Source organism: Vipera berus (assembly GCF_964194415.1).
Source record: "Vipera berus genome assembly, chromosome: 1".
Lineage (NCBI taxonomy): Eukaryota > Metazoa > Chordata > Lepidosauria > Squamata > Viperidae > Vipera > Vipera berus.
Window position 1 is genome coordinate 40,686,703 of NC_138202.1, and position 72,089 is coordinate 40,758,791.

At 39.3% G+C, this 72,089-nt stretch overlaps 1 protein-coding gene across 1 annotated transcript; it reads right to left on the reverse strand.

Moving 5' to 3' along the window:
* Positions 1–20,602: 20,602 nt before the first annotated feature.
* On the reverse strand, positions 20,603–59,599 carry TUNAR (transmembrane neural differentiation associated intracellular calcium regulator; the record flags this gene model as incomplete). Its single annotated transcript, XM_081329144.1, has 2 exons — positions 20,603–20,788; positions 59,564–59,599. The coding sequence occupies 2 exons, from the start codon at positions 59,597–59,599 to the stop codon at positions 20,603–20,605; spliced, it is 222 nt and encodes a 73-aa protein (XP_081185270.1).
* Positions 59,600–72,089: the final 12,490 nt, after the last annotated feature.

The window sequence follows — 72,089 nt, forward strand, 5'->3', positions numbered from 1 at the left end:
TCGGGGTTTCCTTGATGGAAGAAGTCTCGTTGTGCTGGGTTTTGTAATGGTGTTAATTGTTCAGGGGTGTCTTGATGAGCATTTGCCAGCGGCAGTGGTTCAGATTGCATTTCCAGGTTCCCCCTCTCCCCCATATTTTGTGGGCTGCGACGCCGAAGTTGGTCTATGTGTCTGCGGATGTGGGAATTATTTCCCGTGTCAATGATGTATGATAGGGGACCTGTTCGTTCTAAGACGACCCCCTGTGTCCATTTATTGCCCCCTCCGTAGTCCCGGGCCCAGACAGCTTGCCTCGTACTTAGAGTTCTGTACTGGAGGGGAAGCTCTGGGTCTGGTGGGGATCTGTTGGGATGTAAACGGTCCAATCTGGTAGTTAGTCTCTTGCCCCAGCGAAGTTCTGCTGGAGACTTCCCTGTAGTTGTGCAGGGGGTGGTGTGTTGTGATAAAAGGAATTGAGCAAGTCTGCGGTGCCAGTTGCCGGTGATGATTCTCCGCAGTGCCTCTTTGGTCGACTTCACCATCACCTCAGCCAAGCCGTTAGTGGATGGGTGAAACGGAGCCGTGGTGGTGTGCCTAATAGAGTTCGCCGTTGTGAAACTCTGGAATTCGTAGGAAGTAAATTGGGGGCCGTTATCGGAGACTAATACATCCGGAAGCCCATGTGTGGCAAACCTTAAAACCTGTATTGTGGCTGCAGAAGTTGTGCTTGTTACAGGGGCCACCTCAAGCCATCTGGAATAGCTGTCCACGACTATTAGGAATGTTTGTCCTTGGAATGGACCTGCAAAGTCTATGTGGATGCGTGACCAGGGTGCCTTGGTTGTTTCCCATCTGTGTATGGGAGCTTGGGGCTGGGCTGCTCTGACAAGTTGGCAGGGATAACACCCAGCTACATGTGCTTCTATTTGCTTGTCTAATCCTGGCCACCAGACATAGCTTCTGGCCAGAGCTTTCATTTTGACGGTGCCCGGGTGACCTTCGTGGAGGCTTTCTAACACCTGGTATTACTACCCTGCTGCCCCATAATAAACATCCTTGATGGGTGGATAATTCTTTTTGTTTCAAAATATAAGGTCGGAATTCTGGGTCTGGGGGTGTGGATTGCCAGCCTGACGTGACATAGCCTAAGACTCTGCCCAGTGTTTTGTCTGCAGCTGTGGCTGCAGAAATGTCCTTGACAGATAATGGGCATTCAGGCAGTTCAGAGATAGCCAGTATCTTTCCAGCTGGTGCAGGGTCTGGGTCGATAATTGGTTGGGGCAGTCTGCTAAGCCCGTCAGCATGGCCCATGCTTTTCCCTGGTCTGTATTCTAAGGTGAATGAATAGGCTGACAGAAAGGTAGACCATCTCAGGATGCGGGGAGATAATATTTGGGGTGTAAGTTTGTTTACTGTAAAGATTCCTAATAGAGGCTTATGGTCCGTAAAAATGGTAAATGGACGACCATATAGGTAGTCATGAAACTTTTTTACGCTATCAACTATAGCTAAAGCCTCTTTATCAATTTGAGCGTAATTGCGCTCAGGTTTTGACAGCGTTCTAGAATAGAACGCTACAGGGGTTTGCGTACCTTCCTTAGTTAAGTGGCTTAGGACTGCTCCAATGCCGTAGGGAGAGGCATCGCAAGCCAGACATAAAGGTAGTTGTTCGTTGAACAGTGCCACCGTAGCGTTGCTAGTGAGTAAATTTTTTAGAAGCTTAAAACTATTGTCGTGCTGAGGTGACCAAATCCAGGGTTTGCCTTTATCTAATAGCCTGTGGAGGGGTTCAGCGATGGAGGCTTTGTGAGGTAGGAAGGTATGGTAAAAATTAACTAAACCTAGGAAGGCTTGCAGTTCCTGCTTATTTTTGGGGGTTGTTGCTGTCTTAATGGCTTTTATTTTTGTTTCAGTGGGGTGAATTCCTTTTGCGTCAATTTTAAACCCTAAAAACTCCGTTGAGGGCACCCGTATGGAGCATTTGTCACGTTTTAATTTGAGGCCAGCCTCCCTGAATCTAAGGAGTACTTTAGTTAATTTGTCTGCTAAGTCGTTTTCTGATTCCCCTGCAATTAGGATATCATCGAAATATGGGCAGACCCCAGGGATCCCTTTAAGTGTTTTTTCCATAATTTCTTGGAAGATCCCTGGGCTGCAGAGATGCCGAACTGAAGGCGGTTAATTTTAAACGCTCCTTTATGCGTGACAATCGTCTGTGCTAAGGCGGTGTCAGGGGTGACAGGCAGCTGTAAATACGCCTGCACCAAGTCTAACTTAGCAAAAATGGTGCCTGACTTAATGGCCGCGAGGATGTCTTTGACAGCCGGGACCGGGTAGGCATGGGCGTTTAATGCGCGGTTTAGGGTCGCTTTATAGTCAGCACATAATCTGATTTGGCCATTGGGCTTAATTGGGGTCACTATGGGTGTCTCCCATTCGGCCCCTTCTACTGGCTCTAGGACCCCTAAGTTAATTAACCGGTCTAGTTCATTTTCTATTTTTTCCCTCAAGGCGAAGGGAACTCTTCTCGCCTTGATTCTGACAGGCAATACACTCGGGTTTAGTTTTAAGGATACAGGCGGTCCTGTGTATTTTCCTAGTGAGCTGTCAAAAACGTCCGCGAATTGAAGGCAGACGGATTCTAATTTTGACAGCTGAGTGGCGTTGACGCCTGTCAACGCTATCCCTAGTGCCTCAAACCAGTCCAGCCCTAGCAGGCTGGTTCTGTTTTCCTGGGTCACTAGTATAGTAAGGGGTCCTTTAAATTGCTTAAACTCCGTTGGAACGGAAGCCTTTCCCCAGAGTTTAATGGGCATTTTTTGGAAATCTGCTAGGCGGAGTTTAGTGGGGCGAAGGGCGGGCCGTTTCCTGCTGCGGATACAAATGTCCCTGTAAGTTTGCCAAGAAATGAGTGAGACGGAGGACCCAGAGTCCACTTCCATCTCACAGGGAATTCCGTGAATTAGGACGTCCACCTTGACTTTGGGCTTAAGGGTGCTGTGGACTGTATGTTCCCTCACTTTTCCCTTCACATTTTGTACTAGGGGTTTGGATTTGTGCCTGACCCTGGGTGTGGGCTGGTTCATACCTGCGGACGTCACCTCCAATTCATGCAGATTCTCACGGCTCCGGCTGCGGCACACGGCTTTGAGGTGACCTGTTTTTCCGCATCCATGGCACTTGGCACTGCGGAACCGGCACGCTGCTCTTGGGTGGCTTCCGCCGCAGCTGGCACATTTAGCCCTGTTCGGCTGGTAGCTGGTGCTCTTTTGGTTGTTGGCAGGGCCCCCTCGGTTGTTACGTTGCAGTCTGAGCCTTTCGAATCGCCGCTGCACCGCATCGATGTCCATGGAGACATCGTCATCCTCTGGACCGCTGAAACCGCCGTCCTCCTGGTGCACGGACCCACTGGGCCCGCTATCAGGGGAACGTTGGTTGTCACCGTGGCTGTCCTCGTAGGCGATGACTTCCATTGCTACTTCAGCCAGTGTCAGTGCGGGCTTGGCGATCAGCTTCTTCCTCAGTTGCTCATCTTTAAGTCCAATGACAATTTGGTCCCGGATTCGGTCCTCTAAATCAGGGAACCGACATCGCCGTGCTGCGTGTCTGACCCGGGTTATAAAGTCATTGGCGGGCTCGTCAGGGAGCTGAACTCTTCGGGCGAAATTTACCCTCCAGAAGAGCTCTGACTTCGTGGGCATGAAGTGTTTACTCAGCCCCTCGGTGAGCTCAGCGTAGGAGATTGTAGCGATTGGTTCTGGACTGAAGAGTCCCACAGCGGCATCGTAGACGGCGGGCCCGCTGAGCCAGAGGAGGGCGGCTGCCTTTGCCCGGTCGTCTGTAATCTTCTTCACCACCAGGTATCCTTCTACCTGGCCTAGATGAGATTCCCAGCATTCTGGGTGGCGAGTGTTGAACTCGCGAATGTGGCCGTGGTTCGTCATGCTGTCTGTCTAGTCGTGGGTGCAGCTGCTTGCGTTGTGTGGAAGCTAGGCTTCCAAGTGACTTCAGCGAGTGACTAGCTCAGGCTAAGGGAAAAAATCTCTTCTCCCCTTAGGCGGTGACTTCAGCTATGCAAGCAGGCATCCCACCTTCGTCGCCAGTGCTTTGTCGAAGAGAGCAGGCGAGACAGCAAAGTTAAGCAACTTAACTTTTATTAAGAACCAGGCAAGGAACAGAAGAACAGCGCTCTTATTTATACTCGCAGCTGTCAACATCTCGACCAATCAGGGCTGAGCCGGTTTCCCGCGCCGTCTGCTTCGCCAATCCGAGCCGGCTGGGTTTTGACAGCTCGGAGCTGTCATCGGTAGCACGTGCGGTTGCCAGGTGATTCTGACAGCCGAGAGCTGTCAGACGGCGGCGCCTGCGTGGTTCTGTCCGGCAGCTTTTGACAGCTGTCAAAAGCTGCCGCGGCTTTTACCTCAGCCCTGTATTTAATTATACTTATGTTTACATTAATAACCTGTGAATACACAACAGAATCCATCCCCATTGGCTAACTCAAAAAAGCCAAGATGAGCAGGGATCAGGATAGCATGTAATAGACTAGACAGCTACATGTATCAGAAATTCATATTCCCCAAACTGAAAGCAACTGCATACAATTAGAGTAAATACTGCATTAGATATCTTAGTATGCATTTTATCAATATTTGGTTCAAATCATCAAAATGATGGACAATTTTACCTTCTAAGTGCATCACAAAATCTCAAGGAAACTAACGAAATAAAATCTATTGGTGTCACTTGACCTGTTTTGTTGGTGAATTTTACTAGTTGTCTTTGAACAAACAGTACAATATTAGTATCTGGACTGGACTGACAGGGATTTTAATTTATGTTTTTAATTTTTTAACTCTAATTTTTAATTTATTTTAATTTTAATTTATTGTACAGGGGCCTTTAATTTTAATTTTATCTTAACTTCTGTATTTATTGTATGTTATTGTTGTTAGCCGCCCTGAGTCCTTCGGGAGATAGGGCGGCATATAAGTCCCAATAATAAATAAATAAATAAATAAATAAATAAATAAATAAATAAATAAATAAATCATGGTTCAGATCCCATTGCAACTATCATTCATATATATATATATATATATATATATATATATATATATATATATATATATATATATATATATATATATATATATATATATATATATATATATATGTGTGTGTGTGTGTGTGTGTGTGTGTGTGTGTGTGTGTGTGTGTGTAAATTTTAGATTGCTAACAAAGAATTAAAGGGAGACTGATATGCATATGATGAAAACAAATGTTTGAAATGCATATCAGTCTCCCTTTAATTCTTTGTTAGCAATCTAAAATTTACACAAATATGAGCTGTCACTGTTGTGACTACTGCCTGTGGATGGCCTTCGGTTAGGCCAAAACAGGAAATAAAGATTTGTCCCATGTTTGGGGCCTAGCAAGGTAATCTAAATAGTTAACAAGCATTTAACATATATATAAGGCTGGTGGCTTCAGCTTCGTTCTTCTGAGAGAAGTGTGTGGTAGTGGCTGTTTGTTCCTCTTTTTTAAACTGCCAGAGGGGGTGTGTTCTGTGGGTGGAGGTGTGCTCTGATTGTGTGGGGGGTTAGCTGTGTTCTGATTGGGTGGGAGTGTGTTTTGAATGGGGGCTGTGTTCTGATTGGTTGTGTTTTGAGTGGATGGGCTGGTCTCAGCTGCCAGCCTTAGACCTGAACTGGTGAGTTGTGCTGCTTTTGTTCAGCTCCATGTTTGTGGTGGTGCCATGTTTTTATAGTGGGTGTCAGTTTGCTTATTGTGTGGTTTGGAGGGGTTTAAAGTGGCTGATGTTGCAGCTGTAGTTAGGTTTCTGTTTTGTGGTTGTGTGTCGTTATCGTTGTGGGTTCGGATTTGCTTTTTGAATGGTTTTGCGGTGGTGATGTCATGTGATGTTATCATGAGTTTGGGTCTGGTATCCTTCTTGGTGGTTGGGACTCGTCTGTCAATTAAGGCGGGTTTCCAAATGGCTGGTAGGCGGGAGGTATCATCTCGTTTGTTCATGGTGTGGGGGCGTTTTTCTATCTCGATGGCTTCTCTGATTATTCTGTTGTTAAAATGTTAAAATGTTCAATTGCTCAGATTCGGGCTGGTCTGGACTCTGACTGGGCAGTATCTAACGAGAGGAAAACGATGAAGTTGGCCGAGTACATTTGGGAAGAGTTCGATCCTGTGACTCCGGATGAAGTGGACAAGATCATGGGGAAACTAAGTGCCGCCACATGTTTGTTGGACCCGTGTCCCTCCTGGCTAGTCTATGCATCTCGGGAGGTTACACGAGGCTGGCTCCTAGCAGTTATCAATGCCTCACTGAGTGAAGGGTACTTCCCTGCTGCCTTGAAAGAGGCGGTGGTAAGGCCCCTCCTCAAGAAACCGGCACTGGACCCAGCTGTTTTAAACAACTTCTGTCCTGTCTCCAACCTTCGCTTCCTTGCGAAGGTCGTTGAGAGCGTGGTGGCACGACAGCTCCCTTTGAACCTGGAGGAAGCTGAATATCTAGATCCGTACCAATCGGGTTTCAGACCCAGGCACAGCACGGAGACGGCATTGGTCGCGCTGGTGAATGATCTCTGGCGGGCCCGAGATAGAGGTTATTCCTCTGTCCTGGTCCTATTAGATCTATCAGCGGCTTTTGATACCATCGACCATGGTATCTTACTGTGTCGTCTTGAGGGGCTGGGAGTGGGAGGCACCGTTCTGCGGTGGTTCTCCTCCTACCTCTCGGACCGTTCACAGACGGTGTTGGCAGGAGGGCAGAGGTCAAGCCCTAGGCCTCTCAAATGTGGAGTGCCTCAGGGTTCGGTGCTCTCGCCCCTCCTGTTCAACATCTATATGAAGCCGCTGGGAGAGATCATCCGTAGCTTCGGGGTGAAATATCATCAATATGCTGATGATACCCAGCTATTCATCTCCACCCCGAACCAACCCAGTGATGCCCTCGATGTGATGTCCCGTTGCCTGGAAGCGGTACAGATTTGGATGGGAGAAAACAGGCTTCGACTCAACCCGGCCAAGACTGAGTGGCTGTACATACCGTCATCTCGTTTAGTCCAAGAGGTTCCATCTCTGACTATAGGAGGAGAGATGTTACCTCCCATTGATAGAGCACGCAATCTGGGCGTCCTCCTAGATTCACGACTCAGTTTTGAAGATCATATTGGAGCCGTGGCTAGGGGGGCATTTGCACAGATTCGTCTTATATACCAATTGCACCCCTTTTTGGACCAAGATGCCCTACGTACAGTCACCCATGCACTCGTTACCTCCCGTATTGATTACTGTAATGCTCTCTACATGGGGCTGCCCTTGAAGACCACCCGGAGGCTTCAGCTGGTGCAGAATGCAGCTGCACGGGTTGTGATGGGAGCTCCCCGATACTCCCATATTGCACCCCTCCTGCGTGAGCTGCATTGGCTACCAGTTGCCCTCTGGGTGAGATTTAAGGTGCTGGTACTTACCTTTAAAGCCCTACATGGCTTAGGTCCGGGATACTTGCAGGACCATCTGCTGCCGGGAACAAATTCCCATCGTCCAGTACGCTCACACAGAGAAGGCCTCCTCAGGGTACCGTCAGCTAGGCAATGTCGGCTGGCGACCCCCAGGGGGAGGGCCTTCTCTGTGGGAGCGCCAGCCCTATGGAATCAGCTCCCCCCTGAGCTTCGGATGGCCCAAAACCTCCAATCCTTTCACCGCGGCCTCAAAACACTCCTGTTCCACCAGGCTGACCTGGACTGACAGGCATTTTAATTAATTTATATTTAGTATTTTTAATTTATTTTTTAAATTCTCTAATTTTAATTTATTGCACAGATGTTCTCAATTTTATTTTTATCTTGATTTCTGTACTTATTATATGTTTTGTTGTTAGCCGCCCTGAGTCCTTCGGGAGATAGGGCGGGATATAAATCCCATCAATAAATAAATAAATAATATATATATATATATATATATATATATATATATATATATATATATATATATATATATATATATATATATATATATATATATATATATATATATATATATATATATATATATATATATATATATATATATATATATATATATATATATATATATATATATATTCGATAGTCTCTGAAGAGTAAATTACTGACAAACTTTGTATGTTTTTTTTTGACAAATAAATAAAGTGACAATGGAAGACTCTTCCCTCCCCCCATTCTTTATTCATATGTTTTTTTTTCATTCAAAATAAGTGGGGAAATTTGCAACATTATCTAATTTGGCCTTTAAAATCATTTACCTGACCATGCTAAATTCAGAGAGCCGTCACCAAACAGTGCATATTAGCACTGGGAAGCTTTTTCTGTATGAAGGAGCCAGCCTGCCCTCCCTTGCTTATCTGCTTGTGGGGCTATAACTGTAATACTAGTCCATTCAGTGTGTGACAATACAGCCATCCCATGATGAATGTACCAGTGCTAGTGCTTGTGTGGCGCACAACTACTTTCTTTTGTATTACGTGTGGGAGAATCTGGGCTGGCTAAGATAGCCTTCCTTTGTTACATTGTGCATTTTGCATTGCAGCTTGCTTTGAAGCACAAAATAGCAAACAAAGCCACACAGTCATCAGATTGTATCCTTTGATAGCTCCCCCATAGCAAAGTGCTTTTTCAACTTTAAACTTCTTATCACCCCACTGAGAAAAAGATGCATTCTTATCCAAAGTGAAGCGAGGTTAACTGTCTTTCCCTTGGCATGCTGGCAACAAAAGGTAAACACAAACTAAACTATAATATTTTTGTTATCGCTTCTCAGCTCTAAAATGGAACCAAAGTTTGTACCTGTCATAGGGACATGTTCCAAAACAATTAATTGTCCCAAATTAGCAGAATATTTTCCATGGATATGAACTTTGACAAATTGAAATGTTATCTGGAAGTAACCTTAGGAGACCAGGTGAAAAGATGCTGCCTAGGCAACAATCAAACAAGAGACACCATAGCCTGTAGTGCAAACTGGGTGGATCAAGAGGTCCACAAGGGAACCTCCCAAAGTTATTGGGCTGTAAAGCTGATGGCAGGAGAATTGCACTTTCAAACTTGCAAGTTTCAGGTTTACAACAACACATTGACAATAGCTTATCTTATCTAACAATAGCTCATCTGCTTGTGTTTCCTGTCTGGTCAACCTGGTAAAGCTGACAACAACACACCTGCTTTATAATTAGGAGACAGAATAAGAGAACTGGAACTCATTCACACGTCCATATTGAGGTGCTTTATTTCTGGCTAGGAGATGCTGGTGGTGTTCCTATCTGCACAGAAAATAACATGAATTACTTTCAGGGCAGTTGGGGGTTCTCCAAAAAGCAGCTCCAATTGAAGAAAACTCCTACACTTCCTCCCCCCCTCCCCCCACAACAGGGAGATCCACATTAAGCCCTGATTTAAAGCACAACACTGAAAATGCCATGTCCTGATTAACTTTGAATTAACTGTCTTTTGCTATTTGGATATTTGTTTTCAGAAACTGTCTCCCCATCAGTGACAGGAGCAAAACAGTGAAAGAAGGCACTTTTAGTCCACAAAAATGCAAAGGGGAGGTCTGTTTTACATCTTTATAAGTGTGGCTGCCTTGTGTCAAGCACCAGAGACATCAGGAAGTCCAGACAGTTCAAATGGGTGTAAAGATTTATTGTAAGCTTGAGCTCTCTACAAGAATCTGAACTACTAATGGCCAAGGGAAATTAGCAGGAGATAAGAGTAGAAGGCATTCAAGGTGGGCTGAAGTTAGATCACTGTGAGCACTAAGGGACCGATGACGTCAGCAACCTGAAGCAGTGAAAGAGCCACTTGGAACCGGTTCCCTCACAAAAGCAAAAACTGGGAGCCGCAAAAAATGTGTGCGCATGCGTGTACATGCGCACATGTACAGAACAGGGTTTGACTGAAGAGTGGAGCCAAGGCGAGATATGCACCTACCCTGCATATTTGAATTGATTGGTTGAACTTTTTTAGTCCCACTTTTTTTTTTGGACTGCACATGGCAGAGGACTGGGAGCCACAGGAGACGGCTGAAGGAGCTGCATGCGGCTCCGGAGCCGTGGGTTGCAGACCTGTGTCCTATACCTTGAAGACCTATTATATGGACAAAAAAAAATTACAGGTAGCTTTGTTTGTTCTCTTCCCCACAATTCCCCACAATTCTGCTGGCAGAATTCTACTTCTTGACAATTGGGCAAAAACCTATATATCCCTTTCTTTGCCCCCATGCTTGTGACCTCTGCTTTGGAGCAAGCAAACACAGCATCTGGAAAGCCATAGAGCTTGACTGGAGCTCATATTCTTCTCACAGCTTTTCTCTATGAGCCAGAATTGATTGCCAAACATCTGAGTCAACACAGTTTGCATTTCTGTCATGGATGCTGTTTATTTGCACCAACTCTTTGGGAAACAGAGGTCTCCAAAGTACTTAAGAAGGGATTTTTGGGAAATCCTTTCATTTTCTTTTTTTAAAAATTTATTACACATTTTTTAAAACAGAAGACAAAAACATTTGTTTATATTTATAAACAAAAATAAAGTAAGAAGGAAAGAAAAAGGAATAAAGAAAACAGAAAGCTCAAAGTTCAAGAGAGGAAAAAAATAAAAGAAAAAGAAAAAAGAAAGAAAAAAGATATAAAGAAGTGGATTCCAATCTTCTTTACTGTCATTATAAATACAATTATAAATTTACCTCTTTTTAATGGTTATAACATGCCCCTCTTCTTTCTATAGTCTATTGTGTTTAATCATCAAAACCATAAATCAATGATTAAGTTTTCCACAAAAAGTCCATAAGGGGCTTCCAGTCAGCAGTAAACATAGATATTGTTTTTTCTCTAATCAAAGAACTCAACATAGGAGGAACTGCTGAATCTTTCCATTGTTGTGCATACAAAAAACAAAATTCCATGCCTTTTTTCACCTGTTTGTCTATAAGTCCCAATAGAAAGATCTCTGACCTCAATTGTAGATTAATCTGCAAAATGCTTTGATTCAGTGTATGTATTTGAATCCAAAATTTTCTAGCTTTCTTACACGTCTACCACACATGATAAAATGTCCCTTCAAATACACCACATGAATTTGAAGCACCTATATACATTCTAAACAATGTCTCTGGTTGACATACTGTACCAATCATTTTGTAAAAATTCTCTTTAAAATTGTATCATAGTACAAATTCAGTCCTTTCAGCCACATATTTTCCCATTGTTCCATCTGTAATTATAAACAACATTTGAACCCTCCTTATCCTATATTTTTTCACTTGTTCATTTTCTGTTTCACATTTCAGTAGAGGTTTATATATTATATATTAACAACTACATGTTCATCTTTTCTACATAATTCCATTCCAAACTCAGTCTTAAATTTCAAAACCATGAAAGCCTTTCTCTACTTTAAATCTTTTTAATAATTATGAATAAGAAAACCATTGGTAGTTATGCCCCTCTGCCCACCAGTTCTTCCTTTGATTTAATTTTGTATCCCCCTTAAGAAAATTCTAGAATCTCATGATAACTTAGCCATTTTGCTTTATACCAGTTAGAATAATAATGATGAAATGCTTTTTGTACCCATTAATACAGTATCTCCCTCTTGTAGCTTCAATATCATTTTCTTTTCTTTTCATAATTCATATGGCAATCATTTCCCTTGTTTGTTTGCAACTTCAAATGTTTTTGCTTGACATGGTTCATTTTTATTTCCATTTTTCTTACTGTCAGCATAGACAACTGTTGTAAAAGCTTAATTTATTGAGAAATACTTATCTTCTCTGGAAATGTCTTTAATCTTTTCTCTTTCAAAATCTTTCTCTTTAGCATCTTCTCTTGACTCTTCTTTTTGAGTTCACTTTTATATTGTATAAATTGTATTATATAAAATAACTTTTAATAAATGCTGTACTTGAGTTCCAAACAATTCTTAAACTTTATTTAAATTATTTTTAAAAAGTATTTTAATTTCTTTTTACATTATTTACTATTGCTTCTTTCTGTAACAACATTTCCTTTAGTCTCTGAAAGAACTAGATTTTCTTCTATAAACCAAATCTACAAAATTATGATCTGAAATATTTTTGGTAATCTCTTTTTTAGAAATCTCAGTAGCCAAATTCTTCAAAGCCCATATTATGTCTATTTTTGAAAAGGAACTGTGTCTTTCAGAAAAGTAGGTGTACTCTCTTGAATTTCCATTTGCTCATCTTTATATGTCTGTAATCCATAAACTGTCCATCAAATTAAAAAAAGCATTTCTTATTTTCGCAAATCTTCTATTTATTCTGTATACCTTATTTATTTCTGCTTCTATACTCTTCTCATCCCAAGCCATATAATTTGCCAAAGCTTTAACAACTGTTTCTGTAATATCTTCACCAGAATCTCATGGAATTGCTCTAAATCTCAAACAAAAATTCCTTCTTTTTCAATCCTAGTGGTGACAAATTATCTATTTCTCTGTCCATAACTTCTGTCTTACTCTCCAAAATTTCCACTTTATCAACAATTTGTTTCTCCCCCTCCCTCTGTTTTGTCTTCCTGTCTCCTTAATGCTTTCATCTCAAATGGCACACTGTACTTATAATCAGCATCACAGTCTAGCTCACATTATCTTTACTTTTTGTTTTGTAAAATCCACCAAATGTCTGCATTCTTTAAAATAAACAGAAAACATTCCCACAAAGGTCAGGTTCATTTCTCTATTTTAATTCCAATAGAAAGCATTTTTTTTAAAAAAGTTTCAGAATAATTATCACCTTTATCCATTTTAAACTTCTTCCATCTACTTCTTAAGCTTTTTGCCCCAAATTTAAACCTTTAAACCTTTTTTTCCTTTCACTTACCAAGTGGAAATCTTTTATCCTTCTGCTCAGAAAAATATCTCTTTAGCTGTAATTTAATTGCATTCAAAAGCTTTTAAGAAAGGAACATTTGTGTGAACCTTGCATTGATATAGGTTGCACTACATCTGTAAAATTGACTGAAATCCTTCAATTCTCAGCCACTCAACTCACAAGTCAACTACAAAAACTGCAGTTCCTGCAGTCTTCTCATGAGTGGCTTTTGGCTTGAGCACAAGTGGGTGATCTCACAATCTCTTCTTTATCCTAAAATACTGTGCTGGCCTGAATTTGCCATCTGGTCACTGATCTCTGCCACAATGCCATCACTGCTCCTTCAGGGATGTATAGTCAGCTATAGATTCTCACCTGGAAGCCAAATTTTAGGATGTCCTTTCAAAGTAGTTTCTGAAGGCAGGGAAGCAGTATGATTCCTAGTTTGACACAATTTTATGCCAGATGACAGAGTACTGTACAGTACATTATAGGCATGGTTTCTCCAATAATGAAATATACCAATGGGAATATTACCAAAGAAAATAGTTGCTCAGAGAGGTTATGCAGTGTTCCTCAGTCAAAACAGAAAATAAAAGCTAGTAAACAAATAGAAGGGAAAAGTCCTCTAGCAGGTCAGTTAGAGCCCTTCAGCTTAACAGCCAATCTTTTCATAGGTTTTTCTCTATTTTCACATGAAAAGCTCCTAATTCTGGCCAGGTCACCTTGACCTCCCTTCACCTTGTCTCAGCAGTGGGCTGACAATAACATGGAGGCTCTGCTTTGAAAATTAATACTCTCAAAATACTTTGTGCTCTTGAATTGGAGTAAGGGTCATGTACAGAAGAACATGTTCAGAACCTCATCCATTAACTGGAATAGGGGGATTTTTCTATTTTCCTTGACTTGACACAAGGAATAAAGTTGAAATGTGTTCTTTCTTGGTAGAAGCTTTTAACTCTTGTTCTATGCTTCATTTAGGGCTCTCAAACTCAGACAGTCATGAGAAGAAAGTAAATAGATACAGACAGGGCCAATTCTTCTGTTTGCAGAGTTTTGTAGCACACATGTGATAGCCCTATTTCAGGCTCAACAGTACATGTCAAAGTGTAAAGCCCTTCACAGTGTGGCATGATCAAGAAGCAACTAATACAAAGAATTTGATGAGGTGTGTTTTAATGTAAAAATGGTAGAGTACAGAATTTTGGAAACTGTAGTAGGATTCTTTGGTATTCATTTATTAGTAAATTCATTAAGGCAGCAAGTGTTTGAACATTTTAATAATCTTCTTCCCAAGGTTTTTGCAGGCCAGACTCAACTCTACTTGAGATAAGTACTATGAATTTATCTTCATTCTACCTTCCATAACTGATAGGCAAATGTTGTTATTTGATGTTTTAAAGCTATTGTAGGATGTAAGCTACTACTACTACTATTATTATTATGGTTAATCTTCAATTCTGGGACTGGTAAAATCTTAACAGTTCAAGTCCTAACCAAGGATCTAAGAGCTGTTAAGGTAGCATCTAAGTATATAGACAGTTCTGAGTAGGATGTTTTTTTTTTGCAAAGTCAGGATATTCAAGTCTAATAAGTTCAAAAAGTCCATGTATCTAGGCAGCCCAAGGGCACATTATTATTGGTACAACCATTGATTTCTTCCTCCATAATCACTCAACTTTAATTTGCAAATCACGACATTTTATTATTTTTTCTAGCTCTTTCTCCACAATTCTTGCATTGGTATTGCAATATCAATGAACCAGGCTTTTTTCTTTTCCACAAAAGTGATGTCATGCATGTTGTGGGCCAGGTGTCTGTTTGTATCCAAAAGTCCCAATTAAATCTATTGGCTACATAATTCTAGTGGACTCTTTAATGGTATGATTAATTATTAACAATAGTAAGTTACTTAAAATAGTATATATTCTATTGCATTATTTTAGAATAATAAATACTGTTAGAATTATGGACTTTGTCAATCCAGTTTTGGGGCCTCAAGGATTTATTTCCTTTGCGCAGGTTTTTAGCATATATGGGCATCACCAAGAAACCAGGAATATCACGGTCAGGAGATATATTTCAAATTACTGTATATACTCAGGTATAATTCCATTTGCTGACCCTCAAATTTTTAACAAAAACATGACAAATGTGCCACCCACAGATACATTATTAAAATTAAAATATGAAAAATGAGGGTTTACTTATTTGCAGATGGGGTTATACATGAGTACAGACAGGACATATCGGTTCTTTTAAAAACCTGAGGGAAGAACACACAAACACACACACACACACACACATACGTGTGTGTGTTAAATGTTTGTTAAGCATTCAGAATACACAAATCTTATTTCCTGTTTCAGCCTAGCCCAAGGCCATCTACAGGCAGTAGCCACAGCAGTGGCAGCTCATATTTGTGTAATTTTTTTTTTTGGCTTGCTAGCAAAGAATAAAGGGAGACCGATATGATCATTTCAAACTTATTTGTTCTCATCAGTCAGCCATACCCTTCTGAGATTCAAACCTGGGCCGACTGCATCTTAAGCAGTTGTTTTAACCCCTAGGCCACAGGCTCTCTCTCTCTCTCTCTGTTAGCTGAGAAGCAAGGAAGATATGTGTTAAATGTTTGTTAAGCATTCAGAATACACTTGCTTAGTCCCAGACACGGGACAAATCTTATTTCCTGTTTCAGCCTAGTCTCCCTTTATTCTTTGTTAGCAAGCAAAAAAAATATTACACACACACACACAGACACACACACACACACACACACACACACATATATATATTTAGGTAATCTAAATAGTGAACAAGCATTTAACACATATCTCCCTTGCTTCTCAACTAACAAAGCGAGATAGAGCTTGTGGCCTAGAGGTTAAAACAACTGCCTAATGTGCAATCAGTCCAGGTTCGAATCTCAGAAGGGTATGGCTGACTGATGAAAACAAATAAGTTTGAAATGCATATCAGTCTCCCTTTAATTCTTTGTTAGCAATCTAAAATTTACACAAATATGAGCTGTCACCGGTGTGACTACTGCCTGTCGATGGCCTTCAGGTTAGGCTGACACAGAAAATAAAGATTTGTCCCATGTTTGGGGCATTTTATATATATATCATACAGTTTTCAGGATACTGTAATATATATATTGCAGTATTATTGCCTTTACTTTCCAGAGAGATAGGGAGGGTGTTTTCTCCACCCACATTCCTTCTGTGAGCTGAAATATCTCTTGTCTAGCCTGCAACTCTACCTCCTGTTTCCCATTACAGCAGGGGCGTCAAACTCAATTTCATTGAGGGCCACATCAGCATTGCGGTTGCCCTCAGGGGGCCAGGTGGATGTGGCCAGGGTGGGCGTGGCCTACTGGGTGGGCGTGGCTAGAGTGCGTATGGCCTACTGGGTGGGCATGGCCAGCTCTACATTGTTCGCATCAAGGGTGCCTATGGGGGCCTGGGCAGGAGTGGGACAGATCTGAGGGTCTCTGGCAGGAGGAGGGTCTCTGGGCCAGGGCCAAGGCAGTGGGGGGCGTTCCCTCACTGTTTCCAGGATGGCTTCGCGGGCCGCATGAAACCACTTCGCGGGCCGGATCCAGCCCCCGGGCCTTGTGTTTGACATGTCTGCATTACAGTATCCTGAAAACTGTATGATAATTATCAGAAATTAGCATGATTTGAAAGTATTGGACAATGTTCTGTTTTTTGTTGTAACTATTTCAATGGATTAAGGGAAAGCCATAGATACACTATATCTTGATTTCAATAAAACATTTCCAAGAGTACTCGATGCCATTTTGATTAGTAACTTAATTAAATGCTGGATAGATGGTCTAGGACTAGGATTTTAGCAAGTTAATGGCATGGCAACTCAATAATTTCAATGGTTCCTTATCAAGTTAAAGAACAGAATTGAATGAATGGGCTGCCACAAAGTTGAGTTTACTCTTCAGTGTTTTTATTAAAGATTTGGATAGAGTGATGAAAGAAATTGTTATCAGATTTGTGCATGACACAAAACTGATTATGATATATACTGAACTCAAAATGTTCTTGATGGAGTGAAGTTATATTCTGAATATCACAGGATGAAATTTAATAGATACAAATTCAAAGTTCATCCCTTAGGAAAAAAAACAATTAAATGAACCGGAAAAATGTGGAGAATACATGTCAACAGCATATAAATATGAATCAGAACTGTGATGTAGTTGCAAAAAGAGCAAATGTCATTTAGGTATTATCAACAAAATATAGATTCACAATCAAAGGAAGTAATCATTTCACTGCATTCTGCGTTGGTCAGCTTCAGACTATTACATCCTATTCTGGGCATCACATTTGCAGAATGATTCAAAGAAACTGGAATAAGTTCAGAAGTGAGAATAATCAGGGGACTATAAACTATTATGAAGAGAGGTTGAAGGAGCTAGATATAAGTAACCCTGAGAAAACTAAGGAGTTTTCTTTCAAAGGCTGAAATGATGCCCCACAGATGAAAGGGAAACCATGCCCTCTATTATTTGAATGCAGAGGATGGATAATAAATTTAGGTTAGGAAGGCAGATTCAAATATTATGTTTTAATATTTTGTTTTAATATCAAACAGATCATGCCAGAGAAATCTTATTACATTCTTTGACCAAGTGACAAAATTAGTGGACCAGAGGAATGCTGTAGATATAATTTACTTGGACTTCAGTAAGGCATTTGATAAAGTAGATCACAACCTACTACTTGATACGATAGAAAAATGTGGGTTAGATAGCATCACCACCAGATGGATTCGTAGCTGGCTGACAGGCCGTACTCAGCGTGTGGTCCTCAATGGAACCGCATCTACATGGAAGGAAGTGTGTGGTGGGGTGCCCCAGGGCTGTGTTCTGGGCCCAGTGCTCTTCAATATCTTCATTAATGATTTGGATGAGGGGATAGATGGGGAACTCATCAAATTTCAGACGACACCAAGCTGGCAGGAATAGCCAATACTCCAGAAGATAGGCTTAAGATACAGAAGGATCTGGACAGACTCGAACCCTGGGCATTATCTAACAAAATGAAATTCAATGGTGAAAAAAGTAAGGTTCTACACTTAGGCAGGAAAAATCAAATGCATAGGTATAGTATAGGTGGTACCTTGCTCAATAGTAGTAACTGTGAGAGGGATCTCGGAGTCTTAGTAGACAATCACTTCAATATGAGCCAGCAGTGTGCTGCAGCTGCCAAAAAAGCCAACACAGTGCTAGGCTGCATTAACAGAGGGATAGAATCAAGATCAAGTGAAGTACTAATACCACTTTACAATGCTTTGGTAAGGCCAGACCTGGAATACTGCATCCAGTTTTGGTCACCACGATGTAAAAAAAGATGTCAAGACTCTAGAAAGGGTACAGAGAAGAGCAACAAAGATGATTAGGGGGCTGGAGGCTAAAACATATAGGGAACGGTTGCTGGAATTGGGTATGTGTAGTTTAACGAAGAGAAGGGTGAGGGGTGACATGATAGCAGTGTTCCAATATCTCAGGGGCTGCCACAAAGAAGAAGGAGTCAAGCTATTCTCCAAAGCACCTGAAAGCAGGACAAGAAGCAACGGATGGAAACTAGTCAAGGAGAGAAGCAACCTAGAACTAAGGAGAAACTTCCTGACAGTTAGAACAATTAACCAGTGGAACAACCTGCCTCCAGAGGTGGTGAATGCTCCAACACTGGAGGTTTTTAAGAAGAGACTGGACAGCCATTTGCCTGAAATGGTATAAGGTTTCCTGCCTGAGCAGGGGGTTGGACTAGATGACCTCCAAGGTCCCTTCCAACTTTATTATTATTATTATTATTATTATTATTATTATTATTATTATTATTATTATTATTATTATTATGTTTGACAGAGGATCCTATTAATAAGGGTCACGGTGTTTTCTTGCTCATTAAATTTGTTCAAGCAATGGATAGAGACCCATCTGCTGGGATGTTGAATAAGCAGGTGATATAATCAGCAGTGTTTTCAAGATGAGGTCAAAATAGGCAAGAGGAGGATGTGGTGTTCAGATCCAAACCCAACCCCTTTTGAATGTGCAGGTTATCAGCACCCAGAAAAACAGTAAGCACAATTGGAGCACAATTCCACAGCTAACATATTTCTTATCTGATTTCCGTACTCTGTGGACATCATCGGCTAGGGCTCAGTAATATAAATTTGCTATTTCAAATGTATAGTTATATGGGTTTCATCTGACTAAAAATGACCATGATAACAAAAAGCTCTAGTTTACAGACTTACTGTAGATAGCAAAGGTTGGGAAATTTGTCCTTTTCAGTCTCTGAAAAGCTATGATCATTTGGAAACAATAGTACTGAAAAAAGATTCTGAGATGAAAACAACTGAAAAGATTGGACAGAATTTCTTCCTAATTTCTCACCATTAGTTATGCTGGTGAAGGTTGATGAGAACTGAACTTCAACAATCTGTGAATGCTCAACTGACCCTCTCAAACGAACAAGGGCTTTGCATAATGGGCCCAAAATATGATAATTTGAACGTGGTCATTTTCCTCAAGTGAGAATTCTGATCTGTTCTAGGGTCCGTTTGTTTCCTTGGCTACCATTTTATTTATTTATTTATTTATTTATAAAATTTCTAGATTGCCCATTTTACCTGAAGGTAACTCTGGGTGGCTTACAGTCATGAAAAAAACCTATATAAAACTAAAAATATAAATAAAAACATAAATATGTTAGTACAAAATCCATGGTATTGTCAGGAATCCTCTCCTATGCTAAAGTTTAAAGATATCAATATGCTTTCCATTTTTTTGCTTCCTTGGAATGCCACAGGGAACATCACTGCTTGCGCAGTTCTGATCTTTGTACGTATGTATAGGCCCACCATGGCATCTGAATATCTTCTGCCAGGCCTTCATGGCTACTCAATAGAATGCTAATCTACAGCATATTAAATTAATTTTTCACTGTGCTCCTTGACTTCCATAAACATTAGATAAGGACATTACAACGTGCAGTTTTGAAAGATGTGTGGTGGAAGGGATGGCAGTTATTTCATGGGAGAGATTTAGGTTGATCAAATAATGTAAGCATGGCCAAAGAGTTTACTTCATGCTAAAAATATAGCACATTTATTAAAAATATATATTTATAAACATTAGTATGAATGGATACCGATGACAAGATAATAAGATAAAATGAAAAAGAAGTGATGCTACTTACTTTGTTCAAAGTTTTATCTTTTGTTTGCTTAGGTAACTCATCAGAATCCATTTTTCCCTCCTTGTTTCTCATTTATGACTACACTGTGCAAGTTCACTTGAAGCTAAAAAGCCCACTTGCCACAACCTAACTTGAACCCCAAAGAAATGTTAAGACCTAATGAAATATGAAAGAAAGCTATCTAGCTATCCTTGGTACACATTTTGACATAGAAATGCTATACATTTGTCACTATTATCATAGTGTCCAGTCTTTGGCTGAATTGAAATGCTGTTTCCCAAATCAGATATTTACATATTTGCAGCCATTTCTCTAGAATGAATGAAAACAGAGAAAGAGAAAAAAGTAACTTTCCTTGTAACTACAGGGAGCAAAAACCTGGCCCAGTTAATATGTGTCAGCCTCCACCATTTGCAAGCAATCCTTTAGCGACCATTTCATATACTAAAGAGTCAGTTCTCATTAAGCAGTTCGCCAGGGTCTCTTCTCAGATGTCATCGGCGGGTTGCCTCAGCAACTCACAATGTTGTATAGATGTACACAAAAATGATTACAATAAGGTTTAGAATTGTCCCGATAATCCCCAGCAAAGCGAGAATGGATTCTTCCTTGCTCTCCTTCTCTTGATTTCCATTTTCTTCTTCATTTCCATTAGTAATTACCATCTTGTTTGCCAGTTTCTCAAACGTTCTTCTCAGAGTAACCTACAGTTTAAAGAAAGAGAGTGAAGGCTAATTGACCATTTGCAATCAGAATTTACGATAGGATTACAACACATTTCCCCACCCTGGTGCTTTCCAGACAAACTAGGATCAAACTTTCAGTTCTGACTATCTTCTGCACCCAGAATAAAAGTATTACTTACTGCTCATCTGAGTAAGCAACAAACTGTTCTTGCTATAGATTAGACCTAAATGCATGGAGGAGGCAGAAATTATACTCAGGGATGCTTGAAACAGAAGAGAAGCTCAGGTTATCTGCCCCTGTTTTAAATATGAATACTAAGCCCTTTGAGTGAAAGCTCAGTTGAAACCTCAGTCACCTCTGGTCAGATAACTGAACTGCTATTTTTTATATCAGCTGCCATTTCCAAATGCTTATCAAATCCAGCTCTACTTTTTAATTTCAAAAATGTGTACCCTATAAAACACTAATGGAATAGGTGGCGGATACCTCCTAAAAACAAACAATCTTGGAGGCTTGTTCTCCCACTATAGAGGCTTGCCTTCAGCAAAGAAAAAAATGGGTTAATCATTGTTTGGCTTATTTCTTCTGTTAGACTTGCAAGCTAATTGTTTTTAAAATGGTTTGTCCTCTTTTTGCATAGTTATAGATATCAGAATGATACTGAGTAATCAAGACAATACCAGAACAATTGATGCCCATAAAAAGAGGAAAGTGTTCAGTTGTGTGGCTGTAGCTGGCATATTACGTTTTTAAATCTCCTTGAAGACATCACTCCATGGATACATTGGTCCAGGGATGATAGATACAAAGAAAAACTTTTTACAGGAAAAAAATTAAAATAGAAGCTTCAGAAAGAGACAAACAATAAATAGGAAGTCAAATCCACAAGCCAAACAGCTAGACTTTGCAAACAGGAAAAGTTCCTGGGGACTTTCAGGAAATAACCCACTATTCTGTTAGCATCTCCCTAGAGAAGCACATTGTTAATCGAGATAGTCTACCTTCTCAGAACCATACTTTATAAAACAGGGTTACAAATTCTTGTCTCAGAGCCCATAGATAGAACCATGGATGTAGCTTGTGAGGCAATGTTGTCACGAGCGTTGTCAATATTAGGTCTAAGCAAACTGGCTAGGATTTGTTTCAATGAGATGCTTTGTCTTATGGAGATTCATCATTGCATAATCAACAAAGGATGAGGTATAACCCATATTCCTCAATAACTGATTTTGCTTCAGTGTTGGAAGCATCTACACAAAGGGAGTGCATATACAGAACTCTGTTAGACAAAAAGGTGGGACAGACATGATTATTCTTTAGACAGTATTTTCTGACCAAAATTTTCAGAGCTGTAAACTTGGAAAAAAAATAGTTTCTCATTTATGCCCACTGAGAGGCAGAGACATAAAAAACATAAGAAACTGAAACTACAATCAAAACTATAAAATAAAAGATAGCTGAACAAACAACAAACACAACGAAAGCAAAACTCATAAAATGCCTTTAAAAGGTAAAGGTAAAGGTTCCCCTGCACATGCATGCTAGTCGTTTCCAACTCTAGGGGCCGGTGCTCATCTCCGTTTCAAAGCCGAAGAGCCAGCGCTTGTCCGAGGATGTCTCCGTGGTCATGTGGCCGGCATGACTAGATGCCAAAGGCGCACAGAATGCTGTTACCTTCCCACCGTAGTGGTCCCTTTTTTTCTACTTGCATTTTTACGTGCTTTCGAACTGCTAGGTTGGCAGAAGCTGGGACGAGAAACAGGTGCTCATTTAAAAAGAAGTGGAATTGCAGCTCTTTGGATATCTTGGAGGATGCAGTTCCAGAGGGCAGATGCCATGACAGAGAAGGCATGCCTCCTCAGTCCAATCAACAGCTGCTGCTTGATAGATGGGACTCAAATCATGTGAACTCTGTTAAATCTTACAGGATGGGTACATACTACAGGAGAAAGGGGACACCTAAGAAAGGCTGTTAACAGCAGATGCAATAAGGGCAGAATAAGCATGCTTTGCACAGCAAAAAACTGCATAGGAGCAATCCAATCTAAGGTCAGATTAACCTGGTCATTCCAGGTGGAAACTAAGTTGAACTGTCCAATTAACCCCAACTGGGGGGGCCGCACGAAGGGAATCAACAAATTGCTTCTGAAACTCAGCAGACTTCTGAGCCAATAGGTCCTATCTTACCAGCAAGTCAAAAAGCAATTGATTGTCTGACAATGACCAAAGGACTGTTGTTGATGTCGTCCATCTTTAAACTGCATTTCAGTTGTCTTAGTAGATCTAGTTAGTATATGTGAATCAGGTCCCTGATGATCTGGGAAATGTTGATAGTCACAGTGATAGTCAGGAATTCCTAAACAGAGTCAGACCCAAAGGGCAGGTCGAACTCCTCCAGAATTAACAGTTCATTACCAACCAACTCCTTGACATAAAACACAGGCTGACACACAGATGGGCATAATAGCAACCAGTCTTATCTGCTCCTTCAAACCCAGCAATTGACTTACTATCTGCACAGTAACTCTGAAAATCATTAAATCCTCTCAGGTGACAAATGTCACACACCATCATCCTAAGGAAATGGCTAGTGCCATACTTGAAACTCCGGTCGACAATCTCAGAAGGAAACAGTGCTTTTTCAGTGTTTTCCAAGAAGGAATCCCCCAGTGTTTCCGAGTGCCCTTTCAGAGGCACTGCCATGCAGTTAGTAAGACAGATGAAAAGAGTCTTCTATAAACTGATCTGGTGTTTTATCAACAACTGAAGACTAGGACAACTGAGGATCCAGTGACCAAATGCATTTACTGAGAGCTAACAGATGAAATCAGTCTCAAAAATAAGTTTTATCTGCTTCATGAGTGGTCTGCCTCCAGATTCTCATCATTTCTCCCTCTGCTCGTTACAATAATCATTACCTGTTCTTACTCCCACAAACCTTGCCCTACTTCCTAAGTCATAAGCTGTATCTAGCACACATTCAACTCCAAAACTAATCATGTATGCCTGGAAAGTAACTGTGGCAAACCATTCGTTGGACAGAGCATGAATTTCACATCAGAATTACACACACACACACACAAACACACACATGACCATTAACTGATTTTATCTTTTATTATCTATCCTGAATATAAAGTAAAACATGTGACAGTTTGATAAATGGCAAGAAGTCATTGTTTTCAGGAAATTCGTTTGATCACAGTAAAAGGAAGCTTTATCATATAACCAGCAATGGGTATTTGAAATGCAGACATTCAGCCTACATCCCAATGTACTAGGTTAAATATTTATTGTGACACTGTGCTAGGATGCCAGATTTTGTCACAGCAAAATACTTAGCCTCAGCCAGAGAACTAATAATTATTGAAATCAGGACTTGGCTACTTCTTGTAGGTATTTTCTATGTAATTGTTATATTTATTTTATGAAATCATAGAATTAGGATGGTCTTTGGAGGCATCTGGTCCATCTCTTTGCTGTTCACTGTGTAAATCAACCACATTTTGGCGGTCTCCCAAAATAACTAATATAGAAGCAATAGATTCTAGATGTTTCCTAATTATGTCCTAAGTATGTTCACAAGTACATCTGGAACTAAATCAAGTATTGAAAATACCACCCTTGCTAAAGCTGAACTCCACACTGTCAAAGGAATAAAAGTAAATATAATAATATTAGACATATTGCCATGTTTTTTTTAAAAAAATCACAATGAGAACATTCATATACAATACCTGTGCACTAAGAATAAACAAGTACAAGTTTATGCAAAATGAAAAAATGTGTTTTGATTCAAACTCAAAGCAAAGGTTTTCATTCCAAAACTTTTATGCTGGCTATGGCTTAACAGAAACAAAGGTTGAAATATAGTTTGTACTGTCACAAGGAAGAGGGGGTAAACCTATTTTCCAAAGAATCTGAAGGCAAGACAAGAAGCAATGGATGGAAACTAATCAAGGAGAAAAGCAACCTAGAACTAAGGAGAAATTTTCTGACAATTAGAGCAATTAATCAGTAGAACAACTTGCCTCCAGAAGTTGTGAATGCTCCAACACTGGAAGTTTTTAAGAAGAGACTGGGCAACCATTTGTCTGAAATGGTGTAGGGCTTCCTGCTTGAGCAGAGGTTTGGACTAGAAGACCTCCAAGGTCCCTTCCAACTATGTTATTCTGTTTTTAATCTTAGTGAAATCAAAACTTAAAATAGATTGAGATATTTGGGCTGACGGAAACAGTGGAATTCAGAACAAGGGTCTTGGGTTGCAAAATGGCAAAAACTCTTATAGATCCAGTAGCCTTAATATAATCTTTGCTAAATATAAAGCAACCATTCGCCCTAGTTTTATAGGTATTTTAACTGAAAGGAATGTGAGGACAGAGAAGCTAATTCTATATTTTTGATTTGATACACAAACCTTCCAGAAAATCACCTTCCTCAAAGAAGGACATCTTGACAAAACGTAATCATTTCATTTCATTTCATTCTTTCATTTCATTTCATTTCATTTCACTGTTTATTAAATGCAGATAGGAACATGTAACATCTATCACCAACCCAATATTTAAGTTCAATTGAAGATTTATATTTATTTATTGGCAGGGAGGCAGGCAGGAATGCTGCTGTCAAGAAGAGAAATACAAAAATTCCCTTTCGCCTGGCTGTCATTATTTGCATCTTAAGTGTCAATGGCTTTAATATCTTCAGAACTCAGTAGTACATAGAACAAAACAGTTATTATGAATCCTTCATTCAACCTTGCTTTGCAAATTCTTTTAAACTTGAAAAATGACAATAAATAAGCTAAACTAATTTCAGTTAGAGTTTTGCAGCAAATAAATAAACTAAACTAACTTCAGTTAGAGTTTTGCAGCAAAATACACTATCAACTACATACACAGTATACCAAGGTGTGAATAGAGTGCACACTCCTATATTTAAGTCTAGCAGGCAACCAGTGTGTCATATTTTTCATTTTTAATTGTACTCTGAGGTCTCTACAACAAACCTGGTAAAACAGGGTGAAACACAGAGGGTAAGAATGAACACAAAAGTTAAGAATTCTGAAAGAGTCAATCAAATCAAAACAAGCCATCACTATAATATTTGGGAGCTGGGTGGGGGATATGACGGTTTCCTGAGTTACAGCTTATGTTCTTTTTCCTCTTGACTGTGGAGCTTTCAGAGTGCCTTTGAGAATGACACATGGCACAATCACTGCTTATATGAAAGCATCCTGAAACTCATTTTTTTTAAAAAAATCACATTATTGCACAGAATGGTCGTAAGTAACTGATTAAAAAATCAAAGTGCATTATTACTTTCTGCAGTTGTATCATTTGTGTGTGAAATAAGCACAAATGCATACCCTTTAAATGCCACCTGCAATAGTCTTGATACTTTTCTTTTGAAAACTTCTGTTTTCCCCTTGGAATCTTCACAAAAGATTCCCAAGTTTCCAATTCACAGCAGTAATTTACTTTTTAGCTAGAAAGAAAGTGACACAATGAGTGACAAAAAAAATGTCTTCTATTTTCTTCTGGCTGGGCTCTGTGGTTTGCTAGCCAGAGAACAATCTGGGTCTTCATTTTACTGACCTTGAAAGGATGAAAGGCTGAGTCAACCTTGAGCCCCATCAGGATTGAACTCCTGGCAGTGAAAGGGAGAGTTAGCCTGCAATATTGCATTCTAACCACTGTAGCACCACAGCTCTTAGAACCGAAATGTCCAATGCACTTTTATCTGGAATATCCATATTTCAGATCATATCTAAAACCATCCAGTTCTGTTTCGATCTATTTCCAGACCAAACATCTGAAAAATGCATGCTTTGGTTTGGGCAGAGATCGTTTGAAACCCACAGTTTATTTTCTGGAAGGTTTCAAACACCCCCACAGCTTTGCTTTTTGAGCTCTCGGTCTGAGTATGATTCAACCTTTTATTACTTAGAAATTCTCAAATAACACCAAATTAGAATAATTCCTCAGAACAGGTCAACTGATAAAAAGAATTTCCAGGCATCCTTTTTTTAAAGAGAGGGTGGCGTTGGGGGCAGGTGTGAAATAAGAAACATTATAAGGGAACAAAATCAAATTTGTAAGGGAGGGAGGAATATTAATAGCAACCAACCAGAATGAATAACATGAGGGTTGGTAAAGGATGCCTGTGTGGGAAAATTGTCCACGTTCAGAATTGAAGATCTTGGATTTGTGTCAATTTTCACTTCTTCTCTTATATCAGCTCTGTATTTCTTCTTTGTTAATCTGTCAGGCAATAACACACTGCCTCATTACCAAAACTATGAGAAAGGAGGATACCAATTTGAATTGCCCAAATTAATTTGCATGTTGTGATGGACACTGGAAAAAGATTACTATAATTTAGGTAAAAAATAATGCATCTCCCCATCAATACAATTGTGGCTGAGTAAGCTATGTACCTGCCCAGTTTGCTGTCTAGAAACAACTATTAGTTAGCAACTTCAAGCCCCTAACTTCAGCCACAAAACCAACAATGACCTGGGGCAATTCTTTCAAGCTGAGGGTTCTAGTGTTTCACGTCTATAGACAAAAACTTCCAGACTGAGAACTCTACTATCTGCATCAATAATATACTCTGGGAACTATTAAGGAGGGACTGTCCTCACCCTCTTTCTCTCATACAAAACATCTAAGCTTAGAAAAGAGAACTAGACTTATACTGGGTAGTTTTTCAATTGATTTTGTTTGCATTTTAATAAAACTCATAATTCTTGAACTAAAATGTGAATGAAAATGCAATTGTCCTTTAATGTTTTTGCAGTTCTGAAAATGTGGCAATGGAATTATCCAATTTAAAAAGACGTACAAAGCTTTTTTTGTATATTTGGGGAAATTATGTATAAAATGCAAGATATACTAAGCTCATTAATGCAAAAAGTATGTAATAAGTATTAGTAGAGGTCAAACTACCAAATACATGGACAGAAGCCAATATTACTTTAATACCAAGAGAAGATTCAGATTTGACTCAGATAAAGAATTATAGACCAATAGCTCTATTAAATGTGGATTGTAAACTTTTTGCTTCAATAATAGTAGAAAGACTGAAGAGATTTTTGATTCAATTTATACATCTAGACCAAAATGGATTTTTACCAAGAGACAAATAAAGAAGAACCTAAGAATGATTTTAGATACTCTGGATTATTACAAAATGCATCCAGGGAAACAAATGGCATTAATTTTCTTAGAAGCTCAAAAAGCTTTTGATAATGTTAACTGGCAATTTATGCTACAACAATTAAACTACATGGATTTTGGAGAAAAAATTATAAATATAATCAAAACAATTTATCATAGACAAACAGCTAAAGTATTTGTAAATGTAGATTTTACAGAGAATTTTAGTATTGAAAAAGGCACAAGAAAAGAGTGTCCACTATCTCCATGATCATTTATTTTAACTCTGGAAGTGCTGAATAGAAATGTAAGACAGGACCCAGAAATTAAAGGTATGGAGATAAAAGATGAAAAATATAAATTACAAGCATTTCTGTATGATTTGGTATTTATACTAGAAGATCCCTTGGAGAAAAGCCCTAAATTATTGACAAAGATTGAAGAATTTGGAGAAGTAGCAGGATTGAAAATAAACAGAGATAAGACTAAAGTGATAGTAAAAAACCTTTCAGATAAAAAAACCAACTGTCAGAAAAAACAGATCTCCAGATAATTAAGAAAGTTAAATACCTGGGGATATGTTTAACAGCAAGGTGTGCAACATTAAAAGAAGATAATTATCTTAAACTATTAAAACAAATAAAATTAGATTTGGAAAGATGGAAAAATCTACAATTATCAATGTTGGGAAGAATAGTGACAGTAAAAATGAATATTTTACCAAAACTACTTTTTCTATTCCAAACAATACCTATAAAATTAGAGAAACTTTTTTGATGAGTTAAATGCATTGATTTTGAAATTTATCTGGCAAGGGATAAAGCCAGAATAAGACTGAAATTACAGACAATTATGACAAATATATATATATATTTAATATTACATGTATTAGCAGCAAGAATTACATTTGCACAGTATTGGAAAAATGAAGAAACACCATCAGAAGAAGACATAATTAGGAAAATCTTGGATCGTGTGGAAATGGATAGGCTTACATTGGAAATGAAAGGGAAAGAAGATACAGAATATTTTCAAACATGGGATAAATTTTTATAAATGGCTAGAAAAATGTAGTAGATAGGAATGGAAGTTGTATATTACTATTAATGTCAAATATGTGAACCCAGACAACATGTTGTTTATCAAGCACTAAAGATTTGTAACTATAAAAACTTAATAAAATATCTATATTAAAAAATGTACAAAGCTTTTTTGTATATTTGGGGAAATTATGTGTAAAATGCATATTCCAGTGACAATTGCACACAAAATTGTGTACATAAGTGAAAATGTACATAAAATACATATATTAGCACTAAGTAAAATTACCTACAAAATGAACACATAGGAGCACATTCACAGCACCATTGTTTTTTTTAAAAACCCAGAACCTACAAACTGATGTAGGACTAGCAGTTTTAACAAATTTAAAATTACTTACAAATATTAGCACAATCCTCTTTTATATTTAAATCAATTATTACTTTCAATATTTTGATTTCTTATTTTTGTTGTGTTGGAAGCTGTTTTGTTTTCTTTATTAATGCATTTTAAAATAATATTTTAATTATTTAAAATGGCTAACTAGAACATAGTTTCTTAACCTCAGCAACATTAAGATGCGCAGACTTCAACTCCCAGAATTGCTAGCTGGGAAATTCTGGAAGGAGAAGTTGCACATCTTACTATTACTGAGGTTGAGAAACATTGATCTAAAATAATGAGGAAAATAAGCTGTGATAACAGTGAAGTGGTAGAAAGTGAAACAAAACTGTGGATTTCAAGGCTAATATATTACACAGTTGGTATCCTTTCTGCCCTGTGCTCTGTTTACTGAATAAAGCTTTGCTTTCTATATTAACTGATTACAGTCATGCTTTTAATGGGTGATAATAGCATTTCCTCCCGTCATTTTTTTTCCTGGCACAAGGGCCACTCACAGCATTTTTAATTGGTTGGCTTCACTATTCCTCTGATATCTGTTACTTACCCCCACTCCCACCTCTTTTTTATTGCAGTTAGTAGTTTTTGTTGACCATCAGGCTGCTGTGCTTTCAATAGTGCATAACAATTAGAAAATAAATGTCTCCCACAGGGAGATTAGTTCATAATAAATGGCTCAATGGCTAAACTTATATTTTTCAATAAAGCTTTTACATGTACAAGGAGGTTTTCAAGAGAACAGCAACAACACACAGTGACAACATAGTGCACACATAGTATAGTCACAGATAGTTCAAATTCTAGAAAATGCTATGCCTCTTCAGCAATACAGATTTCTGCACAATCCAAGACCCTAATCAATAGATTTCCAGACAATTAGGAACATGCTATACAGCCTTACTTCAGACTTGCAGCTGGATATTTGGAGGCCATGGAGAAAAAGAGATGAAAGCCACAAGCGTGCCCTGTGATCCCCACAGTCTGTAGCCCTCCACAACTACAACTGAATCTCTGAAGAAGGCAGTTTTTGCTACCAGGTGTATAAATGAAGTCAGGAGGTGAAAAAAAGACCATGAGGTTTTTAACCTACTGTATGAACATGTAGCAAAATTAGGAACTCCTGCCATTTTATTTTGTCAACTCTTACTTTCCTCATCCCAAATTCTGCTTAATCTTGATGCTTACAAACTTGGGAAAGTAAGCTCTACTAATGATTGTATAATGTTATGATCATTTTTTTAAAAAATAGCTCAGTCAGTTAATTTTCAACGAAATGCACAGCTTGCAAGTGGGGGACAGGGTGACTTCCATTTTCAGAATGCAAACCTCACACTCACTAGCACTGATGGTGTTACCTACTTAGGTAATGGAATGACTGTAAGCAGAGAACCAAATTCAGAGAGCATGAAGGACTTCATAGACATGAGTGGTATAAATTCTGTACCAGTTTTCCAACCCCATTCAGTAATAATAAATTACTTTTAATGGTAACAATTATTAACTTAAAATAAATATTTAATGCCTACTCTGGGTTTTTTGGGTGTCTCTGGGGAATCCCTGTCCTTGTTGGTCCTTGTTGTGGGGAACCTGATAGCAACAGTATGAAGGCTTGTTTATTAAATTTGTACACTAATTTTGTACTCCATTGATTCTGGATAGTTAGCCACTGTTCCTTCCTTGATATTTGTTGAAGTTTCAATCTAACCTACAGCTCTGATAGTCCCTCAAGTTCTCCCTGTCAAGCTGCGAAGATCCTTGATTTAGAACTGCCATGCTGCTTTTAGCTTGCCTACAGCCCGGCGTGGGGGGGGGGGAAGGGGAAGAAGGTTTGGATTACACAGGTGGTTGCTATCAGTGTGAGAGCCGAGGTCATCAAAGAGATGTTTTGGTGAATAGAGGCTTTCTTCTCTTAACAAAAGTTTGAAGACTAATTGGACAATGTGACCTGAACTGTCAGAGAGGGGAGGGAAAGTTTTACTCTTTTAATTAACCTTTTTCCACCATATTGCGAGAGCTGGTACTCCTTCTATTGTGCCAGTATGCTTTGCCTAATAAAGGATTACATTAGAGATCTCAATGTCTCTGGTGTGTTTACTTCATTGGGCTTTTCAGCCAGGATTGTGACACTCCAATTGGGCAGACCTAACTCGGCTTCACTTCACTTCCCAATGCAGACAAATTCAGTCAGGTATTGTTCATTGTTGAGTAGAGTTCATTGGACTTGTGAAATTCATAGTCTTTGAGATACAGATACAATGAAAATCACTCTCTGAGTTCTGCCCAATCACATTCATATCTGATTAGCAATTTTAATATAGAATTCTAGGTGCCACAGAGTGGATAAAGGACCAATAGGGACTGTGAAGTAAGAAGAAAGAATCTATAGATGACATGAAAGCAATTGTGATTTCATAAGGTGATTTCATATAAAATATCTCTGTCACAAGACTTTTCTGAATGAATAATGAAGGATTTAAGACAACGGTGAGTTTCAGTCTGAATGATATATTTTAATATATAAGACAACATGTAAACCATGTCATCTCAAGATTATATACTGTAGGCAGTCCTTGACTTATGACAATTGAGCCCCAAATTTATGTTGCTAAGTGAGAAATTTGCTAAATGAGTTTTATCCCACTTTACAACTTTTCTTGCCACATTTGTTAAGTGAATCACTGCAGTTATTAAATTAATAACATGGTTGTTAAGTGAATCTGGCTTTTCCACTGACTTTGCTTGTCAGAAGGTCACAAAAGAGGATCAAATGACCCCAGGATGCTGCAATGGTTATAAATATGAACCAGTTGCCAAGCATTTGAATCTTGAGCATGTGATCATGGGGATGCTACAACGGTCATAAGTGTGAAAAGATGGTCGCTTTTTGCAGTGCCGCTTTGAGCAGTCACTAAACACACTGTTAAAAGTTGAGGACCACGTGTAATAGGCTGTATCACAGGTCACAGTAGCACCATATCCTGTCAGTAATTTTGAAACCTTCTACTAGCATTTCTACAGTCCTGGTCTCACTAAATGTTTTGTGCTTGCGTGAGGTCAGTGCTTTTTTTGTAAAAGAAAAAGGTGCAGGAACTCACACATGTCATACAACCTGCCTTGCCTACCCTACAAGGTTCCATCCAAAAAAGGTGCCAGAACTCCTTTGTGAGCGTTCTATGAGAAAAAAAGCCCTGAGTGAGGTAAAAACTGAATTTACCTTTGATGTAGAATGCTGGCTTCACATTAGCAATTTAACATTTGATGCTCCTTTTAGGGTTGACTCAATTGCTCTAGTTTCCCTTGATTGCAATTGGCAGGCTGATGAGTATAAAATCTACAGCAGTGACTATACATAAAAGAAAAGGATCACAATTTATTTCTTTGGGAAAGGTTGGCATGGTCTCTGTCACCTTAGATTATTTACAACTTAATGCCACCTGTGCGTGATAGAGTGACTCAGAGTCTCTCTTAAGCAGGTCATGAAATGTTAACTCTTTATATCTGGCCTTTGAAACATTGGGAAGGCTATTATAATGTGCTGTATTTTTTTTATCTTGGTCTGTTTTCATGATTTCTTGAATGTAGGCTTCATGCCACTGCTTCCTCAATTTTTTAAAAAATGCAGGTTTTTTTTTTTAAATTAAGACTTCAGGGCTTGTGGTTAGTATTTACTCCTAAGTAAAGTTGTATAAAAGATGTGGAAGTGGGGCTTCCGGTGGCGACGCGACGCCGAAGACAGCCGTTTTCGGGCTGCCCGCTCCGCAGCTGTGTTTTTCCATCGTAAACAGCGCCGATCAGCTGTTTAGATGGATTTGAAGCCCCCTCCTCGGGAGAAGAGGAGGGGGTGAGGCCCCAGGTAGGGGTTGAGCTCTCCGGGGCCGCCTGAGCTGAGAGTTTGGGCGGCTGAAGGATTGAGCCCCCCCGAAGCCTGGGTTGCTCCGAGCTGCGCAGCGCCCCTGCTCCGGGATTTATGGAGCAGAGCCAGGCGTTAGCAACCACCCCTGCCAAAAGGAAATACTTTTGATTATCAAGATGCAGGCAGAGCGGTAAAGGAGGTTAAGGTGATGTGGACTCTTATCTTTACTCTCTAGCTCAATGGATTTTATAGCTTTAAAGTGAAAGTGCGCAATAAGTGAAAGTGGGGGAAGATGGTGGCTAAAACTTCTAAAGCTCTTCGGAGTGCGGGGTCTTCCCTGGTGCAACAGACCTCATTGCAAGCTTTGCTTCCTCCTGTACCTCCTCCGGCATTGACGCTTAAGGATTTACAAGATGCTCTTGGAAAGCATTCACAATTGATGTCTGACATGATGGATGAAAAGCTGAAAAAGTTGGAGGAGAAAATGGAGGAGAAAATGGAGAAATTGGAGAAGAAGATGGAAGAGAAGTTTAGAGCAATGAGGGTGGACATGTTGTCTATGATTGAATCTGTAGCTGAATGTGTGCAACAGCTGGATGTAAAAGTGAAGGATCTCAGTCAAAAGAACTCTATATTAGAAGCAAAGGTATTAGAAAATGAAAATATAAGGGATAAAATGGACGGAGAATTGAGCCTTGCTCAGTATCATCAGATGCAGTTTGCTATTAGAATCAGGGGTTTAAAGGAGAACTGTAAAGAAGATTTAAAGCAGCTGATTTCTGAGGCTCTGGAAGGGGTATTGGGCCAGCCAGCATCTGAAATTGAGGGAAATATGGACAAAATTTTTCGTGTAAATTCATGGATTGCAAGACAAAGGAAGTTACCCAGAGATGTGGTGGTCTATTTTACAAAGAGAGTAATTAGAGATGAAGTCATTCAAGCTGCTTATGATACTAAACTGGTAGTGGCTGAGCAAGAAGTCTTGGTTTTAAAAGAGATTCCTCCGAAGATTTTAAGGAGAAGGAAAGATTTTGCATTTTTAGTACAGGAACTTAAGAAATGTGATATTAAGTTTAGATGGGAGATTCCAGTTGGACTGGTGGTGACGCATGAAGGTAAAAGACATCGTCTGGTTACTGTGGCCCAGGCACGTGATTTTTATAGCAATGTGTTAAAAGCAACCCCCCTATCATTTTTGGAAGCTGTAAAGGGATACGGCGAGGGAAAGCTTCAAGATGTTGCAGACAGACAGATAGAGGACAATGGTGTTGGAGGGGTTCAAGATACAGTCTCATCGGATGTTGCAGGAGGCCAGAGGAAGATGCGTGCCGCCCTAAGAAGAGCGAGACGAGAGCAAGAGCAAGACCAGCAGATAGTTATGGAATCTCCAAAGTGTACTTACAGTGAAGATGTGGGAGGGGCGCGGTCCAAAGAAGTTTTGGGGGTCATGACAGACGTGCTCCAAAAGTTTTGGGGCGTTAAGATTGCTGATTAAATTTTTAAATTAGAATCTTAATGGATTAAATTTATCATAGAGGAGAAAGAAAGTTTTTTTTTAATATTTAACACAATTTAAGATGGATGTTATTTGCTTGTTAGAAAAGTATATTAGGGTTATGGACTAAAAGTATGTGTTGAACTAAGAATGGGTATGCAAGCTCCTAATTAACAACAAGTTGTCTTACAGACTGCTTAAACCTTTTTTTTTTAACTGCGAGACATTTGGTGTGATACATGCAAGAATTATTTTTGATTATGGTTTAGTTTGGTTGGAGATTATTAAGGTTAATAGATAGGCGCTTTTGGCGCGTAACTGAGAATTTGTTTAGAAATTAGAGAAAGGTTGGAGAATGTAAATAGTAGGTGAAATTTTTTTTTCTTTTTTTTTCTTTCTTTTTTTGAAATTAATATGAATAAGGACTGGGATTAAGAAAATCTATTCTGAGTAAAGCTCTTTTTCTGTTTTTCTCTTTTTTTTACTTTATTTGTAATATTAATATTGTTTGTATTCATCTTACATGAGCTAGAGGGAGATAGAATTAATAGTTTATTGCTGATAACATAGGGGTGCTTATGTTTGTTTTTTGATTTTATACCCTGTATTTAGCTCTGGGAAGTCGGGGGGGGGGAGGAGGGAATGGGGGGAAGGGATAGGGGGTGAGGGAGGGGGGGATTAAAGTCAAAATGTATTGTAAAACTTTTTAAATAAAAAAAAAGATGTGGAAGTGAAACCTGCCTCTTTATTTGGAAATAAGTGTCCAAGAGTTCACTGGCGTTTGTTGCCAAATATAACTGCATAAGACTGCAGTGTGGCTGGAGGCTTTTTCTCTGACAGGAGAAAGGAGGAGAAAAACCCCTACTGACAGACGAATTCAGGCATTAAATGTCTTGATTTGCAGAGCAGCTCTATTAAAAAGACTATGCATCATATAAGAGGAGGGGAAAAATCTCTCAACTTAGTATTTAGATAAAAAAATTAAGGCATGGGCCAAACAAACATATAAAATTACAGCAGCACTGAAATTTAGGTTGAAGAGGGTTTTTTAATATATACAGTATATATATATACAGTATATATATATACAGTATATATATATACAGTATATATATACAGTATATATATATATATATATATATATATATATATATATATATATGTATGTATGTATGTATGTATGTATGTATGTGTATGTGTATGTGTATGTATATGTGTATTGTGTATGTGTATGTGTATGTATATGTATATGTGTGTATATATATATATATATATATACACACATACATACATACATATATACATATACATACAGTATACATATACATATACATATACATATACATATACATATACATATACATATACATATACACATACACATACACATACACATACACATATACATATACATATACATATACATATACATATACATATACATATACATATACACCATTCAATATCACAGTAGTCCAAGTCTATGCCCCAACCACCAGTGCTGAAGAGGATGAAATTGACTGGTTCTATGAAGCCCTACAGCACCTTATAGAACTAACACCCAAAAATGATGTCTTTATCATCATGGGGGATTGGAATGCTAAAGTAGGAAGCCAAAAGATAACTGGAATAACAGGCAAGTTTGGCCTTGGAGTACAAAATGAAGCAGGGCACAGGCTGATAGAATTTTGTCAAGAGAATACGATGGTCATAGCAAACACTCTTTTCCAACAACCCAAGAGACGGCTCTACACATGGACATCACCAGACGGTCAACACAGAAATCAGATTGACTATATGCTCTGCAGCCAAAGATGGAGAAGCTCTATACAGTCGGTAAAAACAAGACCAGGAGCTGACTGGCTCAGACCATGAGCTTCTCCTTGCAAAGTTTAGGCTTAAACTGAAGAAAGTAGGGAAAAGCACTAGGCCACTCAGGTATGAATTAAATCATATCCCTGTTGAATATACAGTAGAGGTGACAAATAGATTTAAGGAATTAGATCTGATAGACAGAGTGCCTGAAGAACTATGGACAGAGGTTCGCGACATTGTACAACAGGTAGCAACCAAAACCATCCCAAAGAAAAAGAAATGCAAGAAAGCAAAATGGCTGTCTGAGGAAGCTTTGCAAATAGCTGAGGAAAGGAGGAAAGCGAAAGGCAAGGGAGAAAAACATAGATATGCCCAATTGAATGCAGAATTCCAGAGAATAGCTAGAAGAGATAAGAATGCCTTCTTAAATGAACAGTGCAAAGAAATAGAAGAAAACAATAGAATAGGGAGGACCAGAGATCTTTTCAAGAAAATTGGAGAGATGAAGGGAACATTCCATGCAAAAATGGGCATGATAAAGGACCAAAATGGCAGGGACCTAACAGAGGCAGAAGAGATTAAGAAGAGGTGGCAAAATTACACAGAAGAACTATACAAGAATGAGCTTAACGTCCCAGATAATCACAATGAGGTGGTCACTGACCTCGAGCCAGACATCCTAGAATGTGAAGTGAAGTGGGCCTTAGAAAAGCTGAGCAACAACAAAGCTAGTGGAGGTGACAGTATTCCAGCTGAGCTATTCAAAATCTTAAAAGACAGTGCAGTAAAAGTGCTACACTCAATTTGCCAGCAAATTTGGAAAACTCAACAGTGGCCACAGGATTGGAAAAGATCAGTTTACATTCCAATTCCAAAGAAAGGCAGTGCCAAAGAATGTTCAAACTATCGCACCATTGCACTCATTTCTCATGCTAGTAAAGTCATGCTTAAAATCCTACAAGCTAGACTTCAGCAGTATGTGGATCGAGAACTACCAGAAGTACAGGCAGGATTTCGAAGAGGCAGAGGAACTAGAGATCAAATTGCCAACATACGCTGGATCATGGAGAAAGCTAAGGAGTTCCAGAAAAACATCTACTTCTGCTTCATTGACTATGCTAAAGCCTTTGATTGTGTGGATCATAACAAACTGTGGCAAGTTCTTAAAGAGATGGGAGTACCAGACCATCTTATTTGTCTCTTGAGAAACCTATATGCGGGTCAAGAAGCAACAGTGAGAACTGGACACGGAACCACTGATTGGTTCAAAATTGGGAAAGGAGTCCGGCAAGGCTGTATACTGTCGCCCTGCCTATTTAACTTATATGCAGAGCACATCATGAGAAAGGCACGGATAGATGAATCAAAAGTTGGAATTAAGATTGCTGGAAGAAATATCAACAACCTAAGATACGCAGATGATACCACTCTAATGGCAGAAAGTGAAGAAGAACTAAAGAGCCTCTTGTTGCGGGTGAAGAAGGAGAGTGCAAAACTTGGGTTGAAACTTAACATTAAGAAAACCAAGATCATGGCATCTGGCCCTCTCAATTCCTGGCAAATAGATGGGGAAGAAATGGAGGTAGTGACAGATTTTGTTTTCCTGGGCTCCAAGATCACTGCAGATGGGGACTGTAGCCAAGAAATTAAAAGACGCTTGCTCCTGGGAAGGAAAGCCATGGCAAATCTAGACAGCACACTAAAAAGCAGAGACATCACCCTGTCAACAAAAGTGCGTATAGTCAAGGCTATGGTCTTCCCAGTTGCAATGTATGGCAGTGAAAGCTGGACCATAAGAAAGGCTGAGCGCCAAAGAATTGAGGCCTTTGAACTATAGTGCTGGAGAAGACTCCTGCGAGTCCCTTGGACTGCAAGGCAATCAAACCGGTCAGTCCTAGAGGAGATCAATCCTGACTGCTCTTTAGAAGGCCAGATCCTGAAGCTAAAACTCAAATACTTTGGCCACCTAATGAGAAGGAAGGACTCACTGGAGAAGAGCCTAATGCTGGGAAAGATCGAGGGCAATAGAAGAAGGGGACGACAGAGAATGAGGTGGCTGGATGGAGTCACTGAAGCAGTAGGCGTGAGCTTAAATGGACTCCAGAAGATGGTAGAAGACAGGAAGGCCTGGAGGAATGTTGTCCATAGGGTCGCGATGAGTCGGACACGACTTCGCAGCTAACAACAACAACAATACATATACATACACACACACTGAATTGAGCAATTCAGTTTTAATTATTTGTTTGTCTATTGAATCCAGCAATGAGCTCTCCTTTCACAATCCTCTAATATGTATTGTTTTTGTTTCATGAAGGTCTCTTCTGGGATGCATAAGCTCGCTCTGTGCTGTAATTAGATTGGTGCCTTGTTATATGTTCTGTGCATAGAGTGAAGAGGAAAAAAGACCTTGTAAACTTACTTCAGCCTAGCTGTAAGGAGGCCAGGTTTAAAACCATCTGCTATGTTCAGGGATCTATCTGCTCTCTACTATCTGCAGGGATGAGCAAGATTGGCTTGTCTACTTGTTGCTTAATTGTCGTTTGAGCATTTTCTCCCTAAAAAAAATGGTTTCTTTAGTGCATGAGCACACAAATTAAGCTGATTTGCCACTGGCAATCAGAATTTAGTTTAACTTTCTCCAGTCAGTGGCTTTCTAGTTATGTTAGATAAGATAGATAAGATTCAGCCACAGTTTTGCTCCATACAGTATAAACCTTGTGAACTCTCAAGCTTCCTCCTTCCATTATATATTCAAGATGGACAGTATTTAATGTTCATTTGTTATGTATATGTAGGGGTGTAGGTCCATATGTTGTATATAGTATGTAAATGTTGTATATAGTAGGTTTAGGTATGTGTTATGTATGTGTTCACCTTGAGTGCAGGCAACTAAATTTCATTTTTGATGTGTGTCATTGTGCCCACAGTAAAAAATGACAATAAAGGCTATCTTGTCTTGTCTTGCCTCTCTCTCATGCTTAGCCAACAAGCTTTTAGAATACCCTGAGCTTGGCATTTCATTTGCACATATTTCATTACCTTTTGGGGTAACTTCTTAAGCATTATAAGCTACCATTGAAGATAACAGAATTATAACAAAATAGAATAACAGGGTTGGAAAGGACTTTGGAGGTCTTCTAGTCCAACCCCCTGCTCAGACAGGAAACCCTATACCATTTCAGACAAATGGGTGTCCAATCTCTTCTTAAAAACTTCCAGCATTGGGGCATTCACAACTTCTGGAGGCAGGTTGTTCCACCGATTAATTGTTCTAAGTGCTAGGAAATTTCTCCTTAGTTCTGGTTACTTTTCTCCTTGATTAGTCCATCCATTACTTGTCCTGCCTTCAGATGCTTTGGAGAATAGCTTGACTCCCTCTTCTTTGTGGTAACCCCTGAGATATTGGAACACTGCTATCATGTCACTCCTCATCCTTCTCTTCATTCCAGCAACCGTTCCTTAAATGTTTTAGCCTCCAGTCCCCTAATCATCTTTGTTTTTCTTCTCTGCACTCTTTCTAATGTCTCAACATCATTTTACATCGTGGTGACCAAAATTAGATGCAGTATTGCAAGTGTGACTTTACCAAGGCATTGTAAGTGGTATTAGTACTTCACGTGATCTTGATTCTATCCCTCTGTTAATGCAGCCTAGCACTTTGTTGGCTTTTGGGCAGCTACAACACACTGCTGGTTCATATTGAAGTGATTGTCCACTAGGACTCTAAGATCCCTCTCAGAGTTACTACTGTTGAGCCAGTACCACCTGTACTATACCTGTGCATTTGTTTTTTTTCCTGCCTAAATGTAGAACCTTACTTTTTCACCATTGAATTTCATTTTGTTAGATAGGACCCAATGTTCAAGTCTGTCAAGAATCTTCTGTATCTTAAGCCTATTCTGGAGTGTTGGCTATTCCTGCCAGCTTGGCTTTCTCTTCAAATTTGATGAGTTCCCCATCTATCCCCTCATCCAAATCATTGATGAAGATGTTGAAGAGCACTGGGCCTAAACAGAGCCTTGGGGTACCCCACTGCATACCTCCCTCTATGTAGATGCAGTTCCATTGAGGACTACATGTTGAGTGCTAGTTATGAATCCATTTGGTAATAATGCTGCCTAACTCACATTTTTCTATCTTTTAAAGTAGTAGGTTGTGGTCTATTTTATCAAATGTCTTACTGAACACCAAGTAAATTATATCTAAAGCATTCCTCTGGTCCACTAATTTTGTCACTTTGTCAAAGAATGTAATAAGATTTGTCTGGTATGATCTGTTTTTGACAAACCCATGTTGACTTTTAGTGACGACTTTGTTTGCCTCTAGGTATTCACTGATTCGTTGCTTGATTATCTTTTCCAGAATCTTCCTAGGTAATGAGATGAGGCTGATAGGTCTGTAGTTTCCTGGATCTAATTTTTTTCTCCTTTTTTGAAGATGGGAATTACATTAGCTATTTTCCAGTCCTTGGGTAGTTCTCCGGTGTGTTAGGATCTTTGAAAAATATTGTTCAGGGGTTCTGAGATCACACCTGCCAGTTCCTTGAGAACCTTGGGGTATAAAGCATCTGGTCCTGGTGATTTGAACTTGTCTAAGGTGGGCAGGTGTTCACTTACCATTTTCTTGCCTATTTTAGCTTGTATTCCTGATCTGTTTTTTACGGTACTGTTTTTGATAGGTTGGACTGTTTTTCCCTTTGTGTAAAGATGGATGTAAACAACGAGTTAAATAGTTCTGCTTTCTCCCTGTTGCATGTCACCTTCTTGCCATTTTCTTCCATCAATGAACCAATTGTTTCCTTCACTTTGTTTACATGTTGAAAGAAGCTTTTTTGTTATTTTTTACTTTTGTCACAAGCCTTAGTTCATTTTGAGCCTTAGCTTTCCTCACTTCATCTTTGCAGGCTCGGGCTATTTGCTGATATTCTGCCTTAGTTATGTGCTTCTCTTTCCACTTGTTATACTTGTCTTTTTTGTTTTTGTTTTTCAATTTATCAGAGAGTTCTTTATGTTACCATGCTGGTGTCTTTTGAGAGCTGTTATTTTTCTTCTTTGTTGGTATTGTGCCAGACTGGTCTTTTATAATCTCACTTTTCAAAGTTCCCCAAGCTTCTTGGATTGTTTTCCCCTTGAGGATTCTCATCCATGGTATAAACTTATGGCAATGTCATTTTACTTATAGTACCAAGGTAGTATTGATGCATTGTTTATGAATAGAATAGAATAGAATAGAATAGAATAGAATAGAATAGAATAGAATAGAATAGAATAGAATAGAATAGAATAGAATAGAATAGAACAGAAGAATAGAATAGAATAGAATAGAATAGAATAGAATAGAATAGAATAGAATAGAATAGAATAGAATAGAATAGAATAGAATAGAATAGAATAGAATAGCAGAGTTCTAGTTCAACGCTCAGGTAGGAAACCCTATACGATTTCAGACAAATGGTTGTCCAATCTTTTCTTTAAAAATTCCAGTGGTGGAGCATTCACAATTTCTGGAGGTTGTTCCACCAGTTAATTGTTCTAATTGTCAGGTTAATCGTTCTAATTGTCAGGGTGAATACCTCTGGTCAATCCTACTGCATTTCTGAATCAGCAAAAATAAATATTTGTAATATTTCATTGTTTGAATGAAAAAAGGTAAACCAGGAAAAGGAAAGGAAAAGGAAAACCTTTATTTGTTGTTTTAAAAAACAACAATCTTAGCATTTTCTTTTCTTTCACAGTTTGTGCCAGAAACAAAATAGCTTTTATATCAGAGTGCTCTTAATTCTCAATCCCGCAATTTAAATGTGCCCTTATACTGACCTGCAATGATTAAGATTAAAAAGCCAGATGCATCAACCAATTAAGGCTATAACTCTATATATTCTTATCTGAGGGTTAATATAGTTCACTAAAATAGGTTTGAATTCCAAGTAAATACACAAAGGGTTGAAATGTTCAAATGTAATCTTAAACGTAGTGGGGAGTATGCCCTGAAAGAAATATTCTTCCAAAGATTAACTGACCAACTAAACTGATTAAAGTTTGTGTAGGGAAAAGAATTCAGACCCGGGTCGATAGAGATGCTCTGAACCAGCCAGGCAGCCTCGTCTCTCTAAAAAAACCCTGAGCAACTGCCTGCTGAACTTTTATTCACCTCCTTTTTCTGAATACCAAATACAACATTACATAAACCCCATCAATCTAACAAAAATAGGATACATAGTGATATTTGGATACGTAGTGAGAACTACTCAGGTGCCTATGAGATCATAACAAAAACAAGATACTAAAAGATATATGTGAAAGCTCTATCATAGCATTTCCCAAACCTCCCACATGCCATCCTGTGTGAACCAGGAGAGTGTGCTCATCACTGTAATTCACGTAGAGGCCGATAAGAAACGTTTGGGAAAGCTGAAGGTTGGGAGGCCAAAAACTGGCCATTCCCACAGTTTGTAGCTCTCAGGTTTGTATCAATTGAGGTTAAATTAGGTACCCAACATGCTTCCTTCTTTAAGTACTATTTGCCATTTGTATCCCAAGAGAACTTGCTAACTATTTAAAAACGTATATTAATTAACAGGCTATCTGAACTGCAAATATTGGGGAGATCATTATAGGACAGCAAAGACTGTCTTATCTCTTTGTTGCCTTCTCATTGTACCCAGATAAAATTTACCCCCCCATCATAGACTCAAGAATTCATTAATATACATGACTTATCCTTTTAGAATTTGAACATCTATGTCTAGATATTCTGGAAGATATTCATTCTGTTCACACATGGACTAATGAAAAACTGGACAATCTTAACCCCCCTTGCAGAAATAATTTAAATTCTCCATCATCTCTTGTACCACAGCAAAATTATGTAACAGCTTTGTAATTCACCAGTTGCATTATAATATGGTGAGTAGAATCATCTTAGCATTTATTGAGATGTATACCTATGCATACCTGAGCTTAACGTCCCTGATAATCACAATGAAGTGGTCACTGACCTCGAGCCAGACATCCTAGAATGTGAAGTGAAGTGGGCCTTAGAAAAGCTGAGCAACAACAAAGCTAGTGGAGGTGACAGTATTCCAGCTGAGCTATTCAAAATCTTAAAAGACAGTGCAGTAAAAGTGTGTGGAATTGGGTGAGAATATCAATACTTTCTCTATTCCTTTGATACTTGGATAAGACAAACTCCCATAGATCAAGAAATCCCCATAAATCAAGTGCGAGAAGGAAGGGGACTTTTCTCTCACCCTTCCAGAGAAACAAAAACAAAGAAGAACATAATACCAAAGTGGAAATACAATAAAGACAGAGTGCAGAATTGAGAAAACCTTTAAAGGTTTTCTGTTTAGAAAGAATATTGGGGTAAAATTTAAGAAACTGAAGTGGAAATAACTGTTTGTGACTACTGCCTGTCGATGGCCTTCGGTTAGGCTGAAACAGGAAATAAAGATTTGTCCCATGTTTGGGGCCTAGCAAGGTCATCTAAATAGTTAACAAGCATTTAACACATATCTCCCCTTGCTTCTCAGCTAACAAAGCGAGAGAGAGCCTGTGGCCTAGAGGTGAAAATAACTGCCTAATGTGCAATCAGCCCAGGTTCGAATCTCAGAAGGGTATGGCTGACTGATGAAAACTAATAAGTTTGAAATGCATATCAGTCTCCCTTAATTCTTTGTTAGCAATTAAAAATTTACACAAATATGAGCTGTCACCGGTGTGACTACTGCCTGTCGATGGCCTTCAGGTTCGGCTGACACAGGAAATAAAGATTTGTCCCATGTTTGGGGCCTAGCAAGGTAATCTATATCTATCTATCTGTCTGTCTGTCTGTCTGTCTGTCTGTCTGTCTATCTATCTATCTATCTATCTATCTATCTATCTATCTATCTATCTATCTATCTATCTATCTATCTATCTAAAGAGAGACAGAGAGACACAGAGAGAGAGGGGGGCCTCTCTTGCACCCTGTCAACCCAAATATGGGAGAAATCTTATATAGTTTCTTTAGGCAGTTGTTTTTACCTCTAGGCCACAAGCTCTATCTCACTTTGTTAGCTGAGAAGCAAGGGAGATATGTGTTAAATGCTTGTTAACTATTTAGATTACCTTGCTATTTAGATTAAAAAGGTAAAGGTAAAGGTTCCCCCGCACATGCGTGCTAGTCGTTTCCGACTCTAGGGGCCGGTGCTCATCTTCGTTTCATAGCCAAAGAGCCAGCGTTTGTCCAAGGACGTCTCCGTGGTCATGTGGCCGGCATGACTAGACGCCAAAGGCGCACGGAACGCTGTTACCTTCCCACCGTAGTGGTCCCTATTTTTCTACTTGCATTTTTACGTGCTTTCGAACTGCTAGGTTGGCAGAAGCTGGGACGAGTAACAGGCGCTCACTCTGTTACGCGGCACTCGGGATTCGACCCGCCAAACTGCCGACCTTCTGATCGACAAGCTCAGCGTCCTAACCCACTGAGCCACCGCGTCCCTTCCAGCTATTTAGATTACCTTGCTATATATATTTGGGGGACAGAAGGTTTAGACTCTTTATTAAAGACATCAGTTATCCATCCATGCCACATTTTCCAGTTTGTGCACAAATAATGCTATTAATATTCTGTACCAGTTTTATAAAATAAATAGCTTTTCCTTGTTATTTCTCAGCAGGATAGTTTTTCATTATTACATTGACTTTCTTTATTAGTATTCTCGAATACCTGCATAAATTCAAAATTATTTAGCTCATCTCCTAGAGACTCTATAGAAGGAGGTGCTTATCAGACATTCTTATCAGACTTGCAGATGACACCCAGATTCACCAGCACTTTATGCAATAAAATCTTTATTCAGAATAACCTATCCAGTTTTATCAATGGGGCAAATGCAATGGGATGCTGCTCATTACAGATACAGAGAGAGATAGTTTGGTGGGAGTGATTGAGAAGAATCTAGGAGTTTAGTGGAATGCCATCTGAACATAAGAAAGCTATGTCATGCAACATCTTGAAGGGCTGGTGCATTTTGAGCTTCATTAACACGGTATCCCTATCACAGGAGACAATAGTTCTGTTATGCTTGTGCTGATGATCCCATATAGACGTAGAGTAGGAGATGGTTTCAGAGAACATCTATCAAGTTGCTGGGGAGACTGGGAACCAAGACCTATGAGGAACAGTTAAATAATCTGGGCATGTTTGGTTTTGCTAAAGGGAAGACTATGGGAAATATGACAGCAGTCAATAAATGGCTAAAAGGCAGTCACATGCAAGAGAGAATACTTCTGATATGTGTTAAAACTGAGAGCAAGATAAAGTGACAAAAGGAGATTCACGCTGAATCAGGAAGAATTTATTGAATTTATATTAATAACTGAAAGTCTGGCTGGATTCCCTACCCCTTTCCTTTCCCCACCCCCACCCACTCCCTGTATTTTCAAATGAGAGCAAGATACCCATCTGTTAGAATTCATAAATCACCTGCAGGAAGCAGAGCCTTAACCTAGATGGTCCTTTCATCTAAACAATCTATAATTTTATGATTTTATACCTTATCTATTGCATTCAGCTATTCCTACCTAAATTAATAAGGCAAAAAAGAAAAATAGATGAGAAAAAATAAAAACAAGCTCATTTTGTATGCTATAAAGTAGAGTTCCTCAACCTTTTGGTGTTGGCAGCCTGGAGTAGGGGGAGGGGGAAAAAAGGGATGGTTTGGGGGGAGGGTGAACATGCATGAACACCCATTGCTCATGCAAGTGGAGCCATGAGTGCGCGCATGAGTGGGGCCGCAAAAGCTTGCGATGCTCTCACTAGTGGGGCCATGAACACCCATGGCGCTTATGCCAACAAGCGAGGCTGGGAATGCCTGGGCTGCTTGTGCTGATGCTTGTGTGAGTGGGGCTATGCATGCATGCATGTACACCCACATGTGCCAGCCAGCCACTCACATGGCCTGGTGGCCAATAACCCATGGCTTAGTAGTGGCCGTGGCCCACAGGTTGGGGACCCCTGCTATAAAGCTCCTAAAAATCCACTTCAAACTTATAGCACCAATGTAATCAGTAACAGATATGTATTTATATTAATGCCAAAGACTGCTTACTACAACTAATCTGACATCAGCTTTGAGCAGGGAGGAAGGTTAGAAAGAAGTAAAAAAGATTCATTATTTTTAAAGTGGCAATTGCAGAATCCATTACAGAATCCATTGCATAATACATCCAAAATAGGTGGGTTTAATCTTCTAGTGCAGAGTTCCCCAACCTTTCAGGATTGGCAGCCTGGAGTGAGGCGAGGGGATGAAGAAGAGATGGTTTTGTGTCTGGGACTGAATGTATGCCCATGGGTGTGCCCGTGCACAAACACCCATTGCTTGCACAAGTGGGGCCATGAATACCTGCAACGCTCACACGAGTGGGGTCACAAATGCTCATATTGCTCGTGATGAAGCTCACATGCGAATGCCCATGGCGACACTTGTGCAAGTGGGGCCATGAATGCCTGCATTGCTCCCGCAAGTGAGCCCGCACACACCAGCCAGCTATTCATGTGGCCTGGTGGCCAATAGGCCATGGCCCAGTAATGGGCAACAGCCCACAAGTTGGGACCCCTGTTCTAGTGGAACTGAGATGCTTCTCCAGCAGGAGCTGGGAAGTTCTTCCCTCATAAATATATCTATAAAATACGAGCAGCTCTGGCTCGTATTTTATAGATATATTTCAGCTCCCAGAGTTCCCCAGCCAGCCACTTGAAGTCCACACGTCTTAAAGTTGGCAAGGTTGAGAAACACTGATTTAGGTAAATTCTCAACCCTCTGCATTACATTTTGAGAGCACAAGGGAAGTAAAATCATCGGAAGCATTCAGTAGATATTAAAGATAATGAAAGTCACATTTTTTCTTTTTGAATGAAATTTAGATTTTACTTTTGCACCAAAAGAAGGGCAATTAAGACATCTAACAATAAACAAAGTTAAAAAAAACTAAAAAAATAAATTAAACTGAGAGCTAAACAATAAATTATAACATAATACAAGCAAAATGTTCGAAAGAACGGAGCTGGTCTGGCTGCTTTTGGAAAGTCTGCTGAGTCCTCAGCTCAGTCCTCTACTTAGCAAAGCAGCTTCACTACAAAATCACAAGACACTTCTAACATTCTTCTGTAATTAAACAGTGATCTGCAATGATAATTTTGAGTTTGGGAAACGAACAGTAATCTATTCCAGCTTAGATCCTCTTCTTTTGTGTCATTATATATTTATTTTGAAGATGTATGAATTATTAACATTTATACAAATTATTAGGATTGACACACATTTATTTTCATATGCCATTGATCCTGTGATAACAGCAAGCTCTTCAGTATAAAAATTGACTACTGCTAAAAATGCTTTTTACAGAAGCTTAAAAATACTGAGATATCCATTACTGACCTAGTTTGCTTATTGTAATCATATAATAAATAAGATTTATATGAGCAAAAATAATGTTATTAAAGTGAACTACTTTGGGAGAGAGGAAACAGAATTATGCCCCAAGCTTTAATAACTCTGCTGCCATGACAATCAAAGAGCTTGATTTGACAAAACTTTTATCCACATGAGTTGTTTTTATTCGCTTCTTAGCTTCTCTTCTCATCTCTTTTGAATAGGTGCCATAAATCACTGTGCCTCAATGTTAAGGTCAGTCAACAAGAATTTCATTTAAAAAAAGGTAGAAGGAAGAATACATATGTTGTATATGGCAAAAATGTTATGAGATCACATATCCTACAGTGGTGCTTAAAAGTTTGTGAGCCTTTTTTTACTTTTCAATATTTCTGCATAAAAATGACCCAAAATGTAGTCTGTTCTGTCCACAAGTCATAAGTAAAGATAAAGTCATAGATAAAGAGAATCTGGTTAAATGAATTAATTAAAACATACTTGTTTGTTGATTTATTGGGGGAAATTATCAAAAGCTACATATTTGTATATGGCAAAACTGTTGTGGCCCCTTGGGCAGCAATAACTACAGCTACACATTTCTGTTAACTGTTCAGCAGTCATGCACATTGGCTTAAAGGAATTTTAGCACATTCCTCCTTACAGAACAGCTTCAGCTGAGGAATGTTGGTGGGCTTCCTCACATGAACTGTTCTTCCACAATATTTCTATAGAATTCCAAAGCATCAACTTTCTACTACTTTAACCCTTCTTTGGCTGCTTTTTTGCATTATCTTGCCTCTTGACTCACTTTCTTTTGTGTCTTAGTTCACAGACAGTTATCCAAACTTCTTTTTGTAGAATTTGCTGATACAATTCAGAATTCATAGTTCCATCAATGATGGCAAGATCTGAGTGAGGCATAGTGAGCTAAGGTGTCTCTGGAGAAGTGAAGATGACAGCACAGCTAAGACTGAAGTAAATGAGGGGTCCTTGGTGTTCTTTGAGCTTGGTTGTTTTTCTCCATACATTTCATTACCCAAACTAGATAACATTATCATGATGTTGAAGATGATGTTACCTAGTTGGGTAATGAAACATCTTCAAGAAAACAACCAAGCTCTGAAAGCACCAAAAAGCCCTCATTTCAGGCTTGAGCTACAAATATTATCCTCTGTCACTGAGCTAAGTGTCCAGCTTGGTCCAAGGGAACATCTCCATATAAGGAGAGGATAAGAGATTGTCCACTTGTGCTTCAGACTGCTACTCTTCATAAGGAGACTGCAGGACATTGGTTGGTTGGTGGGAGACAAGGGAAGCCACTAAACTCTCACCAATGTCAGAGCCTTTAAGGACTCTGGGTTCATCCAACATCACTTTCTAAACCCTTTTGAATTTATAGTTAAAATAATTATACATTAAAAGAGGTCTTCCAAGAACAAACTCTGAAAACTACCTGGTGAAAAAAAATTCATCCCATACAGAAGAAAACTTAATAGCTTAAAGAATTTAAGAATAAATAGCCAGAAGCTAAATATGAATTTAATTCAAAAACATTTTAAGCAATTTAAGGGACCAGAAGAATTTGGAATATTAGGGGTTTTGCTAAGATTTTTGAACTAAATAACTAAATATATTTGTGGGACCATAAATTGTTCAGTGTACGGGGAAAGAGATGAGTGGCTGAAATTTCCTGACATGAAGTCAGGAAACCAAAGGCTCAGCATGAACAAAGACTTGCAACAAAAGTCAAAGATAATAAAAAAGTTTCTTTCGACATATAAATAACAAGAAAAAAAGTCAAGGAAAAAGCTGGTCCACTAAAGTAACAGGCAGTAGAGAGAAAGCAGAACTGTTTAACTCATTCTTTGCATCAGTCTTCACACAAAAAGAAACTATAGCCCAACCTACCAAAAATATCTATAGAAGACAGACTAGAAATAAAAATTAAAATAAGCAAGAAAATGATAAGAGAACATTTGTCTGATCTTGATGAATATAAATCACTGGGACCTGATGGATTACATCCCAGAGTTCGGAAGGAGCTGGCAGATGTTATCTCAGAACCATCGTACCATATCTTTAAAAAATCCTGGAGCTGCAGGGAACTTCAGAGGATTGGAAAAGAGCTGATGTGGTTCCCATCTTCAAAAAAAGGAAAACAGACCCAGGAAACTACAGACCAATCAGCCTAACATCAATACCTGGGAAGATACTGGAAAAAATAATCAAAAAACAGATCTGTGAACACATAGAAACAAATGAAGTTATAAGTAGTAGCCAGCATGGGTTTATTAAAAACAGATCATGCCAAACCAACCTTATTTCATTCTTTGACAAAAATGGCTAAATTAGTCGCTGTGGACTTAGACTTCAGCAAGGCATTCGACAAAGTAGACCACAACTTACTTCTTGGTAAACTAGAAAAATGTGTGATAGACAGCATCATCACCAGAATGATTTATAACTGCCTGTACTCAATGAGTAGTCCTTAATGGTACTACATCTACATGGAGGGAAGTAAGAAATGGGTACCACAAGGTTCCATCTTAGGCCCAGTATTCTTCAATATTTTCAAAAATGATTTAGGTGAGGGAATAGAAGGGGAACTCATCAAATTTGCAGATGACACTAAGCTGGCAGGAATAGCCAACACTCCAGAAGACAAGCTCAGGATCCAAAAAGAACTTGACAGACTTGAACACTAGGCCTATCCAACAATATGAAAATTAATTTGGAGAAAAGCAAGGTTTTACACCTAGGCAGGAAAAACCAAAGGTATAAGTATAGATTAGGCGAAACCTGTCTCAAAAACAGTAACTGTGAGAGGGACCTTGGAGTCCTAGTGGACAATCACTTAAACATAAGCCAGCAGTGTGTGACAGCAGCCAAAAAAGCTAATACAATCTTTGGTTGTATAAACAGAGGCACAGAATCAAAATCACATGAATTATTAGTACTGCTTTATAAATCCTCAGTAAGACCACACCTGGAATACTGCATCCAGTTTTGGTCACCATATTACAAAAAAGATTTTGAGACTTTGGAAAAAGTGCAAAGAACAACTATGATGATTAGGGGCCTGGAGACAAAAAACATATGAAGAACAGTTGCAGGGATTGGGTGAGGCCAATCTAGAGAAAAGAAGGACTGGGGTGACATGGTAGCAGTGTTCCAGTATTTGAGGGGCTGCCACAAACTTATTTTCCAAAGCACCAGAAGGCAAGACAATAAGCAATGGATGGAAACTACTCAAGGAAAGAAGCAATCATAGTTATGTTTCTGTGTGACCTAAAATATACAATATTGTTTACTGTTGGAGGGGAAGGATCTCTGTTGTGAAGCAGCCTAACCTACTGTACTAAACCTTCTTACGTCATTGACTAGAGCTGTACAAAGCCCAAGCCCGTTCTTGATTTCATCCCCACTAGACTCCACAGAGGCTGAAAAGAAGAGAGCCATTTCATGGGTAGGGTGTGAGGAATAGAATATTGCACATCTGAATGTTTGCATGTAGTCTCAAAATACACTCCTGTGTTCCACAGAGCACTATCTTCTCCTTTGATGTGGCTCAAAACTTCATCTATATGCTACCAAAACTCTGATTGTTATGATCTTTAAGTGGGTTAAAAACAATGCATCACAGGGCAACAAATTTTGAACCAAAGTACCTCAGATAGGCTAACTTACACAATGTGTTCCAAATCCAGGACCCTTGACGTCTAAGGGAATGAAATTTGGGGATGTTGTGGCTGTTTTAGTGCTATTAGCTCTGCTGCACTTGGCTTGCTGTTGCTGCTGCTGCCACATGATGCTCATTTCAAATATTGCATTTCCTAGCCACTCTTGCAATCTCTTGCTTTCTTCCCCCTGCCCCCAGCAATAACAATTTAAATGCCTGCTGGGAAGGGAAAGGAAGGGAAGGGGGGGAAAAAGCAATATAGAATGGAGGAAGGAATCTGAAGGGTGGAAGGCAGAGAGGAAGTCTAGTGGGGAGGGAGGAAGCCCCACATATCCTTCTCAGCCAATGCTGCCCCCTGTGTGCTCCCCTGACCTGCATCATACACCTGCATCTCCACTTACCCATGCAGCATGCCATGTGTACTCCCACACACTCTCTCCACAACCCACCCCTTCCTTTGTGTCTTTCATGACCCACGTATAGGCACCCCCATACACCTTTCTCAATGTAGGCTGTCACACACACACACACACACACACACACACACCACTGTCCCTGACCTGCACAGCATCTCTTGTGCAATCCCAAGCAGCTCCAGGTATTTTTCCCAACCTGTGCTTACCTGAAAGCCCTCCTTGACCTGTTCAATCTAAACTTCCTTTCCAACACTTATGGTACTTATCACACAGCTTCACATACTCTTTCCTAATCTATATACACACACCCCGAAAAAAACACTCCTTTCTTATTTCCCCAGCCAGCAGCAGATACTTACTAGCCTTCTGGATTTGAACCGGATGCTTTTTTGCTGGCTTCCCCACTGGTTTTCTCCCAGCAAGCTTCCCACAATTAATGTGAATGGAGAAGCTGGCAGGACTTTTAGGGAGGGAGAGGGAGGAAGGAAGAAAAAGACAGAACAATAGGGAGAGAGGGAGAAAGGAAAGAATGAATGAAGGTGGAGGGAGAGACAGTGTGAAGGACTGAAGGAGGCAGGGAAGGAAGGAGGAGTGAAGGAGGAAAGAAAAGGAAGAAGGTGGAAAGGGAAGAGAGCTAGATCAGAGATGGAAAAGAAAGGGAGGGGAAAAGGAAGGAAGAGGGACGACCAGGGAGGACAAAATGAAGGGAAGAATGAAAAAAGGAAGGATGGGAGGGAGGGAAGGGAAGAAGGAAGGAAGATTTCTGATGCTTCCTGCCAGCTTTCCACAAGGAAACCCAATGGAGAACCTGGCAGGAAGTCAGAAATGGTTCCCATTCTCACTGCTTTTTTGCCCACACGTGGTCGTTCTGTCCCTCTATTTAAGTAGGGAAATAACTCTTTAATGAACGGACGCGGTGGCTCAGTGGGTTAGGATGCTGAGCTTGTCGATCAGAAGGTCGGCAGTTTGGCGGGTCGAATCCCAAGTGCCGCGTAGCAGAGTGAGCGCCCGTTACTCATCCCAGCTTCTGCCAACCTAGCAGTTTGAAAGCACGTAAAAATGCAAGTAGAAAAATAGGGACCACTACGGTGGGAAGGTAACAGCGTTCTGTGCGCCTTTGGCATCTAGTCATGCTGGCCACATGACCACGGAGACGTCCTCGGAGAAGCACCGTGAAGTGGTATATAATTCTAATTGCTATTACTATTGCTATCTTTTATTTCAGACTTCATCCTGGATGAGAATTCTATCCTGGTGTGTATCAGAGACATCTGACTAGAGGAAGTGGAGGTGAGAGGAGTTTATTTCTTCCCAACTGTCTTCTCTGGGCTACTTTAAGGCACAGAATTTTAGAACTGGAAGGCAAGGAGGGATGCGATTCCTGGCACATAAAATTCCACTAACTAGATGCTCTAATTAATAGATTCCAAAATTTTGAGTGCATGCTATTGTCCAGGAAATTCCCATGATAGAGAAGGTATATAGTTATCCCCATTGTCCTCCCTGCTGTCTAGCTGTCTCCTGAGCTAGTTAGATTAATCTCAGGCATGGTATAAATGACCCATCTTCGCCTGGGGGATTTCAGTGTTCACACACTGAGGTTGCCTTGTCAGAGCTGGCAAAGAATTTCCTGCCTACAGTAATTAATTATAGATCTACCCCAGCTGGTTCCTGGCATCAGCATGTAGTGGAACACAGGCTGAGCTTAGTATTTTAACCAGATGGAGTTGGTGATCAGAAGACTGTGGAGCTGACTGAATGAGACATTATTGAAATAGACTGGGTACTTGATATTATCAGCCTTAAGTGCCCTTTTCTTTCTTGTGGAGTCAGATCATCACTTTGCTTTACTAGGGAGTTGAGAGTGATATCCTTATGACTTCTGTTGTGGACTGGAATTTTGGGGTTTCTTCCCTAGTTGTTCTGCTTCTTGCTGGTTATGCCAGAAGATTTTGCTGGAGGACACTTAGTGCATTGACCTACTTGATATGTTCATATAAAACATGTAGGTAGGTAAGATTACGTCAGACATATGTCTAAACCATTCGGCTCTGAAATTAGGTAGGGAAAGATTTAACTTTAAGTAGCTACAAATTTATATTGGGCTAAACCTTCAGCAGATCAGCCACGTTGCATAAATACCATATGATAGCCCTGTGCAAATAACACATTTGCCTTACACCACCTGCTCTGCCTGCCTGCCTGCCCAGAAACGAATTAGAGAGAAACAGCAATAGGAAAAGCCAGGCTCTCAGTTATAGACCTCATTGCCACAGTCCTGGTAGACACTGAACGCGGCTTCCTTCTAACCCTGGTTGGCTGCAGGGGCAACTAAATCATACTAGGCTTGAAGTCAGTCCTCCTGCAAGTGCTTATAACAAAAAATGACTGTAAAACAGAAAAAAACAACAACAAAACTTCTTGGCAGAACTTCTTGCATTGAGCTCTGAATATACTGACAGACACTACAACAAACATTGTTGTTCCTATTTGGGAGCACTGTTTGCATCCCTGGTGTCAGCTGTCTTGTTTTACAGTCCTTGCCAGCTCTCTCAATGTGCAAGGAAAATGCTCGTGCCTGTGTTCCTTTTTTCTCCCTTCTTGGCACCTTATGAGGGGTTTATTACGGAAAGGGAAGTCTGTCTTTTCTGCAGCTATTTGTCTTCTTCATTAAAAGGCTTGCTTTTCCTGCAAGGAACTTGGGTGCAATTTTCTTCTGGGGAGCCAATTTGTGAAGATTGACCAAATGGTGGGAGTTGGGAGGGAATCTTCTCCCTTCTGTCAAGTGATGCTGGGAAGATAATGTATGATGGACACTGGGGGAGAAAGGGCATCGCTGGAAGGAAGGCAGTCAGAATGTATGTATGTGTGTAGGAATATGTAGAAGATTTTTTTTCTTCACTTTTTGACTTCCTTTTGAAGTCCTGAGCATGGACTCAGTGCTGCTTTTCTAGAACAAAAATATTTTACAGTACTGTTATGAAATCTGGTACAAGGACTGTCTTTCCTGGAAAAAATATAGGTTGGGTTAGCTTGTGGTTGTATGCGTTGTGGGAAATCCAGCCATTGTCTTAGTATGCTATGCACACCAGGCCACCATGTAGCATTTTTAAAGACCATTTCGCAAAAGTACAACCACTGTGATGTGTTAACCTAGACTCTACTTGCTGACTGAAGTTTTATATCTTCCCAATTTGTCTCTTATATAAGTCTACAGTATAATGTTCAAATCTCTCATTCAATGTCATCTGTTCAGGGTTTTTTTTCCCCTCCATCCTTTGAACAATCCAGAATTGTTTTCTTTTCTGACCTTGTTCTCATACTTACCTTTTCAGGGTTTCAACTTAGAATAAAGCTCAGGATTTTCAAAGGGTTTCAACTTACCAAAAGAAGAAAATACTTGTAGCTCAAGGTTGAACTGAGCTTTTGGGGGCTTTTGGTGCTCTCTGGGCTTGCTTGTTGTCTTGCAGATGTTTCATTACCCAGTTGGATAACATCAGTGCTAGTTTGGTAATGAAATGTCTGTGAGAAAACGACTGAACTTAGAGAGCATCGAGGACTCTGTGGTTTTAATTTAGCGCCTCTCTCTCTTGTGCCTACATTGTAGTTCCTCATTAATAGTAAATAATACAGAACAGAACAGAATAACAGAGTTGGAAGGGACCTTGGAGGTCTTCCAGTCCAACCCTCTGCTCAGGCAGGAAATCCTATACCATTTTAGACAAATGACCAGGATTAATTTATCCTACATTATCTGAAGACAAAGTCTCTTGAAAAGGCTCTAACACTGGGAAAAGTAGAAGGAAACAGAGGAAGAAGGTGGATGGACTCTGTTACAGTGATGATGAATGCACTTTTGAAAGACCAGATTAGAAAAGAAAATCTATCTGTGTGGTTGGTTGGAGTTGAAAACAAGTTGATGGTGCATAATCAATCAATCAATCAATCAGTTATACTGACTAACATGGATCCTCTCAATTAAGCTTAGGATGGAATTTGAAATTCCTTTAAAAAGTGGCAGAAATGAAATTTATTTATTTATTTATTAATTTAATTTATATACCGCCCTTCTCTCAAGAGACTCAGGGCGGTGAACAGGGCAATACATAAAAAATTAGATACAAAAGTTAAAGTTAGATTATTAAAACATAATTAAACAATGCCCAGAGATAATACAAATTTAAAATTGAGGTCGTTAATAAAAATCCCACCCCGTCCCATCAGGCCAGGCCAGCTTGTTTAAAAAGATAGGTTTTAAGGTCGCGCCGGAAGGAGCGGAGATCGGGTGCCATCCGGAGCTCAACCGGAAGATGGTTCCATAAATCCGGTGCACCCACAGAGAACGCTCTCCCCCTGGGGGCCACCAGTCGGCATTCTTTGACCGGCGGCACCCTGAGGAGGCCCTCTCTGTGGGAGCGTACTGGGCGGAGGGAAGTTGACGCCGGCTGCAGGTGCTCCCCAAGGTATTCTGGACCCATGCCATGGAGGGCTTTGTAGGTCATTACCAACACCTTGAACCTCACCCGGAAGACAACTGGTAACCAATGCAGCTCGCGGAGCAGAGGTGTAACACGGGAGTATCGGGAGACTCCCAATACAACTCTCGCGGCTGCATTCTGTACCAGTTGGAGCCTCCGAGTGGTCTTCAAGGGTAGCCCCATGTAGAGAGCGTTGCAGTAATCAAGACGAGAGGTAACGAGCGCATGAGTGACCGTGCGCAAGGCATCCCGGTCTAGATAGGGCCGCAACTGGCGCACCAGGCGAACCTGGGCGAACGCCCCCCTAGTCACAGCTACAATATGATCTTCTAAGGAGAGTTGTGAGTCTAGGAGGACTCCCAAGTTGCGAGCCCTATCTACAGGAGGTAAAGACTCACCCCCCATAATGAGGGGTGGGATATCCTGAATATCCCGAGATGCCGGTACGCACAGCCACTCCGTCTTGTCAGGGTTGAGACGAAGCCTGTTCCTCCCCATCCAGACCCGGACCGCCTCCAGGCACCGGGACATCACGTCGAGGGCATCACTGGGGTGGTTTGGGGTCGAAATGAAAAGTTGGGTATCATCAGCATACTGATGATACCCAACTCCAAAACCACGAATGATCTCACCCAGCGGTTTCATGTAGATGTTGAACAGAAGGGGCGAGAGGACCGACCCCTGAGGGACTCCACAAGCGAGAGGCCTCGCGGTCGACCTCTGCCCTCCTGCCAACACCGACTGCGAGCGTCCCAGGAGATAGGAGGAGAACCACTGAAAAACCGTGCCTCCCACTCCCAATCCCCTGAGACGCCGCAGCAAGATACCATGGTTGATGGTATCGAAAGCCGCTGAGAGGTCTAATAGGACTAGAACAGAGGAGTATCCTCTGTCCCGAGCCCTCCAGAGATCATTCACCAGCGCGACCAATGCCGTCTCCGTGCTGTACCCGGGTCTGAAGCCCGATTGGTACGGGTCTAGATAATCCGCTTCATCCAGGACCAGAGGGAGCTGATGCGCCACCACACTCTCAACAACCTTCGCAAGAAAGCGAAGGTTGGAGACCGGACGAAAGTTATTCAAAACGGCCGGGTCCAAGGCAGGCTTCTTGAGGAGAGGTCTCACCACCGCCTCTTTCAAGGCGGCGGGAAAACTACCCTCACTCAGAGAAGCAGATATAACCGCCTGGAACCAGCCTCTTGTCCCCTCCCGGGCTGCATAAACCAGCCAGGAAGGGCACGGGTCCAATAAACATGTGATGGAGCTCAGCCTCCCCATGATCCTGTCCACTTCCTCCAGAGTCACAGGATCGAACTCCTCCCAGGTGACATTGACAAGACCGCTCGTGTCCTGATCGTCCGATACTGCCCAGTCGGAGTCCAAACCGGTCCGAATCCGAGCGATTTTGTCCGACAGATGTTGACTAAATTCCTCGGCCCGCCCCTGCAAGGGTTCCCCACTAACCTCCTGATTAAGGAGGGAGCGGGTCACCCTAAACAGGGTGGCCGGGCGATTATCTGCGGACGCGATGAGGGCAGCGAAGTAGTTAGATCTCGCTACCCTCATCGCTGCGAGATAAGACCTAATATGGGTTCTTAGTCGCAATCGGTCGGATTCAGAAATGCCTTTCAACATCTGTCCTTTAGTGTTATCAAGGAAATATGTTTACAAATATGAAATCCTTCACTTAGGACTTTTTAATTAAAGAATGATTCACACATTTCTTATATAAAGTTATATTCTGGCCATCCTTTTATCTGACTAATCTAGTCACCAATGTTTGCTAATTCAAAAATATACAAAGACCCAAAGTCATCTACCACAGCATAAGATATATTTCTTTATCAAAAGGAAACCTTCAGTTTGATTCCAAACAAATTTATCTAACTTCAGTGGGATTTAGCCTCTCTGTAGGTTTGCTTAACATTCTAGTATGAGATAAGAAAAATCTTATACTTTTCTCAGCTGTGAGGAAAAAGTGTAAAGTTCATATTTTACCTACAGAACAGGCCACAGTTACTTTTGCTTCATTGTGACTTTTTTTTAACATGCACCATTCTAAACAAAGGAACATGTGGTGAAAATATGGCTTTTCCAGAAACTCTTGAAGATGCTTTGTGGTGATTTCTGTTATAAGAAACTACAGCTGCAATTGTGGAAATTGCTGGAAAACAGCATCTGTATGATTGATGGCTCACACATTCCTTCATTGTCTATGGGGATTCTCAGCCATGCAGGTCATAGTTATCCCAAAGATGCTTTTTCATGAGACAACTGGACTCTCTTGTTTTGCTTTGAAGATGTTTCACTTCTCATCCAAGAGCTGAAGAAGCTTCTTGGATGAGAAGCAAAAAGTTTTCAAAGAAAAACAAGAAAGTCCAGTTGCCTCGCGAAAAAGCATCTTTGGGATTCTTTTGTTGTGTGGTCATTGGTATGCATGATATCATGTACAGAAAATGAGAGGCAATGGTGGTTAATCAGTCTTGAATTAAAAAATCCAATCATCCTCTCTTTCTCCACACCTATGGAGTCAAACATTTCTTTATATCGTGCTTTCTAAATAGAAGTAACTTTATTATAGTTTTAGACCAGTTTTTATCTTGTTATCTATATTTTTCTATCCACAGGGCATTTTGTGGGCTTATCATTTATTATATGCAGAAGAGTGAGACTGCAGAAGACTATTTGAAAGTACCAAGCTAGACTCACAGGAGAATTAAAAAAAAACATTCTTTGCTCCGTTTTTTCATTTATAGACGTAATTGAAATCAATGAACAACTCATAAATATATGCACAGTAGGGTCACTAACTCATCACCCAAAATCTCAAACTACTACAATACACCACACTGATACTACTTTAAAATCAGTGTAATAAATATTTGATTGATAAAGCTAAGCACTGATACCCATCAGAAGAATAATGGAAGGAAGAGCATTTTTACATGTTTTAGAATTAAAATGGAAACAACAACCAGGACAACAATTGGTGCACCACAAATAACATTCTTTGTGTGGAAAGAACCGGCCTTACCATGCAGTGCATCAGGAGGAGAAAATCTGCCAGCATGCCACAGCAATTAAACTCAGTGTAGAATCTAAATTCCCTTTGGAAGGTGTGAAGATTATCCAGCTCATCTTTTTCTGCCAAGTGGGCAGGTTTTCTCTAGGCTTCAATCTTTCACCAGTAGTCAAAGCCTTAGCGTGCATCCTACTTCAGTCACTGAGAGGAATATTTCCTCCAGCTTTGCAATGCAATTTCTCATCAGCCCGGAGAAGTTCTTCATTCCTCTGCTGGCATCAGAGAGACTCCAAGAGAAACAGTTAAAGATAGGAAGAGGGGGAGAAAAGGTAAGAGAGAGAGAGAGAGAAAAAGATCTTAGTAATGTATATTGAGGCAGCTCTCTGAAAAGGAAAGAGGCATTCTATTTTCATACTCCGAGCAATCCACTTTTATCCATTTTACCTGCAGAGAGGCAATTATTTTGTAATGAACAAACATTCACAATTCCCAGTTGACACACATTCTGCAAATACAAATCAATTTTGTATCATTAATGAATATTTTCCTAGCCATCAACAAGGAAAAGGAAAGATATCTCTACACTTGCCCTTATTCACCTTTCATAACTCATGTTAGCTTAGGCAGTCAAAATTGTATATTGGCATTGGGGAGCACTTGGGGAAAACAGGCATAATGTTCAGTAAAATCTTCCTATCAAGAGAAAAAAGGCCACAATTACGTGTCTCAACCACCCCGGGATGAGGTTCTAATTCTGATTTCCAAAAGGGTTAGGTGTCAAAAATAGGAGTGGGGGAAGGACTTCTGGAAATGGGTGGCTTTTTTGAGCTGCTCTCTTCCCATTACTAATAACTTTGAGTTTCCCAGATCTTTCTGCAGAATTTGTTAGCTGACTGTGGTTGCTAAGCAGTTAATTCCAGCACAGCCAGAATATCACCAAGAAGAGGAAGATGGCAAGTGTATATGAGAGGTTTCTTTCTCTATCTTCAACTGTAAAGATGTGTTAATGTTAATCTCTTTTCTGCCTGGTGTCTGTATATATCTGTGCCTGTCTTAAGAATGAAAGAATGTTGACATTCACATAATTTAATACATACACACACAATCCCTTGCATCTAATTATTCCTGCAGTAGGCACAGCTTAGAAACCCTTGTGAGGTTAGGCAAATAATAAGGCTGCTGCCATTCAACTAAAGTTCTTCAGTATTCATCAGTTTCCATAAGGTTGATTCTAAGTTTACAGTTAGAACCCATCAGTTTCTATAAGGTTGTTTCTAATTTTACAGTTAGAACCCCATCAGAGACATAGGTGTGGTATCCTGTGATTAACCTGCATCTTGAGGCTGCTTAGAAAAGCTAGTTCTTCCTATTTATTCTCTCAAGTTGTGAAATAACATTTATTTTGTTCCAGTCCCAATTAGATCCTGTAACCAGTTCCCTCTTTTATTGTACCAAGTGCCCAATACCAACTAGACACTTAATCTTCATTAATATATAGCCTTCTCTTGCTGATGTCTAAATCAGCGGTCCCCAACCTTTTGGGTACCAGGGACCGGGTTTGTGATTTTTCTGAGGACTGGAGGGGGCATTGTTTAGCATGCTGGCTGCATCCCGTGGATGAGCTTCCCTTGTTTGCACAGCCCTGTTATTGGAATGTCACAGACTGGTGCCAGTCCAAGGGCTGGGGGTTGGGGACCCCGATCTAAACTAAGCAACTAAGGGGGAGGGGGAGAAAGAGGTTGCAGGGTTATAAAACCTGCCCAGTGAAATCAACCCCTTCATCAGTCAAATACTGAGGCCCACCACTTGGGCTCATTATGGGAGATTGGGAAAGATCCCCTGGTGCTGTAAGCGGGTGGGGACAATTTAAATAAACATGAAGCTGTTTGTTTCAATCCTGGTACTCGCTTTAATGTTTTCCTGCCTTAGTATCCATCCTGCAAATCCTAAATTAGCCAGCAACACAAGAATTTCAGAAAACATGTGCAGAAGGATAGGTGAGAGAGGGGAAACACAATATAATATTTTCACGGGCAAAGACATAGTGTGCATTTTAGGCATAGAAATGTGCACTCCCCTTTTAACTCACCACAGCATTTGTCAATAGCGACCCATTATTTAAATGTTTAACTGAGTATGGATTACAATTACAGAGGGAAGTTCTCAACCTCTAATGATTAAATTGTTCCTGTCATTAAAAATGGAGCCTTCTGTTCTCTGCAGAAATGGATCATTTAAAATGTTGAGAAATGTCCTTCTCTTAAAAAAGTAAAGAAAAACTACTAATATTAGTATTAGGTTGGATATAGTTCATCTGAAACTTTTTAATTGAGGTTCATATTCCATTATGTAGCCACTTCCTTGATAAAAGCAATATAAAAACTTACTTTTAGATATAACAGGACCCATGCTTTATCTCAATGAGTACTGCCTAACATTAGTGTGGTTCTCTAGAATCTCTGGTATAAAGCCTTTAGCTGGGGATGTGTAGGATTTTGTCCTCATTTTCTTTTCCCTTCCTCATAGTCTGTATAATTCACTGACAGGTGACCTTTAGATTGCTTTCTGCCTGCAATTGCCCGTTTTTCTGTTTAACTATACCTTCATCTGGTGTATTTGGACTCTTGTGCTGTTTTTGTATGACAGACTAAGCTGAAAAGCTCAGTAATTAGCATTTGTTACAGTACACATCTCCCTCAATTACATATGAATTTAGAATGTCCTGTGCCTTGCTATGAACTTAAAATAACGACTCTCTGGGATTTATGGAAACTAAATTGTGTAATCTAGGGAAACCTTGGATATGATGGAGGCATAGCCTTCTAAATACAAAGGGGCAGTAGAAAAAACATTCAGAATTAAGTATTTGTTCCTTTTATTGCTGTCTGTTCTTTGTCTAGCCAATTGCTAATCCATAGTTACTTCTTTTTACCTTACTTCCTAAGCAAATGGAGTACACGGTTGGATTTTCCTCCTGATAGGATGTAGTTACCTAGGCTCTAGAGTCTAGACTTTGCCTATAATGTATTCCCTAAAATAAATGACTTGTTATACTCATAAATCCTGCCTCACTAATTATTGATGATATCATATTCCCATACTTTCAGGAACATTCTCATGTTGCAGAACACTTCAAGCTCCAACAGTGTAAAGGTGACAATTCCTAGAACCAGGGCTTTTTTTCTCATTGAATGCTCAGAACGGAGTTCCGGCACCTTTTTTGGATGGAACCTTGTAGGGTAGGCAAGGTGGGTTGTATAACATATGTGAGTTCCGGCACCTTTTTCTTTTACAAAAAAAGCACTGCCTAGAACCCTGAAAAATAGTTTTATTTATTTATAATAATAAATCAGCTAGCGCTTCCTTTGCCCCAAACAACTTTAAGTCACCACTTTAATTATTTTCCCTCAATGAATCATTGGGGGAGGACTGTTTAGTTTCCCACAGTGCTTTGAAGCATTGCCATAACCTGCCATTTTGGAAGGTAATTGAAATGGCACCTGCAGGCTTCCCAGGACAGGCTGCAGTGCTGCTTCGTGATAGGTTTTTTTTAGTACTCTGGCTGGCAGGCAAGCCAACAGGCCCCACAATTTTAGGAACCAATTAAAGAAGGCATTTTGTCCAGGGCCCTCACTGAAAAACTGGAGCCAGCTCTATTGGGAAACACTGACACCAAGCATCCTCTAGCCTTCCTCTTATAACTGATGTTTCAGCAAAATGCTTTCTGCATTTTCTACACTTCTGCCATTCTATTTTAGCAGGAATCTTAAATATGGTATGGGGGGGGAGGGAGAGACTGGGGAGGAATCCAGTTTTGTTTTCATCCACATATTGCAGTCTTAATTTCAATTCAAGATGTTTCTTTTTTCCTTTATTGAATTTGACTGCCTACTTTGCAGTTCTTTACAAAAATAACTTCTCAGCTTACCCCTACACGGTATCCCTGACTCAGAATCTGTGTTTGTAAAAATATCACACTCTGCAATATATAAAAGAGCATCTAAATGCCTTCTCACAAATGTGTCCATTTTTTAAATTCAAAAATAGAGCTGTAATCTGTCTCTAATAAATCAAAGCATTTCTTGAGGTTGAAACAGTGGAGATAAAATGAAAGGAAAGTCTCTTTAGGAAATATTGGGTTCTTATAGAAAAGAACAGGATATAAATGAAAACAATCAATGCAATTTCTAAGGTGCTTCGGATTCATGCCCCCCAAATGGTGTTTTGAAGCACAGAAGGTACAAATGTAGCCCTTTTGCAATGTTTTGACACAAGAGCATCATTTTTCAGAATCACATAAAATCTCTTGGAAGACATTGCTGTGTTTTAACATAGCCTTCAAAAATAAACCTAAATACAGTGTACAGGAATTATCTAATATTGCACAAAGAACTGAATTATCATCACTGCGCAGAATAAATGTCCCCAGGCTATCTCTGTTTTGGAGTGTGGTTATAACCGAAGAGCCAGTCTCAAAAAAATGGAAGTGGTTTTATACCATGGCATCTCTTAGACTTTTAAAATCAGATCAATCTTTATCTTCAGATTGTGAATCAGATACTTCAGGAGAAGATAGAGAATCATCCAGAACCAAGCGCATGTCAAAAATCATCTTCTAAATTTCCCTTTTAGGCAACTATTCAGCCAGCCTAATCAGTTCAATTAGCCATTTTCCCACCCTCTAGACTGTGTTGTTTAGGTCTTAGCCTTGTAATCATATTTCAGTCAAAATGTCTGATGCCTTCTTTTAAGAAATTATTTTGTGCAGTTAAATCATTTCTGATTTTTATAAATGCCTTACTGAATGGAGAGAAATTCATGTTAAATTGGCACTAAACTAAGGAGATTTTCTAACATCTTAGATAATGAAAGTATAATTCAAAATGACCTTGATAGACAGTTCAAATACAACAGGATAATGTTTAACTATAACAGATATAAAGAGCTATATCAAGGTTGGGAAAATCAAACACACAGGTTCATGTTTAGAAGAATATAGACATCCCAGTAGACCATGAGCAGGATATGAGCAAGAATTTGGTACCTTAGTTGCACTTGGAATATTGTGTTCAGTTCTTGGGAGCACAGTTTAAAAGGAAAAAGCCGGAACAGGTTTAGAGGATTACTGCTAGGATAATCAGAGGAGAAGTCCTATGAAGAATCGTCAATAGAATTGTGCATATTTGGCAAAAAAGGAGACTATAGAGGGAGATGTCTTCAGTTTGTCAACCTAAATTCCCCTCTGGAAAAGGGGAAAACTGTTTTTCTAGGGGAAAGAATCAATAAATTAAAATTAAAAGAGAGGTTGAACATTAAAAAGAATTTCCTGACATTCATTGTGTTACGTGATGGATACCCAATTTAGAGGTTTTCAAATGGGGGCTGGGGATGATTTAGTAGATTGTTTTATTGAATAAAGGATTGAATTTGGCAACTTATAGGATTATATGATTATGTCCCATTATAAGATTCTTCATTATGTTCATGCCTCCTAGAATTGGTAACAGCAAACCATCAAAACATAGGCCATTTTTTCAAAATATTAAACTTAACTAAGATTCATTCTTAACTGATCTTTATAGAACAAGCACAAACCTTTTTCCAAAAATGAAATGATGATTGATATTATTGTAACTGAGAATTGCTCTCAAGTAATACTCTCAAGTTAAGAAGAAAATCAGCTAGATCAGGGGTGTCAAACTCTCAACATCACGTGACGTGTCAAGACGTATCACGACTTTTTTCCCACTGCCGGCAATGGGGTGGGAGCAGTTTTGCTATGATGCATCCGGCCCGCGGGCCAGCAGTTTGACACCCCTGAGCTAGATGAATGAAGGAAGAGAAATATAGAGAAATATTGCAGTTAATGAGAAAAAAATACCTCACAATGATAAATCTGAGGTCTTGGAAATAATATATTTTTAAAATTAAAATGAGATGAGAGAATCATATTTGTTCTTTATTGATGATATATCAATGAAACCAGATTTGCCACCACGTATATATTCAGCTGAAGTCTGCATTGAAACCTCTTCTCTGATGAGCATTCTTGCATATTTTCAAAAAAGTATTTGTTACAGAATACTTCACATTGATAAGTATATATAAACATATAAAGTGGGTGCTACTTCAGTAGAACAGATGTATGAGAAGAAAATCAAATGCCAGTCTGAAGAGGAAAAAACTGAGAAAGGATTCCAGAAAAAGGAGAGAAAGCAAAGAAATTTACAGTAGAAAGAGACTTCACTAGTAATAGGCAGAAAAAAATATGCTGCATTTTCCCCTATCAGATCTCACTAAGTCTGATTAAAAGGCCTTTGCTCTTGAAATTTTCTTTGTGAAATTTTCACAGTGGAGTGTGATCTTGGACTTACTTCAATGATTTGTGACTCATGGGTGTATATGAATGGTGTGTCGTTAATTATATAATAATCTCTCCAGAAATTTGCATCCTCTCTGCCTTCTCCCAATTCAATGAAATCTTAAATAAATATTTCCTAAAGGAATTCCTCCTGGAATTGTTTTCCAGACTGAGTACTGAGGACAGTCAGAGAAACTATACGGTAGCAGAAAAATGTGGAACAGCAATAGCATGGTAAAATAAAGTAAAAATACTGGTAAAAGAAAAAGAATTTCTCACGTGCTTTGAAATATGATTTAAAAAAAAACACCCAAAAGGAGTTTTTCAAAGAAAAAGAAAACTTCTGAGAAATGGCAAAAATTTAAACTAGACTATACATTTTAACTCTTTTATAATTTTCTAATTAAAATCAAACCAACTAACAACTCTGGACAGCATAACTTTCCAAGAAACTAGAAAATTACCCCATAGTTTAAAAATAACTGTCTGTAAGAAATGTATTTATGTACTTCCCAGCAAGTTAATGTTGTAATGTCCTGCACAGTTCAATGGCTGCTTTATTGAAAAAAAAGTTTACCTCAGTTTCCCAAAACTATAAGGAGAAAGAAGGAGATTGGCTCTGGAGAGAACTTGGATACACCAGCAGTTTTTGAGGAAAGTTACTGATATATAGTATCATTCGTGAAATTCCACTCTCAAGCCATCTGTTCTACTGTTATATAAACTATGAAATATTATGTAATGTAAACTACGAAAAAAGCAAATAATTATATATGTTTTACTGCAATTGACAGATGAGTAGATTAAACTGACAAAGATTAATGTTGTATGAATTCATGGCTAATGTAAGACATGCTTCCAATGTGAGTAGCAAAATGGAGCTATCTCTTCCATTCTGTGTACAAAACTGATTTGACTGACAGTTGAATCTTGGTTCAATATTATCCCAGATATCTTCACTATCCTAATAAGGCAACATCTTTGTATCTAGAGGACACAAGGAAAGCCGAATGGCATGCAGTTCTTCCTTTTTTATAAACACAAGCTGATTGTCTCCACTTGTTTATTGGTAAAACTAGTTTTCCATGGCCATATCCAATTCATTCTTAAAAAAAAGTTTCTATTTACCTAAAATGGGAAAAGTCATTAAAAATTAACATGATGCCTCTAGTTTCCTTTCAAGCAATAAATATCAATTTTTAGTGTCACAATAGTGTAATATATTAGAACAGCTACTTGGGGAAATAGATTAATCCCATTCATCTGGCATCACAAACAATCAACTTCAGGCCTTATATACATATAGCTGTATTTAATTTTTACTGGATAGCTGTTCTTGGACAATTCCATAACAGTCAAGAGAAGCAGATAACTTCTGCTATCAGATCTCCTACAACATTGCCAGGAAGCGGGGTTCAGATCATATCCTAAAATTTGCAGATGAGGTTTCAGAGTGGAGGAATTTGTCCTAAACTAATGATGTTCTTAATCTGCTTAGCTAAAAGCTATGGCACATTTGCAATCAGCTACCTAAAGCAGCATCCAAAACAAAAAGGTGCCCAAAAACCTCTTGCAGAAGTGATGGGTGGCTCTTTTTAGATTTTGTATAGCAGCCTCTCACAGGCAAAACAAAACAAAAGTAATATTTTCATCAGTTTGATTTTAAAATGTCAATTTCCTTGAATGCCATTAGAGGTGTCCAAGTCTTCTGCTATATCCCCTCTTTCCTGCTACATGCACAGAACTTTCCTCTACTAATGGGCAGAGGAAACGACTATGTTATAGGGCTGAAATGGAATCACAGCGTTCAGTCAAATGGTATCATCATCATCATTATCATCATCATCATCACCACCACCACCACCACCATCCATTTATTTATATAAAAAAGACATATAAAACTGCAGGAATAATCTACTGAAATTTGCAGGATTACCATGTAAAAACATCCAAAGTGGATCAAATTATCTCTAAATTTGACAGTTGTATTTTCTTTGTTTCTGAAGCTCGTGACAGAAACAATAATCCCCAATAATGAATTGGGGCTATTTTTTTCCTGCATTGAATCACTCCAAGAAAATAAAAGAAAATTGTGCTTTAAATTGAGAAATCAGTCTGTATAGTGCCCCTCCCCCCATCCAAAATCAGAATTTATTGTAAAAACTGAGACTGTGAGATAAATATTTTGGATCCCTCTTTGTAATACTAAATAATCTTACTTAGACTTCCAATGCTCTAAATGCAGATATTGTCAATATTTGAAATTATTTGACTGAACTTTAAAAGTAGGAGTGGAAAACTGAATTTTAAAGATTACTTTTAAAGAAATCACTCTCATTAATAATATTAAATGGTTTGTCTTTTCTATGTAGCTCTTTTCATTTTCAATTAAATTTTCAACCCTATTTTTAATAAACACACATGTATGAATTCACTTAATAATGTTTGGAGAAAGGATGCTGAAGTTGTAAGCCAAAGCACACTAAGTATGCCAGAGTAAACATGCTCAGATCTGTGATGCAACTCCTTCAAGCACCATCTCTTGAAAACAAATAAGTATGTTCCACTGGTTGTGTCTGAACTTACTTCCAGGGAAATGCAGTTAAACATACATTAGAAAATTGAGAGGACTAAACAAATTTCATATTCAGATATTTTTTTTACTTAATTAGTTATGCTATTAGTTTTGCTCAGAGTCCAACAGAATCTATTAGGAAAAGGAACTAATATCAAATAAATTCCTGCAGAATTCTCATATTGTAGGTTTTTTTTTACTGATAAAGAGCAATATTATAGATTTCTTGTTTATTTGCTCTTTACAAAAACACACACTTTCACTTCAAGATTCTTATTTCTCTCTATCATTCTAAGTTCTTTCAAATCTTTATGTGTTAATAGCTCACCTCCTTTCTTTGACTGCTCATGAGTTAGTTTTGAATTGTAAACATGCATGAGGAAAGGTGCTAAAATATCATCCAACGGAGAAAATGTAATAGTGTCTGCTGTTAATTAAGCATACAGCTAATCATACAATTCAGTTATAATTTTCCTCTGTTGGTAGGCTGGTGTTCAGATTTCATAAGATTTCATAACTAAAATATAAGCTAATTTTAAAAGTATTGCTTCTTATAAGCAGATATACTTTTTTCCTGTTTTATAAAGATACAATTAATATTTATCTTCAATATTGCCTCTTATTAGCCATTCCTCTGAAGTCAGTCTTAAAATGGTATTGTAAGCCTATTGTAACTTTGTTTTATAATAATTTTATGACAAAAGGTACTGAATGAAAATTGAATTAAAATACAAATATTCTTTTTTTTAAATTGAAAATAACTCTCATAATCAAAACTACAACGTATATACAACCTACCTTTTAAAAAGCAATATGTGTTGTTCTTGCAAATGTAATATTTCTTCATTAACAAAAAAAATCTAATGATCTTTTTGTTTAAAAATGTGAACCCTTAAAGTATGGACTCTCAGTCTTTCAGTAGTTTCAGAGATGAATCAAGTAGCACAGATTAACTATAAACCCTATTCACAAACTTCATTTTAATCTAAGGCTTCTATTCCCCTTCTCTTCCCGTTCAAAATAATGGAATGGTAAAATGAATGGAATTCTGGTTTGTGTGAAAACCCAGTGACGTCAAAGCTTTGGTATAGCAAAGGTTGAGAAAGAAAATGAAAATATGCATTTTGGAATCATGCAGACCAATCCCATGTATTTTTACCTAAAAACAGGTATAACATCAGTAAGATTTATTTCAGAAGAGAAGAGTCTAATATCCTAGCATCCAAACTTATCCAGATTAATAATACCTTTGCTTGCATAGATGATTTTAAGCATGGCTAAGATACAATAGCAAAAAAAGTGCCACTCTGGCAATTGCCAGAGTGTTATAATAGTGGATTGTTAAGAATTAGTATCATACCATTTTCCTCTTGCAGATTAAAAGAAGACTTAAGACTCACCTATTCCACTAACAAAGCGTTTTAAAAGTTTAATCCATCAGCATTTTCAGGTCTTATCTTTTCCAGGATATCAGCTCTTTAAATTAATCTGATGTGGAAAGAATAACATTCTCTCCAGCTCTTATCCCGCTTGGTTAGTGACAGCTCTTTATGGATATCAGCAGCCTTGCTGAAGTATTATTGTAATCCATCCAAGCTTCCCAAGATTGCTCAAGAGATTGAGTCTGAAATATACATCATCTTTCATTTTGGAAGCTGCTCGATGTTCTTCCTGCTGTATGTCTCGCTTCTGAGATGCTTGGATTATCTCAAACTGGAGGTAGCACAGACTTGGCTATTTATACAGCTTCTGCCTTGGCTGCCTGGAAAGAGAAGGAAGGCAGCAAATGAATCTGAACTCTTCAGAGATGCAAAATGCTCTCACAGGCGTGGGCATTTCCCAAATCAAACAGTTTGTATTCATCAAACTGGAAGGCAGCCCCTGGGTTCGAATAACTAAGGAAAGCAGGCAAAGATGCACATGGCTGTGTGGAGATTCATTTCAGAATAACAAGCAAAAGGAACAAGTAGCAGCAGAAGAAACAGCAGGAGAGGTTGAGCATCTTGTGATTGCCTTGAATTACACTCTTTGGGGAGGGGGGAGTTTTTTTAAAAAACCCTGTTCAAATATACAGCAAAACTGTCTTGTGGGGAAAACATTCCATTAGATGAGCTAAATTGTTCTACCACATTTATACAACATATGTTTTTATTTTGCTGATGTTTAAGCCTCACAGTTGTACTGAAAAAGAACTAGATTCATCTCTGAGTTATACACACACACACACACACACACACACACACACACACACACACACACACACAGAGAGATATCTACAGGGGTTATCCTGAGATGAAATCATTAAAATAATTAGACTAGTAAACATCAAAGTTCAAATTCATGAGAAGATCTTTTGAAATATCAAAAGATAATTAACATTCTATGATTTCTGATAAAATGATATGGTTCATTCTCTCTCTCTTTTTAGAGCTAACAACCTTTCTGGCCACAGGGCTGACCTGGAAGGGGTACTGCAATCAAACTGGTTTCTAAATCTTACTTCAATATTGGCCTCTGCAATATCAGAGGGTAGTAGGGGGGAGAGGCCAGATTGAACACAGCTCTGCCCTTCATCAAAATTGAATTGAACAGGGGTCTGGAGAGAAAGTTGTAGAGATTTTCCCCTCCCATCCTTTTGGTTCATTTACCTAAGGCTACTATTTCATTCTGTATAGAAGAGAGGAGGAGGAGGAGGAGGAGGAGGAGGAGGAGGAGGAGGAGGAGGAGGAGGAGGAGGAGGAGGAGGAAGGTAACCCAATCCTCATCAAACACTACAAAGTCTTCTGCAGATACAGCTTTAATGGGATTCTACTGATCAGTGCTACAAAACTATAGTTTTCTAACAGATCTACGAAAATGATTATACTATTCAAACAGAATTTCAACATATTATAAGGTGTGTTACAAAAGCAATGAAAACAGCTGAAAAGATTCTTTCTTAAACACTTAAAGATGGACCAAACAGGAAGAAAACTATCTATCAGACTGCACAACCATTTCCTGGCTATAAAAAGACATGACCCATTATCCCTCATGTTCATCCACAAAAACTCAGAAGGACACAAGCTTGATCTAACCAAGACTACAGTTGTAACCCAAGCAAAATCAAGGGGAGAAGGAGAATTCCTTGAAGTTTGGTTCTCCACTAATAAGTCAATAAACAGATACATTGACATCGACCTAATCTACCAACCGCTGAGAACAAAAGTACTACTTCAACCACAATCTTGAAGACAGCATTTAAAATGAACAAATAGGCACCCCACCACACAGCAACAAAAATCACAATCCGTCCAGAAGAAATCAGACCATATCTCAACAACAACCAGCCAGCCAGCCAGCCAAACAACCCAAAACCAGAGCATGACTCAGAGGCAACCAAATGAACAAACACCATTTGCATCACACAGATGATACTTAAACACCAAAGACTATGGCCCAGCAACAACAACCAGCTAATCAAACAGCCTGAAAACAGACTATGACTCAGAAACATTTGGACAAGTAACATCCATGCCAATTTACATCACAGAAAAAGGTATTTAAAGGCCAGTGCTCTGACAGACAAGCACAATTCAAAGCATACTGAAGATGTCCCCCTG